Source organism: Benincasa hispida, chromosome 3, assembly GCF_027475165.1.
Source record: "Benincasa hispida cultivar pf3 chromosome 3, pf3_genome.v1.1, whole genome shotgun sequence".
Classification (NCBI taxonomy): domain Eukaryota; kingdom Viridiplantae; phylum Streptophyta; class Magnoliopsida; order Cucurbitales; family Cucurbitaceae; genus Benincasa; species Benincasa hispida.
The window spans coordinates 16830450-16902538 of NC_143480.1; the positions used below are offsets into that span (position 1 = coordinate 16830450).

At 32.3% G+C, this 72089-nt stretch overlaps 4 protein-coding genes across 5 annotated transcripts; all 4 read left to right on the forward strand.

The window, feature by feature from the left end:
* The first annotated feature begins 15230 nt into the window (after positions 1-15230).
* LOC120073210 (early-responsive to dehydration stress protein (ERD4)) lies at positions 15231-18581 on the forward strand. The gene has a single exon (XM_039025918.2). It carries the CDS (start codon positions 15650-15652, stop codon positions 18065-18067), a length of 2418 nt encoding a protein of 805 aa, XP_038881846.1. The 5' UTR covers positions 15231-15649; the 3' UTR covers positions 18068-18581.
* A 643-nt stretch (positions 18582-19224) lies between these two features.
* LOC120073212 (uncharacterized) lies at positions 19225-20492 on the forward strand. Its single transcript, XM_039025920.2, has 4 exons — positions 19225-19476; positions 19631-19828; positions 19916-19967; positions 20058-20492. The coding sequence occupies exons 1-4, from the start codon at positions 19367-19369 to the stop codon at positions 20244-20246; spliced, it is 549 nt and encodes a 182-aa protein (XP_038881848.1). The 5' UTR covers positions 19225-19366; the 3' UTR covers positions 20247-20492.
* Positions 20493-21812: 1320 nt separating this feature from the next.
* LOC120073211 (Eukaryotic aspartyl protease family protein) lies at positions 21813-24905 on the forward strand. Of its 2 annotated transcripts, none has more exons than XR_005480698.2 (10): positions 21813-22215; positions 22315-22450; positions 22839-23074; positions 23195-23419; positions 23503-23638; positions 23734-23807; positions 23895-23994; positions 24067-24224; positions 24323-24394; positions 24488-24553. XR_005480698.2 is itself a non-coding variant. In XM_039025919.2 (10 exons), the coding sequence occupies exons 1-10, from the start codon at positions 21917-21919 to the stop codon at positions 24703-24705; spliced, it is 1554 nt and encodes a 517-aa protein (XP_038881847.1). In that variant the 5' UTR covers positions 21813-21916; the 3' UTR covers positions 24706-24905. The 2 variants fall into 2 exon arrangements, 1 of the variants encoding a protein (XP_038881847.1); XM_039025919.2 differs by having other exon boundaries at positions 24067-24124; positions 24488-24905.
* A 32418-nt stretch (positions 24906-57323) lies between these two features.
* On the forward strand, positions 57324-60479 carry LOC120073962 (aspartyl protease family protein 1-like). Its single transcript, XM_039026888.2, has 10 exons — positions 57324-57837; positions 57955-58093; positions 58179-58411; positions 58634-58858; positions 58976-59111; positions 59195-59268; positions 59358-59457; positions 59606-59672; positions 59876-59947; positions 60037-60479. The coding sequence occupies exons 1-10, from the start codon at positions 57542-57544 to the stop codon at positions 60360-60362; spliced, it is 1668 nt and encodes a 555-aa protein (XP_038882816.1). The 5' UTR covers positions 57324-57541; the 3' UTR covers positions 60363-60479.
* The last annotated feature ends 11610 nt before the right edge of the window (positions 60480-72089 follow it).

Below are 72089 nucleotides of genomic sequence, written 5' to 3' on the forward strand. Positions count from 1 at the left end.
GCTTGTGATGCCCAATCTATCTCTACCTGTGACTTTTGTTTTGTACACGTGTCCCCTCATTCCACACTCTATCTTGCCACGTCTTCCCTTCTTTTCTTTTATCCAACCGCCTTTCTCTCGAGGAAAATACCTTACAGCACTTAATTAAAAATTGATCACTGTCAATTCTTTAAGAAATGATTAAAAATATTTTTTTTATGCAAAGAAAAGAAGTATGAACTTAGTTATAATCTAAATTGCACCCATGTATTACTCTTTTTTTAGTAATATAGAGTGATGCCCTCTAGGGATGTTGGTGGTTGGGTTGGATTAGGTTGAAAAACTTTTTAGACCTAATCTAATTGTTCGGATTGTAAATTTTTTCAACCCAAATAACCTTTATTCAAAATGAACCCAACCCATACAATTTTCATTTATTTAAAATTTTATTATAAAAAGAAGCAAAACATAAATATGTAAAAGTTTAATTTAATTATTTCCATATATTGAATTAAGATTAACCACTCAATTTCAATTTATATAATGAAAATTTTCTTTCTAAAATGTAAAGAAACTATTTTTAAGAGTTGTGGAAGAATAAATTATTTAAAAAATATTAGAATTAAATAAAATTAAAATCAATATATGTATAAATAATTGTGTTATAAGTAAGAAAAAATATATTTTAAAGTTAATAATAAATTCGGGTTGGTTTGGGTTATATTAGGTGAACCCGTGAACCAACCCAACCCATAAAATTTTTATTTATTTGAATCAAACCCAACTCAAACTGCAGGTTGATCGATTTTATCGGGTCATCGGGTTTTGAACACGCCTAATGTACTCTATCATTTTGTAGATAAATAAATAGAAGGAATAAATATTTGGGATTTAATTGTATAGGAGCTAAATAGAAAGAAAAAGGAAGAAGGAAAAAAAATGTAAAAATCTTTCTAAAGTCATTAATTTAAAAAATAAATAAAATAGATAAATATTTGGATGGTAATAATTAACGATGGAATAATTTTGTTAAAATTTATAAATTTGAACGCAAAATTTAGCTATAATAACGCTTTATATATATATATCAATTTCATCTCGTATTAATATTTTATAATACATTTCTATTTCAAATATAAACGTATTTGAGACAACATTTTTTTAAAAATATTTAGAGTGGAAATTTAATAAAAGGTTAAAAATGTAGAAATAAAAAGTTTTGAAGTCGAAATGGTAATTTTTAGTTAAATTTGGAGTCAAAACTGATGAATTTAATGGCTTTTTTTTTTTAAGTACCGGATGAATTTAATAGTTAATGGTCAAAATTGAAGGGATAACATCTACTATCTTTTGAGGTCAAAATGGATTGTTTGTTTATTTATTTAAGGTCGGTTTGATTGATTTGAGAAATAGTATTTTTCAAAAAATTTATTTTTATTTAAACGTTTTTGATAAATATATATATATATTTTAAAATATACTTTAAGAACTATTTTGAGTGATGGTTAAACACTTCAATTTTTTAAAAATCAAACACTTAAAAATGTATTATAAACACATTCTTACTGTTCATGATATTTGGAACGAGAAGGTTCACCTTTAGAGTTTGAGCTTTGGAGAGGGGATGAGTTCCACTTTCTTTTTTGTTAATTCATCGTTGATATCGATTCTCAAGTGCCGCCATGAAAAATGGTGAACTGACAGCAGCGGCGGCCGACAAAGTGATTGATTTGATTCGTTTTTTGTTTGTTAAGAAAATGCATATTTGTTTTCTTGTTAAATCACAAATTAATTCAAAAGCTTAAGTTGATAAATCATGATAACTACATGTTTGGGAGCAATTTTGAAATTATTAAAATTGTTTTTGTCATGCTTAAGATCATTCCAAAACACACTTTTAATCATTCAAAATCAATTCAACATTTAATTTTACTCTTTTAATCACATTTTTTCGTACTATTGAAATTGATTTTGAACGATCAAAAACATTTTTCAAACTATTTTGAAAATGACAAAAGTAATTTTAACTATTTCAAATTATCTCCCTAACATACTATTCATTATATCAATACTCTAACACTCTTTTCACATGTGGGCTATAAAAGGTAGCTCGTATTTGATAGTAATTGTCACACGATCAAATAGAAAGCTTTTTTTTAATATTCAACTTTCAAAAACACAAAAATAAATTACAAACCGTTTACACTTGAATTATTATGCACCTATCTATAAGAAAGTAGAGGAGTAACCTATATATCTAATTAAAAAAAAAAAAAGTGAAAATCTGAATCTTTTTAAGTTTTAGAAAGAAGTTTTATTTATTAGTAAAACCAAGTTATTATTTATTATTTTTCTTTTAATTATAGCATATTTGGATTTGAACTTGCATCTTATTTTACCTTGCTATGTCCTCGTTTTGACATTTATTGAGGTGATCGTAATTTAATTAGATTTAAGTTTCCTTCTTTTATCAATTTCATTTCATACAAGAGGGAGATTGGTGGAGTCAATGACGGATCTGAAAATTTTGTTGACGGAGTATTTTATATAATATAGTAAAAGCAAATATAATAAATGAGACTTAAACCTTGGTCTAGAAAGGATTGGAAAGCAAATTTATCACTGGACTAATTAATTATTTTGATATTATGCCAGTTATATATATATATATATATATATTAGCATAAAGTTGAGAGGAGTTGGAGTCTTCGGACTCATACTAAATCCACTCTTGGGTGGAGCATACTTGTTGTTTGTGTTTGAAAATATCTAATCCAAAAAAACTCGATCAATCATAATTCAATCTTAGTTGTAAATTGTACTAACCTTTGATTAATTAGTTTTAAATGAAACACGTATTTAATCATTCATAATTAATTTACTATTTAGTTTTATATTTGATTATCGATTAATTCAAAAGTTTAAGCTTATAAATAAAAATAGATTTAATCGTATATTATCTAAAAAAAATAATGATAAAAATGATTTTAATTATCTCTACTATACTATAGGACACGGGCTCTTAAAAGTAGGTTGAAAAGTTAAGGAACATTTTGTACATATTTTTAATATTAATTAATTAAGTTTATAAAACATAATTTAATATTTAAAATTTGAATTTGTTTATCATTATTTATTTATTTATAGGTTTTAGTGGCCAACAAATGCAACCTTTTTGTTTGTGTGAATTTTGAACCAAAACCAGAACTAAGGGCACGTTAATCCCGTGCTCGTGCCGCCAACCGAGCCAAAGCCAACCCCCTTTTCCCCATCTCATATGACCAAACCAACACCCAATTAAATATATTTATAATTTAGTAGCACCATTTTTTTAAAAGTATCAATGTATGTTGGAACCTTTCTATTTGTTGAGGGTTATGTGAGGCAATGTTTAAGACTATGAACAGGTTCGAGTTCAAAGGAAAATTGAAGCCTACGTAGAGCTTTGGGCATCCTAAAAAGAAAAGTCAAATCTTCAAGCTTCGAGTCAACCAACTAAGTTCATGGAATTTTCACCAAATATAGCTTTCTACTTGCACCCTACAACTTCAAGGGTCGCATCCAGTTTGACATTGTTGCTATTGCATATATCCTTAACGAATGAGTTTTATAAATAACCACACACCAACGATTTGAAGAAGCAAGCAATTCTCTTTGTGCTTAGCCGAACTAACTGAATGCTTCACGTACTAATTTAAGTATCAAAGTGTATTCGGCTCGACACCATATTGATATGAATATTCTTGCAGGTCCATACTAACGATGAATCCAAACCAGAATAGTGGGTTGGAGGAGCACTTCAAAGCCTGTGTAGATTTTCCTCGCTAATTATACTTAATTTGTATGCATAACCAACTAACACTTCAAACTTTTATAAGATTTGAATACTCTTGGGCTAAGTTTTTTAGGAGTTTTATTTTTATCTATTTCGTGTTTCTAATAATGGTTGCTAACGATAAATGGGAATCAAATGAAAATTAAACTATGTTGATAAAATTTAGGTTTAAGTATTAATTTGTTCTCTAGATTTTAAAGTTAATTCAAATTTTGTCCCTATACTTTTAAATGTTGAACTTTAGTTCTAGTATTTTTAAGAAATCTTAAATTTAGTGATTACTACTTGTTTATTATTATACTTTTCAAAAATTTTAGGTTATTTATTAACATTTTCACTATAATTTTTGAAAATATATTTACCCATTACGTTTTTTTTTATGAAACATTTTATTATTATTTAGTCAATTTTAATAAAAAAATAATTTTGAGGGACTAAATTCACATATTATGAAATATATATAGTTGTATATTTTTTCCGTAAATTTAAAACGATAAGAATGATGTAATATTAGCTCACTTAAGTAGGAAAAAAAATGCAAACATGAAGAGATTTTCGCTAAAAGCATAAGAGTAATATCTATATTCAAAATTCAAATATTCATTTACATAGTTCTAAGTTTAACACTATATTCTAAAAGTAATGATTAAAAATAATAATTTATTTCCTACCTATGCATCAAAATGGCTGTGAATTTGAATACTTATAGATTAAATAATAAATTTGATCGTTCACTATACTCAAATATGATTTTATTAATACCAATATAAGCATAGTTCATTTCACACTAAATTTATATTTTCAAATTCTACATCTAAATTTTTAAGTACTATGTATTTATTAATTTTTAAATAAATTTTTTTTTAGAGAAAATTATATTTTCAGTCTCCGAATTTTGAAGGATAAGTATGTTTGATTTCTTATTTTCAAAAGATACTTTTTTAGTCATCATTTTTTTTAGAATAGATGAATTCGATCCTTGAACTTTCAAAACAAATATTTTTAATTCTTAAATTTTTAAAAATATGTTTAAAAGGTCTCAACTTTTTTTCATTTCATTTTATATAATTATATGACATTTTGAATTAAAAATAAATTTACAGAAGAGGTAATTTGTTAAAATTATTTTTCAAATTTAAAATAAAAATATATATTGTAGGGACCTTTTAATCATATTTTAAAAAATTTAGAGACTAAAAAAAGTAAAGTTAAAAATTTATGGAATAAATATACCTATTATAAAAAATTTTAAAACTAAGAAAACCATTTTCGTTTGGCCACTTACCAGTTATTAAGTTGGTAAGAACAACCCAACATCAATAGTAAATAATATTGAATTTTCACACGAGTAACTTCATATTTTAATTTTTTTTTACATGTGTTTCACATTTCTCAAGAAACTTCATATTTCCCTTTATCTCTATTTTTTATATTTTTCAAGAAACTTCATCTTATTTTTTAAATCTACTTTTCACAAATATCAAAAAACTCAATTTTACAACAGTACACCTCAAACATAAACTTATTAACTATAATATATTAACTCAAACTCATTAATTTCACTTAGTGGCCCCGATCAAACACATATATGACAGGACGAAAGATAATAATTTTTCTATTTTTTATTATCTTTAAAATCATTCCAAAACACATTTTTTAAGTTATTAAAATGTGTTTGGTAACCATTTCATTTTTTATTTTTTATTTTTGAAAATTAAATCTATTTTCATCACATTTCTTACAAGGATTTGCATATTTTTTAAGTATAATGATTGAATTCTTAGTCAAATTTCAAAAATATAAACAACATTTTAAAAGCTATTTTTAAAAATTTTTAAACTTTAATTTGATTTTTTAAAAATTATTGATAAAAAGAAAATAAAAAATAGAGAAGAAAATAGTATTTATAAATTTAATTTTTTTAAAAAAAATAAAAAAAATGTAAATAGTTTACCAAACGGACCTAAATTTGTAAGAAATATGAATGATATTTCAAAAGTAATGCGAACACAATACAGAACACTACAAATGTGTATTATTTAATTTTGGGAAGGCGTTGAATTCCTCGATGTTGAGTCTCTTGTCTTTCCCGCCGTGTCCGCATCGTTGTCCCAGAAATGCTGAGCCATGTTTTGTGGGCTTCCACAATAGAATGTCGGCCCAATATGCGCCTCTAATGTCTCATTCAAATATAAATATAACTATGGGCGACTACAAAAATATTTTTAAAATACCTACAATTTTATTTATTTGTAAAATGCCTAATCTTTTTTTTTAATAAAAATATATTATAGTAAAAACAAAAAGTGAACTAACAAACAAAATCTTATCAAATATAAAATAATACGGTAAATACAATTTTTTTAATTAAACTAAATAAATTCAAATACAGCAATCTCCACTTATTGCAATTTTAAATTCAAAATTACTAATTTTCCTCACTTATCATCAAGCTCATAGATGTATATATACATCTGTCTATAAAAATGATACTAGTATTATTGAGTGTATACAGACATCCTATTAGACATGTGACGTGCATAAAAGCATAAACTTGTATTTACATAAATACATCTATATCCAAATACAACTAACAAAAAAAAAAAACAACTTAAAATTGACCAATGGATAAATAAATAACTGGAAAACTTGTCTTATGGATGAATTACATGAAGTATATATGCATAAATACATGTTACATTATAAATAACATGGAGTATATATGCAAATTTATAATAATATTCAATAAAAATGCAGATGACCTATACAACCTATATGGAGTTACAATGGTGTATACATATGAGAATTTTAGTAATAATTGCATGCAAAAATTAAAATTAACCGACTTCGATGGTTTTGTAGAGCGCGCTCTTCCATTTGATATTTAAAACCAACCTTATCCTCCAATCTCAAACCCTAAAAGAGAAACTCATCAAACCCTTTAATTTGCTTCAATGACTACGATTGCAATTAGAATGTAGAACTTCTACAAGTGTTTGCTAACAATTTGTACATAAGAGATGATGAAATGTGCAAAACACCATGCCTGAAAATTTGCATAAGTTTCGTTTGCTTCGATCTAGTAGAAGGCACAATCGGGATAGGATTGAAGATAAGTAAAGAAGGTAACTTCAGCTACATACACTATACTTTTCTCTCTCATTCCTTCACCATAATCCACTGCCTTTATTTATGTTTTTTGTTGTCATAGATGAAAGAATCTTGTGGTATAGTAAGAGAATGAACATATCATAAACATAAAATTTAAAATGAGAAATCTCGACTCTAAATATAGACCATATAAATAATATTATATTTATAAATATTTGCACTATTCGGTTGGTTTTGGGTTATACGGATTATATATTATTCAAATCTTCCTGAAAATCTCTTATTTCTAACCAGAAAATTGTATTTCTATTGTTATGACATATTTGTAAATAACTTAATATATAAGGGGTATAACTGAAAAAAGAAATCTCCACTCTCACGTCCTACAAATTTGATAGACATTTTTACAATATTATTGATAATTTAGCCATATCTTGACATTGAGTATTTTAAGTAGGCAGTTCCTATAATTTTTCAATAAATATAATATATTTTGTTCAATTAATTACAAAGTTTGTTCTCTCATATCTATCGTATTATGTTTAATAGACCCTTAGTAAATTTAAAATTAAAACAAATATATAGTTAATATATTCAATAATTTTATCCAAATCAGAGTTTTTTTTTTTTTTTTTTTTTTTTTTTTTTTTTTTTTTTAAAAAAAAAACGAAATTAAGAAGTTCATCAAGGCTAGGGATTGCTGACATCATAACAAGAACAAGTGTGACACAAGTCAATGAGTTTTCTTCTTTACTTCTCTTTTCACTCCATATTTTTCTTTATAGATTTTTCTAGAGAGTTCATGTTTTTACCGTGCATTGAGTGGATGAAGCCAACTATTAAGTTTTGATGTATTATTTTGGGCTTTTTTATTTTTGATTAAATTCAGAGAAATTATTCGTGCTTTTATGTGCTTAAAGCACATCATCTGTTGATTACATATCATTTTTAATGGGTCTAAGTTAATGTTATCATAAGAAATATGGGACTTTGATGTCGGTTGAAAAAACTAAAAACGGATGTACAATGTCGGTTTTTAAAAAAAAAAAAAACGGATCTTTAATATCGATTTTAAACTGACATTATAAGTGTACCTATAATGTCAGTTTAAAATCGACATTGTAAGTGACTCTCTCTTTTAAATGCCAAATAAGTTTTTTAATCTTCATTTTTTGTTCTCCCTTCCCCATTTTCATTTTTCCTCTAAAATCTTGTTTCCATCTTTCCTAATAAAGAATAAAAGATAGTAAAAAAAAAAAAGAAAAAAAGAAAACAAAATCAAATCCTCTTCCCTTCTTTTGCACGCCGCATGACTCTCCTCCCAATCATCATCTTCTTCTCTATCCAATCCTCAGTCGTCGCACGTTCCAGTCTGCCCAGCCAGTTGTTCGTCGAGTCGTATCTGCCACCGTTAGCGCCGTTGACCAACGCCGACGCTGCTTTCTCAACTGCACATTCGCTGGTCACGATCCTTACTCCGATTGCCTCACCGTCCACCACCTAACGTCGTCGGCAAGCCTTCTCTCTCCCCCCGTTGAACTCTCTCTCAAACCCACACACTAGTAGTTCCGTGTCGCCTGACTTCCTAATCTCTCTTCTTTTCTCTCTCATTCTCACCGATGTAGCCCACAAGCCAGATCTAGCCATTGGATCACATAGATCATTTACTCTTTTAGAAATGTTGAAAATTTTAATTTTGAAATCTGTAGAATTGACGTGGAAATTTTTATGTTTTACTTTTGAAATGTAAGATAGTTGGATGAGGATCCTTCTATCTTCGAGTGGCTTTTATGTTGTGGTCGGATTTTATCTTTTAGCAAATTCAAAATTTTTATTTGGATGTGTTTCTTTAACTTTTAGAGCTTTTATCAAGTCTGAAAAATTCGACATTGTCCTTGAAATTTTAGGCCATATGGAATACTTAGGAACTAGCTTGGAACTCAACACCACAGTTATGTTCTCGTCGTTGTGCTCAGGAAAAACCAAGTGGAGGATAAGAAAGTACTGTTGTTGTTCGATGCTTTTAATAATGAAGGGTGACTAGGTATTGTTGCAACTAGTTTTGCTTATTTGTCTAATGCACTTGTTTGTAATGAGTTGTTGGTTGCTCTCAGGAAATCAGACACGAGGGTTGGGTTCAAAAAGATTTTTGACAAGTTGAGAGAAATTAGAAGCTTTGAGTTTAATGTATGTGGTTATAATATATATATTCATGCTTTTTGGATGTTGGGGCTATTTTGATACTTGCCTTTTCAAGAAATAAAGCAAAAGTGCTTCGTTGTGGAGTCTTTTGGTCCGAATTTGTGTACGTAAAACAACCTTATTCACGTGCTCTGTTTGGTAGGAAGGTTAAGGATGCACTTATCGTATGGAGGAACTTAAAGAGTTAGTTCATGAGCATGATGCCTTCATTTTGATGAGATTAATAAACACAAATAAGTGTACATAATGCTTTTTCTTTTCTTATAAACTTTTAGTGAACATGACATTCCTTTGTTCTTGTTAGTGTTTAGAAGCTTTAGGTGTTTCTTATGATAATGTTTTTCCCTTTTTCTTTTGCTTTCAGATTGTAATTATGTCCAATGGAATTCTCGTTTGAGAAAACTAGCAGATGTTACAAGACTTGGCAAGACAGTGCATCATTATTCTTTAGGTAATTTTCATAACTAAGCATATAAAAAGAGTGCAATGGTTTGTCCAAGTAGTTGTAATTTGTTTCTTTAAGCTAAGTTAAATGAAAACTTAAATGGTTTGAAGTCTTGAAAGAATGCAATACTGAGTTTTCTTTATTCAAATAATTAGAATATTTGAAAATTAAATTGCTTACTAACTTAAAACCAATAGATTATATACAAACTCTTTCTATGAATTAGCCTAAGAAAGGGAATAACAATTTCATCTTGATGAGTTGTTAGTGTTGTATTTGGATGTTTTTTTTTCATTCTAAAGAAATTTTTTGGACTTTAATTATGGTGTATACCATAATGACCTTCCTTTGAAAAAAAATTTCTCATTCCAAAGTGATTTAAGTTTATAAACATGTTTATACTTTAATTATGATGTATACCATAATGACCTTCCTTTGAAAAATTATTTGAAGATTTTTTCATTATGTTGGTAATAGATTTTTTTTTTTTTAAATAGAAGAAAGTTGTTATTATTTTAAATAAGATTAGCACGGAATTTCATACCTTAGTTAATGAGTGGAAGTATGACCGTTAATGTTAGTAGTGCTTGAGTATATTTCTTGCCTATAATGAATATACCATATAGAAAAATATTTTGTAGATTAGCTTTTATTGTGTTTTATGGGTGTGGGATGAGTTTGTAATATAATTTTTTTTTTTTTTTTTTTGATGTTATAAGAGGTAGAGGTGATGTTGGTTTTTAGATGAATTTATAACGTGATTCAGTCGAAGAAAATCAAAGTTTTGACATTTGTTATTCATGTATATTGAAATTCAAACTTGCAAACTTAATGGTCGTGTTAACATTATTTTACATCCTCTTTGAAATAATTCAGCATCTCAATTGAATCCAAGCAGGATTAATGCACTCGACCTGCTTGATTATAAGGAAAATACTAATTGTCTAGTAAATTTTCAAGGTGCAGATGGCTTTGACCCGAACAATCTTTTAGTTTGAATGTGATGTTCTATCCCATGTGCTTTAGGTGGAGTATTAAACATGTCTACTATCTTTTTTATCCATAAATTCTTCTTTACTATCAAATACTGATAGTACTCTCACATATGTCAAAGGTTCACGTGTCTTTGTGATACACATGCGTGGTTTGCGTTGTAAGTACATTTGAATTATAATTCTAATTTCTTTGGTAGCAGCCTCAAAAGTCTTCCATCAGTGTTTTCCCCCTGTTCAATGAGTTTTGACACTTACCCATAGTATTTTGATGTCGGATTTGAGTTACCCACTGTTTGCTTGTGTATGAGCATGTTGCACGATTTATTTGTATTATGTATAATTATGAGTTATATTATTATGAATTTGTGAAGTGCTCTGAGTTGATTGGATATGTGTGGATGTTCCTTGTGTTGATTTTAATATGTAAAACATACTGAAATGCTATTATGTGACTTGATTATTGTTAAAGAGCATGTTATCATTTATGTGGTTTAACAAAAAAACATATTTAGAGGAACATTGATGACCTTGTTTTTAGAAAGTGTAAGACGTTGCCTTGTGAGTTTATGTTACAGAGTAAGTCAGGTGGGTATCAGGTGTCTTGGGTGAATTTTGGTTAATTTGAATGTTTGAAATTTGGAATTGTTTAAAATTTAAGTTGGTTCTTAATTAGTTACTTGAGTTGAGAATTTGTAATAGGTCTTAGTTTAGTTTGCTTGAGTTGTCATTGAATACAATTGATTGATTTTTTAACAAGTTTTATTGGATTTGTTTTATGAAGTGTCAAATATTCGTTTTTTGGGAGTTATGGTAATTCTGTTGAGAAGAAGTGGTTATAGAATATTATTGGGAGTGTGTTTATTTGAACAGGTTCAAGGTAAATTTTTGGTTTTATTATGGTAGTGTCGTTATGTGTCGTTATGTTGTCGAAAATTTTCCAAAATATAAGAGTTAGTAAACTTAGCTTCAGGTTAAATTTTGATAACAATTCCTAGTTTAACATTGAAATTTGCGATTACATTTCCATTTTTTTGAAAGGGTATTATTATTAATGCCCTAATACTGGCTATTGTGGAGTTGGTACTTGGAGTAATATTTCTTTTGAATGGTACTCTGCTTAAAATCATTAAAATTGACAAAGGAAAAGATGCACATCTCGTTATTGTGTATATCAAATTATACTCGAAAGAAATTTCTGTATTTACTTTCATTTGAATTATTTCTTCATGCAGCTATGCTGATGACCTTGCTGTGTATGTGAAAGCATTGGAGGTTTGCCTTGTTAGAATTTCTTCTAGTAGTTTGTAAGAGGTACAAACAGTTATGTGCATCTCTAGGAATTTTTCTTCATGCAATGTTATACGAGATAATTTTTTAAATCATATTATATCGGTCTTTTAGTTTGTTGGTTATATTTGTAGTTGTTTGAAGTAATATCGTCGAAGCACTGAGGAATTGTTTCTTGATTTTTTTCATGTTTATGTTCTGCTCCTTTTGAAACCATCTGTTTTTTTTTACTTTTTTTTGGGATAACTCTCTGAAATGTCCACATTTTTTTGATAAAATATTGATATTGGTAATAGTCGTTTAAATTGTTTATAAGTAAAATTTGTTACCCAGTTTCAATAGTTTTTCTTTTGTATTTGTTCAGTAAGAAAAGTTGCAAGGTGCAGTTGCCTTAGTTTTTTAAAATAAACAGGTTAGTGCACATTAGATATTACTTGTATTTTCTGAATACAACCTCTTATTTTGTTGTTTCTAATTAATATATTATTGATTATTTCCTTTCTTGCTTTGTTGTTTCTAATTGGTATTTTATTGTCCATTTCCTAGTTGTTTATAAACCTCTTAGTTTGTTCATTTTTCATTTTTTCTCTTTCTTGCTAGAATGTTCTCCTGCTGTGTTAGTTTGTTTCTCGAAAGAAGATTGCTCATAGTGAACTGATTTCAACATTGATGCATTCTCTACAACAATCCTTAAAGTCAATTCATATGCATATCTAGACATGTGACCCACAAAATTTACTAGAAACCAAATCATTGAGTGGAATTTCTTTACATTGTTGAGTTGAGTTACTAGGTTTGATAAGGAGCGGGAGAAATTATTGGAATTCTATGAAAGAGTCTTGGGAACCAGGATGCTAGTGGATCATCAAATCAACACAGGGACCCAATGCATTCTCCAGATGAGTTGGGAGCTCAATGGAGTCAGTTATAGTGATCCTGCTATTGTGGAAAATATGCCGGCGAGGCGATAATAGCTCTTAATGTTCCTGTTGTTCCAAACATCCCACTCGAAATTTCGGGGGCATGTGAAAAATGATAATAGATCTCGTCAATAATTCATTTGTGTAGTTTGTGTTCGTAAGTCTATAAGATATATTGTTTATTAGGTTTAAGTCTCATTTTTTAGACTTTAGAGCTCTATATACATATTGATCAATGTAACTTATTGATACATTACTTAGTTAAGCAATTTATCACTTTCTCTAGTTGTGAATTAGTTAATTTTTGTGTTTGTTGAAAGTTGAGTTGTATATACAAAAGCAATTGAGATTTTATTTTGTACATGTACATGTAAAAGAGAAATATTATTTTTTTTTTTAAAAAAATATTATTGATTTGCACGTGCGTAAGCAAAAAAAAACATGTATGTATTTTTTATTTTTTCAATGACAAAACGATGACAGACATTTAATATCAGACGATTACTGACAAAAATTATGTGAAAAACCAACATTGAAGATGATGTTCAATGTCAATTGGACCCCGACATTGAAGATAGTATTCAGTGTTAGTTGAAAACTAATACTGAAGATAACTGACATTGAAATCCTGGTCATCTATAATGTTGGTAAAGACAATCGATATTAAAGATCTTTTATAACACGATCTTTGATGTCAGTTTTCAACCGATATTGTACCTCTGTAATGTCAATTTTAAATCGATATTAAAGCCCAATTTTGTAGTAGTGCATTTAAAAGATAAATTTATAATAGAACATTAATTACATGACTAAATGGAAGTATGAATTCTTGCAGTGACAAATGGGAAAGGTTTACTGAGCAACTCCTGTTTGTGGATCATTTCAAATCCAAGGAATTCTATTAGTCTATATATGATGAATATCTATCACCTATAAAACTTCAATCAAATGTATCTCATTAATACACACAAGTATCTAAATTTCCTATTGACTTTTATGATTAAAACAGAATTAACAACATTTTCGAGAAATCTTATTAAATAAGTTTTTTTTTGCCTTTTTTTTTAATTTAAAAAAAATAGAAAACCAAACCTGTTTGATGACTGATTACTGATTAGTATGCTTTTGTTATAAAATTTAATTTAGTTACCAAGTAATCAAATATAATTATCATTTCATCTCATCTAATTCACATTAGCACATATTAATCTAGCTATAACGATTAATAACCAATTTATAAACTTGTGGGATTACCATATAAGTATCAATTTCAAATTTCAAAGATGAATTATAATTTATCCAAAATTTTGATCACTACAACATATTTAAACTTTATGTTTACCTTTAGTCCGTCCCACCAACATTTTGGAGGCATGTACGAATCAACCTAAACTCTTAATAGTATTCATGCTAACATGATTGCTATTGCTAATTATTATTATTATTATTTAAGAATATAGCTAAATCTTTTGTAAGTTTGAAACCCTATGACTTAAAGCAAACCATCATTTACAAAATTGTAGTTTGAGCAAATTAAAGGAACCTTTAAAAACAATAATGACTTAAAAAGTGGACTTTTTTTCTAGTAATGTTAAAAAGTGGATATTTATCTATCCAATATATTCCATATACATTTGTAAGCCCTTCTTTTTTCTTTCTTTTTTTTTTTTTTTTTTTTTTTTTTTTTTAAAATTTTTTAGTACAATTTTGAGATAGGAGATCTAAATAATTTATATTATTTCTAACACATGTGTACGCCACTTGAGTTATATTCGATTTGACATTTTAAGTTAAAAAACACTTTAAAGTAGGGAATATTTTCTCCTAAACTTTAATTTGTAATAGTTTAATTTTTATATTATTAATGGTGTGACAATTTAGTCCAGAACCGTAATATTTAACTTTTTTTTTTATTAAAAAACTATAACCTGTAACAATTTAGTTTTTATACTTTAAAATTTGTAACAATATAGTTCTTATGGTAAAAATATATATAATATTACATTTAATGAAATTTCTTACCTATATTGATTACTAAATTGATTAAGTACAACCAAACATGTTTATAACTATAAAAATTAAGTAGTTGTTAGATAAAGTTATACCTAGTTCTAATGAAATTTTAATGATGAAGATTACAGTGTTACAAATTTAAAAGGGAAAGATTAAATTATTGTATGCTAAAATTCATTGACTAATTTGTCATAAATTTAAAAGTACACCTATTAAATTATTATAAATCAAAATCTAAGGGACTAAATAGTGAAAAAAATTGATCTTTTTAACCCACATTTTATTTTCGAATGAAAACTTAAATTTAGAGAGTTTAAAAATAAAAATTCCAGATTTTTTTAGATAAATATAAAATCCAAATTGGGAAGACCCACGAAGATTTTCCCAAAAAGAAAAAAAAGAGTCTAATTAAAATTTTCTCAAATATATTTAAATTTGATTAAGTTAGCGTTTGACTAAGGTTCCAAATGTTCAGGGGAAAAGATAAAAGAAAATAATAATTTAAAATTTCCCCCAAATAATTAATATTTTCAAATTTCCGATTTCAATCTGGAGACTGGAGAGCCATTCCCAAAATCAAAATCAAAATCAAAATCCGGTACGTGAATCCTTTAATTCCTACTCCAAGTCCAAGGAGAAGATTGTTAATTTTTAATGGCGAAATGGAGATGATTTGATTCAAAGCCCTAAGGCCTTTCGATTTCTTCGAATTCGAGCTGTTTATCGTTCGAATTGAGGTATCGATGCGTTTTTTTCCATTCAATTTGTTGATGCAGACTACTGTTTACACGCGAAGAATCTCAATTTTGATTGCGTAAACCTTCGATTTCCACGTTCAAAGATCCGACGAAGCTCTTACTCGATGATTCCTTTTAATTCCTCTGTGATTCACTCTTCTTCTCCTCCTCCCTTCTCCGATGACGGTGATTTTACTTCCTGGTACGGTAATATTCAATATTTGTTGAATATCTCGATTATTGGCGCCTTCTCTTGCCTCTTCATATTTCTATTTGTGAAGCTTCGAAGCGACCATCGTCGAATTCCTGGTCCTTCTGGATTGGTTACCAAGCTTCTTGCGGTGTGGCATGCGACTTGCCGGGATATTGCGCGCCATTGTGGTGCAGATGCCGCGCAGTTCCTTTTGATCGAAGGTGGGAGCTGTGCGGTTTTACTATCGATTGCGGGTTTGTCGGTTGCAGTGTTGCTTCCGCTTAATCTCTATGCGGGAAAGGCTGTCTTGAATGATCAATTCTCGAAGACGACGATTAATCACATCGAGAAAGGTTCGGTTTTACTTTGGGTGCATTTTGCTTTTGTGGTGGTGGTTGTTGTTTTTGTGCATTTTGGTATTTCTGCCATCGAAAAGAGGTTAAAGATAACGAGATTTAGAGATGGGAATGGGAATTTAAGTGATCCCGCTGCTGATTCGACTGCCATTTTCACTATAATGGTGGAAGGAATTCCTAAAACCTTAGAGGTTGATAGGGCTGCGATATTGGAGTATTTTCAGCATAAGTATCCTGGGAAGATTTATAGAATCATAATGCCTATGAATTTATGTGCTTTGGATGATTTGGCTACAGAATTGGTCAAGGTTAGGGAAGAAATATCACGGTTAGTAGAACGGATGCATTCTCGTCTTGTACCTAATGAAGATGAAGATGAATCTAGAAGCAATTGTTTGAAGGTTTTCTTTGGTTGGATGCGGTATATTTGGAGGAGAGTAAAAGATCTGTGGTGTCAGATAATGGATAAATTTGGTTACACAAATGAGGAGAAGCTAAAACGGCTGCAAGAATTGAGAGCCAACTTGGAGACTGAACTGGCTGCTTACAAGGAAGGGCGTGCACCTGGAGCTGGGGTTGCTTTTGTTATGTTCAAGGATATCTATGCTACCAATAAAGCGGTTATGGATTTCCGAAATGAAAAGAAGAGACGAATTGGGAAGTTCTTTTCTGTCATGGAGTTACGGCTTCAAAGAAACCAATGGAAAGTTGATCGTGCACCCTTGGCGACTGATATTTACTGGAATCATTTGGGATCAACAAAACTGTCATTAAGACTTCGGAGAATATTTGTGAACTCGTGCTTACTCTTAATGCTTTTGTTCTTTAGCTCTCCTCTGGCTGTGATCACGGCTGTAAAGAGTGCTGGGAGAATTATCAATGCTGAAGTGATGGATAATGCCCAGTCATGGTTGGATTGGGTGCAAAGTTCTAGCTGGCTAGGCAGTCTTATTTTTCAGTTCCTGCCCAATGTTATTATCTTTGTGAGTATGTACATAATAATTCCATCAGCTCTTTCTTATCTTTCGAAGTTTGAACGACATCTTACTGTATCTGGGGAGCAGAGAGCTGCACTTTTGAAGATGGTTTGCTTTTTCCTGGTGAACCTCATCCTTCTGAGGGCTCTGGTTGAGTCATCTTTAGAGAGTGCAATCCTTGGGATGGGACAGTGCTATTTGGATAGAGAAGATTGCAAGAGAATTGAGCACTACATGAGTACATCTTTCCTTTCAAGATCATGCCTTTCATCTGTTGCTTTTTTAATCACGAGCACTTTCTTGGGCATATCTTTTGACTTATTGGCTCCAATACCATGGATAAAGAAGAAGATTCGAAGGTTTCAAAAAAACGATATGCTCCAGCTGGTTCCTGAACAAAGTGAGGAGTACCCATTAGAGTATCAGGAAATAGATAGTCTTGAGAGATCATTACTTCCAGATGACTCCCCTAGACTTATTGATATGGATTTTCGGGGACAAGATCTTTCTGTATATCCCGTCAATAGAACCTCAACTGCACCAAAACAGAAGTTTGATTTTGCGCAATACTATGCGTTCAATTTAACAATTTTTGCCCTCACCATGATATATTCTTCGTTTGCTCCACTGGTGGTTCCGATCGGTGCAGCATACTTCGGATATAGATATGTCGTCGATAAGTACAATTTTCTATTTGTTTATAGAGTAAGCGGCTTTCCCGCTGGCAATGATGGGAAGTTGATGGATACAGTTCTCGGGATCATGCGATTCTGTGTTGATCTATTCCTGCTCTCCATGCTCTTGTTTTTCTCGGTAAACGGAGACTCGACGAAGCTGCAAGCGATATTCACACTTGGGTTATTAGTTATGTACAAACTGATGCCTTCTTATGATGATGGGTATCAAAGAATTCTGTTGGAGGGCATTCAAACAGTTGATTCAGTTGTAGATGGAGCCATTGATTATGAGGTCTATTCGCAACCTAAATTCGACTGGGACACATATCAGCAGCCATGATTTCCGCTTCGGCATGCACTCAAACGTACGTTAGTTGAATTGTATCTTGCACTGTAAGTACAATAGCTGAGGAACTTCATTCGTTCTCTGACAATTTACATGTACTGTAAAGTATACACTTTCTGATGCAATTGATTTTTGTTCTCTCCCTCATTTCCACGTGATTTTCGAGCAATCGGGACTGTGACTTATCTCTTGCTGGCTAGACATGCATTCATTTTCAACCCATGATATTGCAAACTTTTTGGATCAGGATCAAGATCCATCGCCAAACCCACTGATAGCTGCACCCGAGAACTGACCTCTTTTTTTGGTCATTTTTTAGATTACCATTTGCTGTTTTTTAGTTGAGATTCTGTCATTTCATATGCTAAAACATTAGCATCTCTGAAAAAGAATGATCAATGTTGAGATTCATATGTTTTAAATACACTTAGTTGTATATTGTTAACTGAATTAGTTTGCACTTGTGAATTTTACGGTTGATTGGTTATGCAAATTGCAGATTGATTTATTAGCACTTTGTAAAATTCTGCACTTCTGCCGATTCTATGAATCATTGACGAATGCTACATATTGGAATTCAAAACAAACACGAGTGACTGGTGGTTACGGACATGTTTGAGGATGATTTTAAAATGGCTAGAACAACTTTTGTTCTTTTCAAAATCATTCTGAAATCTACCTTCTATCGTTCAAAACCAATTTCAATGATATGAAAATCGTATTTAAAAATATAAAACTAAATATTAAATTAATTTTGAGTTATTCGGAGTTTGCTAAGAGTGATTTTAACGATTTCATAATCACTTCCAAGACATATACTTTAAGGATATAAGATTAAAGTAATAATATAAATTTTGATTGGAAAAATTGTAGAAAGTACCACTGAACTATGAAGTTGGACCGGAAGAACTTTTAATTTGAGCAATGTAGTTTCCTTATTCACGTGTAGATAAAGAAGGATGAGGTTGTCATGAAAAAAAGAAACATCACATGTGATTCACGTGTGGACGAAGGACAAACTTGTCATATGAAGAGCACATGCTTTCTTTTCTGTTTTAGTAATTTATTAAAAGTGACTGATTGTAACCATTAAGAGACTACACGTAATAGTTTAAATCAAGAGTTTATATGCCCAGATTTAGGTAGTTTGTTCAATTTTTTCTTTCGTTTTAAGAAAAAGTTAGCTTAGGCTGACTTTGATGCTGACTGTAAACAAAGGATCCAAAGATTTGTGTTTATGGAAAAAAGGCACATGATTTTCGCCAATTGAGAGAAATTTTGGTAAAGTTTTGAATGAAGAAAATGTGGATGAACCAAATAATTTGTAGGGAGAAGAGAAAAACTAGGAAGAAATCAAATAAACTCAGGAAGTCTCAGATGCTCCTACAACTTCTCTTTGCCAAGTAAATTCTCTCTTTCCCTATAACTCTCTAACATGTGGCCTATCTACATACACTCCAATTCTACATGGTATAAATCAAAATTCATGTTCGATTTTGAGTACTAACTTGCCATCTTGTCTTTTCACTTGTGACACTTGCAAAAACAATTCGAAAGAAAGAAGCAAGAAACAAGAAACAAGAAGGAGATGTATCATATAGCAACCAAAAGCAATCTTGTTGATTCAGGTCTTCAAACAGATCAACTCGGTTTCAAAGACAACAATAGCCTCCCTCTTTGTCCCAAGCCACGTCGTCTCGAACCTGTCATCCCGAGTTTCCTCGCCCCTCTCGGATGTGCTCATCACGTTCATAGGTCACTTTCTCATTTTGTTCTTGTTCAACTTTACGAATTAAGCTCCCCCCTCACATTCGCTTAATTTGTTTGTCTTTCTTTCACCAGCCAATCAAGTGGCGATACGAGGAGTGGGATTCTCAATATCATCGCAGGAAAGGTCAGAAAATGGATTCTTTTTTGCGAAATATTGTGAAATCCTCAACAAAAGTGAATTCACGTGATGGACATTGTTCTTTTATGTGTGCAGCATGTTGAAGGGAGAGATTGTTTGTGCTCTGGTTGCTACCCGTCGTGTTATTCGGGTTCTCCGCCGGGAAGAACGGAGAATCCATTGGTTCACGACGTGTATTTTCTTCATCAAATGGAGATTCATTCACCATTTTCAAGGACCAATCTCTCAGATAAGTTCAGCCTGACCTCTGCCTCACCTACATGAACAGAACAAAGAAGCCATTGCAGGAGTGGATAAAGATATATTGGCTGTTTTATCATTTATGTAGATTTTGTTAGTGAGTTTACATTTTTTTTTTTCTTTTGAAGCAAATAGTGAGTTTACTTACTTGTACAATCTTCATTTATTGATTTTTGGGTCTTCATAATTGTAAATACAAAGAGGGTACATGTTTTTTCTTTTGTTCATTTTTCAAATGAGAAAAAGAAGATACATTTTTTTTGTTCTTTATTTTAGCCAAAGTACACCAATTTCTAGCTTCTTCAAAATTAATGGTTGGTTACCAAATTTCTGTTTTATCATTTATGCGTAATTTTCAAAAATAAAAACAAAAACAAAAAAAATACAAATCAGGTCTTAAAATTTATAATTAAAAATTTGATGATTATTTTTAGTAGGATACAAGGATTTAAACATTCAATTTTTAAAAAATAGTACATATTAATCAAGGTGAACATTGTCACTTAAATTTTTGTTATTTATTTATTTTTAACGGAACAAAAACGTTACTTAATTAACAATCAATCCGCTTTATTTGCTTGCTTATTTAAAAAAAAAAAAATAGCAATTGGATTCATTTTTTAAGAAGACTAAAAATGATTGAAAATAATTTAAAAGGATTAAATTATTTTAAGCAAAAAAAAGTATAGTTCGACTGACATCAAATATGCATTAGCAATCTCGAGTTGGAGGTTCAATCTTTTAAGTCTCCAATTCTACATATTATAAAAAAAAATACTATTTTAAAATAAATTCCCACCTATATATTATTATTAAATGTTGTCTCTCTATAACCGTTAAATTTTCTTTTCAATTTGTCGTGAAAATAGCATCTTTTATATTGCATATATTCGTTATGATATCATATCTTTTTCACACCATATTTTATTCATCGAATATTTGTTGAGCAGTGAGCAATGTACCAAAACAAACAAAAACAAAGAAAGTACCATTCATTTTGTTTTCTTCATTCATGGACTTAATAGTGTCAAGCATATTGTTGGATACCTTTTAAATAGTTTCTTATTAAAATATATCCTAAACTATAAAATTTTAAAATCAAACCTAAAACAAAATGTTGTATTAATAAAGTCCAACGAACAATTGTTTATGAGGTACACTAAGTCTTTGACATCAAATACGACCACAATAGAGAAGGAGGGAAAAATCGAGAGAAATGAGATTATTGAGGCTCTCGATAACGACTTGGACTTCCGACAACGTGATAGACCACTTACAAAACAAGAGAGTAACGAACCACCTATCGGAGTTCTCTACAACATTTCACAGAGTTTCAAAAAGCATCAACTTTCATCTTCCAAATAAGTCGGAAAAACAGAGGGTGGACCTGTTTGGACAACAAAAATTCCTTTACCCACAAAAAAAGAAAAAAAAAAAAGAAAAAAAAAGAAAAAAAGAAAAAACGAAAAAACAAAATTCAAAAAGCGCGCTTCCTTAACTTCCTCAACCGTCGAATAAAACAGAGTGGGTCCCATTTTCACCAACCAATTCGTCCCCTCTTTCAATTAAAAATAACAACAATAATAATAATAATAACTCTCAGAACACTGCCAATTCTTACTTCCACGCCAAGAGAAAACAGAGATCTCGTCTTCTTCATAGAACCCTAATTTCTCTGTAATTCTTCTTCAGTAATGCGTTTCTTCAACTGTCTCTTTCACTTCTTCCTTCTGATTTCCACTTTTCAGAGCTCTCATGGCCGCATCTTTACATTCAAGATGCACCACCGGTTCTCCGAACAAGTCAAGAACTGGTCCGGTGTTTCCGGAAAATTGTCTCTCCCTGATTCTTGGCCGGCTAAAGGAAGCATTGAGTATTATGCTCAACTGGCCTTCCGCGATCGCTTCTTCCGTGCCCAGAGGCTCTCCGAGTTTGATGGACCATTGGCTTTCTCTGATGGGAACTCCAGTTTTCGGATTAGCTCGTTGGGATTGTACGGTAGCCTTTTTGTTTTTATAAATGCTTTATTTGATTGACATTTCTCTTTGTTACATTGTTTGATGTTTTCGTTGTCTTGGATTTTTTTTTTCAGTCTGCATTACACTACCGTACAATTAGGAACCCCCGGAATGAAGTTTATGGTGGCACTTGATACTGGAAGTGATCTGTTTTGGGTGCCTTGTGATTGCAGTAGATGCGCGCCCACGGAGGGCTCTCCTTATGCTTCTGTATGTTTCTTGTGACTTTCTTCTGTATGTTGGAGTAAAATTCGTTGACTCTTCAGAATGCTTTTGAATTCTTAGCTCATTTTGCTATTCCATTCATATGAATTGTCAATCTTCACACTATTCATCTCATCTCGGAATCTTCTTAGTTTCATTGTCTTCTTCGTATTTTCTGATCATCGTTGATGTTGGAGATCTGGATCATACCATTTGTACAATTGTACCTTTTCCATTGAATCGGTGGTTTAAGTTATCTATGAGCAAATGGCATACTAATAAATAAAATAGGAAAAATATATAATTCAATGATGGTCAGTGTATGTTCAGAGTGAGATACCTGTCTTTGAAGGTCGGATCGTCTCTTCATCTTTTCTATTGTGCGATCATGCAGGATTTTGAGTTGAGTGTGTACAGCCCCAAAAAGTCGTCTTCTAGCAAAACTGTTCCTTGCAGTAACAGCTTATGTGCACAGCGTGATCAATGCACAAAGGACTTTGGCAATTGTCCGTATGTTGTCTCCTATGTATCAGCTGAAACATCAACTACTGGAATATTGATTGAGGATCTTCTACACTTAAAAACAGAATATAAGCATTCAGAACCTATCCAGGCATACATCACATTTGGGTCGGTATATGCTAATGCTAAGCTCAACTTGATTAGGCACCTCATTACAGGGCAACTCTATTATGTAAACTGTTCCTATTTGCTCATGTCATCACCCTGCCTTTCACCCGGTCTGTGCAGCTGCGGGCAGGTACAGAGTGGCTCATTTCTTGATGTTGCAGCTCCCAATGGCTTGTTTGGGCTCGGCATGGAGCAGATATCAGTTCCTAGCATATTATCGAGAGAAGGTTTGATGGCAAATTCTTTCTCTATGTGCTTTAGTGACGATGGAGTTGGAAGGATCAATTTTGGAGACGAGGGTAGTCCAGAGCAGGAAGAGACCCCATTTAATCTGAACCAATTGCAGTAAGTGTAGTTTTGGAGTTGCTTTATATCAAGTTATATTGCTATATTCATCAAGTTTCTTGTATTTCATATCTCAATTTCAGCCCAACCTATAATATCACAGTTACTAGCATTCGAGTAGGCACTACTCTGATAGATGCAGATATAACTGCTCTTTTTGACTCTGGGACATCTTTTACATATTTCACTGACCCAGTCTACTCCAAGCTTTCAGCAAGTGTGAGCACTTCAAGTGATGAATATTTGACATCAATTATCCAGCATTAATTGTATAAAGTTTCAATGTAATGGAACTTGTTTACATTCTCTTTTAGTTCCATGCACAAACGAGAGATGGACGCCATCCCCCTAATCCGAGGATACCTTTTGAATATTGTTATAACATGAGGTCATGCGCTGAACCTATATGTATTCTCTTTTTTAATCTCAATCCTACATTTATAAACCTTTATTGTTGAACTCTTTATGAAGGCAGTCCAGATGCAAATGCTTCTCTGACGCCTGCTATTAGTTTAACCATGAAAGGTGGAAGTCCCTTCCCTGTCTATGATCCGATTATTGTCATCTCCACTCAGGTAGTTTGCTGTTTCTGTTGGGTTGTCTGTGCTGTTTACTTAAGCCTAAATGTATTTCCTGCAAATTTTCAGAATGAACTCATTTATTGCCTGGCCGTGGTCAAGAGCGCTGAACTGAATATAATTGGACGTAAGTAGATTATGCTGCAATTGAAGCTATTAAAGCGACTATCATCTTGGTTCAATAGCATTGTTGTTGAAAGCTGGACAAAAAATTACTGGAAATTTTGGTGATTTGCTGTCAGATCATTTAATCCATTTTCTCAGTCCAGCTCTTACCTTTCTGGATACATAGTTACTCATGCTTCTATTATTGACTTTTACGTAGAAAACTTCATGACTGGCTACCGTATTGTATTTGACCGGGAAAAGCTTGTCTTGGGCTGGAAGAAGTTTGATTGTAAGTCATGCTAATGCGCTTTCATCCACTAATGATTTGTCTTTCTTTTCTGTCACATTATCATGGTCAACGAAGTTTGGGCTTTTATCACAGGTTACGACATTGAGGAACAAAATCTATTTCCAATGAAACCAGATGTTACTACCGTTCCTCCTGCTGTTGCTGCTGGAGTAAGTAATTACTCTAGTCCAGGATTGACAAAAGAGACGAGAATTAGTGCTCAAATTTCAACTGAATCAGAATTCAATAGTTGCCATTCTTCTCTTCTGTCTTGCTTCAGATTTTTTATTATATTGCTTTTTTTACTATAGACATTCAATTTCCACCGTTTGCTGACCCATGTATGGACATCTGTGATGTCTTTATATCTAGCCTTATATTAATATAGATAGAGCTCCACTTTAAAATTTTGGATAATAGTACAAGCCACTCTACCAGTGATCAGCATTCCAAATTATGTAGATTTTGTTGATTGATTGATACACCATAAATAAAATGAGAGGTTGTCCAATGTCTTGCCACTTCTATATTCAAGTATCCATATGTTCCTGACTGCTTTTGAAACAAAATAATAGTGTAAAGTGTTGAAGAGCTTTTTTGTTCAACCACCATACGTCAAATTTCATTTCCACCCCTTATCTAAAGGGCAAGATTTTATAACAAGAAATGCAATTTCATTTGGGAAACTTACAAAACCTTGTAAAAGGTCTTTAGTTGAGACATAGATTTAAGGGAGTGATTAGAATGAAGAAACGTAGACTATAATTTCCCTAAAATGATAAAAATTTTCATAGGTCCAAAATTCTTTTGTTCCTTTATATCCACAACTTCCAAAACACTGCACAAAAGCTATTTCTAGGATTTCTTAACTACTCCTTGATAAACCTGAATAATCTAGCTTGATACCTACAACTGTGACCTTAAAGCTTAAGATAAGCCATTCCCATTTACTCACTACGATTAGTTGTTTTAGGCAGACAGACATGTATATATATTGTTCTGTTTCTGTTAACTCATAATCTGAAGTCTTCTAAACAGCGATATAGAAACTGACAGAGACATTTGATACAGCGGACCGAAAAAGCTTTCGTGGTTGTCATGACTGGATGAGGTATTATTGAAATGATATGTTGCATTAATATTCTTTTCTCTCTGCCTCCATTTTTCCTTCCTGCTGCATATTCTATTGCTTATACAAGCTCTATTACATTATTATAATTGAAATGATAAAGCAAGCTTAACTTTGACTAATTCTTCCCCAACTCATTTTAGTACTCTTGACTTTTTATACCTTGATGATTAACACAAATAAATAATCTGGATAATTGTGTTGGACCTCTTCTGATGAATGTTACAGATAATATGAATGCTCCTATTTCCTTGCCAACTCGCACGTCTTTGAAAAATATTGCTAAATCTGCTTTTAAACCAGTTATTGAAATTAGATTTAGCTAAGTTGTGAGTTGAGGAACAATCTAACTGAGATTTTGAAACTTAATTGGTTGGTTCACTGCCGTGGATTAGTATTTTTCCTTTTGTTCTCTTTCCAGTCCTAGTTTTCTCACTCTCTCCCCAATTTTCTAGCTTTTTTATAGAACATTTTACTTTTTTCCGGGCTTTTTGGTCTTTTACTTTCTAGTTGGTCCTTAGTCTCAAACGTTGTTTCAATTTTAAGTTTGATTTCAATCTAGTTTTTAAATTTTAAAATAGTATGCTTTTTGTAATTAAGTTTTGATTTTTTTCACTTTAGTTCTTATATTTCAAGATTTATATTTTTAACCTCAAATTTTTACTAAATAATAATTTTCAATTAATTTGGTGTTAATCCTATTATTAATTTAAAATAATTATGAAGTGAAGTTTTAAAACTAACCTTAATATTGATGGAAAAAATAGTGAAAATTAAGGACTGTTTTCAAATATAGAAAAATGAACTAAAATATTTACAAATATAGCAAAATTTCATTGTTCATCTACGATAGATCACGATAGACTACTATGTCCATTTGTGTTATGATAGACACAAATAGTAGTCTATTGTAGATAGACTGTGATATTTTATTATTATTTGTAAATATTTTTAGTAGTTTTGTCATTTAAAATATTTTTTCTTCTTTTAATCCTTTTAAATTAATTAATAAATGTTAAAACTAAACACCAAAAGTGAGTTTTAGTTTTAAAATAAAAATAATAAGAAGTGTAAATCTTGAAACCTAGGTATCAAATTGAAACAAAATTTAAACATCGAGAATAAAATTATAACATTTTGAAACCTAGGGAATGAATGGAAACTAATCCCAAAATTTAGGGACTAATTTTTTTTTTTTTTTAATATGTAGAGTAGAGAATCAAACTTTTGACTTCGAAGTCGGATAGTATAAATTTTTAATTTTATTTATTATATATGCAACTTCCATTGCACTAGCCATCTTTTTAGTTGACTTTGGTGTTTAAAAATGAAGTTTCTGTTTAAGAAAAATCCGACTTCGTATTGTGTATATATTTGTAATTGCATTGCATGGAAGACTTTGATGATAAGGAAATCCAATCCGTTGAAATTTGATAAATATTTCAATAGCGTAACATTGTGTTACATTGCATAGCGTATTATCCTTGTGTTTTATTGCTTCCTTTTCACATTACCAACTAGGCTACTAGACAAAACACCAACCCCACCCCCATCATCATCATTATTATTAATTATAGTTATTTTTAAATATCCATGACTATTAAGTCTTCGTTTTAGCTTATGCATATCTTCTTTCTCCTCTAATCTATATGACAACCACTAGAAATTATTTTTATTATTTTTCGCTTGCCTCAAAATACCCTAGACCAATTTATATTTCTTTCACATATATATATATATATATATATATATATATATATATATTAGACTTAGGCCACATTTATCAATTTGTAATGAAAATTAATGTCATCGTAATTGAATTCCATTGATAGATGTATCTAATAGGCCTCAATCGCAAATGTAATTTGATCGCTTTTGATCACATTTATCTAATTTTGAGAATTTTGTCAAATTTATTGTTACCGTTATGGTTACCTTTACTTTTAAGAACCAAATCGTAATGGTAACGGTAACAGTAAATATGTCGTAATTTATAACTTTTTCTCTGAAACAATAAAAATAATGGTAACCATAATAGTAACGGTAACAATACGACGTAATTTTCGAACACAATTCAATTGATCTCCTTATGATCGTCATTTAGATTATATTACTTGATTACGGATTTTCATCTGGGGTCTACCTATCAGGATGAATGAGGAACACTCGTAAACACTAACAAAGGTAAAAAAAAAGGTCCCACTTTCTAAATTACCTTTCATTTATTGCGATACACCTTCCATAAACGTGACCTTAATGTGTATTAATTTTGAGATAGGTTGTGATTAATGATTTTAGCACAAATTTTAGTTTGACAATTTGGGAACTCTAGAGTATGTTTTAAAGTTTTTTATTTATTTATTTATTTATTTATTTATTTTTAAAATAAGAATTAAATGAAAATTGAAGCAAAGGCTAATATGTAAAAATTGGAAGGCTTTCCTGATATCGTTTACAACATTAATATTGTAAATTCAGGAGTCATGAAATTAACTATATAAACGATTGTAAATGGTAACGAAGCTGTTAATCTGCTATATAATTACAAATAATACATATTTTAGGAGTTATATATATATTTAGTCTTTTTTCTAGTTCAATATAATATTTGGGTGTTGGAGAAATGGTAACATTTAGAATTTTGATTGAAAGTATATGCTCCAACCAATTGAATTATATACTCTAGTAGCACAATTTTTAATATTTATGAGTCTATCTTATTAGAATTTTATAGAATATTTTTAGAGAAAAAGAAAAAAAAAAACTTTTCATAAAGTTAGTTATTGAGGCATTAAAGCCTTAAACTATCCATGTACAATTATATCAAAATTTATAGTTTATGGGCTTTTCACCCCCCAAATTTCATTTTTTTTTATTCCTTTTAAAAATAATGTTTTTAAAACAAATTATGAAACAATCCACTAATGACAATTAGTACCATTACCAAAAGCAATTCTCGAAATAAACTCTTATTCAATGTAATGGATTAATATAAAAGTTTGCTTCAAATGATGAGATAGGATTCGTTCAAAGAAATATTTAATCAATTTATTTTATTTTATAGTATTGCAATGAAGCGTTGAAATTGACTAAAGGCCAAAATCATTGAAGAATTAAGGAAGCTTCGATGTAAATTGCTGAATGACCAAGTACATGCCAACTTGTAATAATTAACAATTTAATTGTGCTCTAATTTAATTCGATGTAATTTAATTATTCCAGCCATAATGAAGCTTTTTAAATATAATATATATATATTGTATTTGCTTATGTCAACGGCCTTCACCAACCGCTTCTAACTTCCCTTTTCCGTGCCACGCTTCGCTCGTAAACTCACAACTGTACTTTTTCTAATTTGCAGTTTTGTCCCTTTGTTCTCCGTATTTATCTTTTGGGAATTCGTACAATTACACAAAAATTGGTAAAAAATGTCAAATGATCTGATTTTCAAAAAAATGTCAAATGACTATTTGATGACGTCAAGTTTGAACGAAATTACCAAAATGAACTCGCACATGCGGAAAAACCCATCTCCTTCTCTGATGATTCATTTGCAAGCATCCATGGAATAATGGGTCGTCTTCTTCCCCTCTCTCGCTCGTCTTGCTCTAGCTCTGGTTGTGCAGTATTGGTTGGAGCTACAGGATCGTAGAGAAGCTCTCACTTTTGTTCTCTCGCACATTGTTGGTTGGAGTTGGTCACGCATTGTTCGTTGAAGATGCAAGGTCGAGCATCGTTGGTTGGAGCTGCATGGTCGCGGAAACCGTGGCAAATTTTTTTTTCCAAAAGTTGGATCAGTGAAGGAAAAAGAAGAAAATTGTATGTTGGGAAGGAGGAAAAAAAGAAATGGCAAATGTGTAACTTCATGTGTTTGTGATATCAACAAAAAGCCATTTGACATTTTTTTTAGAAAACGGATCATTTGTTATTTTGGACCTTTAAAATAGGTTTTTTTTTGTACAATTTTCCTTTACATTTTAGACCTCCACGTGGAATCATAATATAATGTCTCTAAATCTATTTGATTCACTAACATTTTTGTTTACTTAATTGGTTGAATAATTGAATTATATTCCTCTCGAGTTGAATAATGTGAATGTATGAATTGAAATTCATATGTTATCATCTAATTGATTTCGCTTTGACATCATCCATCATCCTCACTTTCATCCTCACTTTCATCCTCACTTATATACCCATGATCCTTCTCTTATCTAACCCATGTGGGACTTTGGTCGCATTCCTAACAATCCCCCTTGCGTTCCTTTTTAATCTCGTGGTTTCTCGTTCTCGAGGCATCCAACACTATATCTATGGACAATGAATTCCGTCCATATTTAATAGCTGCCTTAACTTCTCCATACGATTCAGACAAAGAATTCAAAAGAATAACTGCTTGATTTTCATCCGACATCTTCTCACCGATGTTATTGAGATCAACTATATCTTCTGAAATTCATCTAGGTTCTCTTCTAAGCCTTTACTAGAGTCCATCTTATATCCAAAAAATTTCTCTTTTAGATATAATTTATTTGGCAAGGACTTAGTCAAATAAAAACTTTCTAATTTCTTCCATAACTCCACTGTAGTAATGACCTCGTCTATTAGCCTAAGCACTCCATTTGACAGAATTATCGTCGAATAGACTATCTCATCCATATCTTTTTTCCGCTTTATAATTATTAGTGAAAAGTCATTTTCGTACCAGAATAGCTCTAATCTTTATCAACATAGAAATAGAAAATAAATTATTAAAGAAATAGATGGAGATATAAAAACAATAATTAAAAAAAAATCTCTTTTTATTTTTGATGTAATTGGGTTTTTTTTTCTCACATTCCTTTATTTGTTTATTATTATTATTATTATTTAAGAAAATGGACATTCTAAATAAGGAATTGTGTCGTTTTCCATATACATTTATTTACCAAAACATATTTATTAATACAATAATAATTAACATAATAAACTTGAATTGTTTTAAATTGTATGTCATTACCAAACTTGTCCCTAAAATCCACATCAATCAATTCTGTATAGAAAAATTAACACTCTCGATATTTTACAATCATTTTTTTTTCTTTCAAAAAAGAATTATTGAATAGTATCAGGTTTAGGATTATCTTTTGGTCCTTTGTACGATATCCAACGATCTTGAAGCAACCATCTTTCAAATGTTCAGGAGCTTTGAAAAAAGTACAAAACTTACTTAAATCTCTCTTTGTATGCTTTCCACCATCTTTGTTGTTTCTCTTGTTAGTAGTCATGCAAACATTCAAGGCAACATCCTTATAACTTTGACTTCGAGTCCCCAAATAGAAGACCATGGTATAGGCCTTGTTGATTGTTGGCAGCTAATCCATAGAAAGAATCTGTTTCGTGATTCTGTCGAAAGAATCGTTCAATCCCATTCAGAATCAAATCACTTTGTTCAAGTTTTTCATAGCAATAAGTTCCTTTGTTATACCACAAGTACACTTTTTGTAAGAACAATAAGGTATAAGTGCTATGGCTGCCAATTCATCCCAAAGTCTCTTGATTCTTGTGCAATAGGTGACCACAGTTTGATCACCTAGTCTCATAGAGTTGATTTTTCGTTGGATCTAGAACTTGACAGACCCTTTACTCACCATATCTCTCCTCAAGCTCTTTTCATAATTCCTTCGAGTTGCTAGTGTAGAGAAAACTGTCTGATATGTCTTTTGAAATGAATCCTAAGATCTAGGCAACGACCATACAATCTTGCTTTTTCCATGAATCAAAATATACAGCATCTTCATTAGATTTTTTCTTTTTTACCATTGACAAAACTGAGTGTCCTTGGCTCCCAAAGCAATTTTCATTGCTCTCTTCCATGTTAAGAAGTTATTTCCATTGAACACATATTGGATTGTGTTTGGTATATTTCTTCAATTTTTGCGATTTCTGTCATGATGGGTTAAAGAGTATTTAGAGAGAACAAAAAAGTAATAATTTTAGAGCAGGATCGCTCCGATACCATGAAGAACATTGGGTTAGGGTTTCAATCGTTAAAAATAGATTATTATAAATTACAAAGGTTGGTTCCTTATAAAATAACAATGAGAAATCTAAAGAAGAAAAAGAATAAATTGCTATCATAAAGATAAGGAAAGAATAAAGGAGAACTAAACCCGGGCTATCATAATGGAAAAACTAACTATAAACAAAACAATCAATAAGGAAAATAAATGGAATGATAAATCTTCATAAATCCTATCCTATATGTTGGATCAACACCAGCACGCAATAGAAGGGAACAAGATATATAAGCATTCTAATTCATTAATTTTGGTTGAAAAGAAACATGCTAAAAACAAAGTATAATGGGTTTCATGAACATACCTTGGCCAGACCAACAAAATCTCCATTTTTAATGGCAAAATCCTCCGAATCCTTGTGTAAACCACCACAAGATCTTCCCTACTCTCCTCTTGGTACTCTAGATTGAGTTGTGGGACTCAAAATAAGCTAGAATCAAAGGAAATATAGAGAAAACTCACTGAACCAACCCATTGAAGAACACATTTTTCATCTGAATTTTTCAGCAAAAAATTCAATCGGTTCATCACTCCTTCTTCACTCCAATCTCTTCAATATATAGCAGACTATCATGCAAAGAGATGTGCAGCATGGGATGCATCTCATGCTTGGAATAAACCAAAGAAGAGGTGGTGGGTTCTTTCTAAGCAACTTTGAAGATGACTTGAAAAACCAATTTTTCAAGTTTTGTGTAATTTTTCAATTTCCAAAAATCCATTTTGATTTTAAAATTATATTTTATTTCTAAAATCAAAATTTATTAATCTTACAAATTAATTTCATAAATTAATTTTCTAATAAAATTAATAAATAATTATTTAAACATTTTAAATAATTCTAATTAATTTAATATCCAATATTAAATTAATTTTTACACAAATTTATCTTCATATATTTAAATTATATTTAAATATATTTTATCCAATTTCGTTTGATTCTAATTTGAACGTTTCAAATTAATTTATCACGCTACTCTAGAGTTAATCCATTTTCGAGCTAGTAGGGGGACCTTATGAACCTACAGATCATGGGCTCCAACGATCTGAGATTAATTGGCTAAACTCATTAGACTGATCTAACCCCCATTCGTTAACTAATGGGTCACTCCACTAAAGCCCATAGTTGAACTCCTCTGACTGTAGATATATTATGTCCACTTGATATAACCATGATTAGTAAGTTAACCCTTTACAGGTTGTTCGTAATAACAACTGGGTCAAATCTCTGTTTTACCCCCGAAATTACCTCTTGTTCCTTAAGTCCTCACTGACCCCCTAATGAACAATTGTTTTGTGATCCAATCACAAAATTGAGTCCCTCTCATGCCAAATGAAAGGGCGGGATCCCTTGTTTAAGCCCCAAAATCAGTACTTAAGGGAACAACCTCTTTACTATCCCTAAAGCAGGTAAGAGTGAATTCCCTCTTGCACCCTATGTCCCCAGCTATCTATTCAGTTTTACCCCTGAAATGGCAGTTATATTGAGCCGGCGCTGTTGAGGCAACCCTCACCTATGCAAATCTAAGGGCAATCCCAGATAAACAGAAGTTCATAGTTAGCTCAGGATTAAGGTCAAGTTACCTAGGTCATCGCTTTGAAATAGTCAGTCTTAAACAGTAAACAACATTATAAAGTAAGAATGGCTTATTTCGTGGTCCGATCTTGTACAAACTCTTTTGCACAAGGACACCCCCACTCCTCATGTCCAACATGAACGAATTAGGATCACTTTGTTTGTAGCACTTTACAACTCCTTGTAACAACTACAGAGCAGGCCGCATCCAATAGTGTTACCAGAATAAGGTACCCAACCTTATCCATGTACTATAGATCATTTTGACTATTTACTCGAGCCTGATCCACCTTTATGTCTCCACATAAAGTTCAAATACTCATCCAATAGTCAAAGGACTTTTAAGTTTATTGGATTTCTATTCAAGCAATAGATCTATTTAATAACACCTTTATTGAATTATCATAATAAACTCCATTGTTTACATACCATGAGTTTTATGACATAAAATCTAATACTATATCCCCTCAAGCTGGAAATGGTATAACCATGGAACCAAAACCAAGCTTAAAGATGAAGCTTTGAAGCTTGGACGAGCTCAATTGATTTGTAAATAGGTATGCAATTTGCTGTGAGAAAATGACAAAAGGGTGGAGATGAACCATTCTTTGAGCTTGTTTCTTACTATATGGCAATCAATATCAAGATGCTTTGTCCTTTCATAAAAGACAGGATTGGAGGCAATATGAATTGCAACCTTGTTGTCACAAAAGAGTTGTATTGGAAGAGAGTAGTTCACATACAAGCCTTGAAGGCTGGAAGTTAACCATTGGAGTTTCGATACAGTAGTGATCATGCTTCGGTATTCTGCTTTTGAAAATGACTTAGAAATAGTTGCTTGTTTCTTTGTTTTCTAGGAAATTAATGAGTTACCAAGTAGAATATAATACCCTACTAAGTTGAAGTAGATCCAAGAAACATGAGCCTATGGTCTAAGCGCGTGAGATCATGGAGACCCTACGGGGAATGTTTGGACAACCGTCTGAACAACTTATATGAGGCTCTTAAATACATATTCAACTCCAAACTGCAAGAAGGTACCTCTGTTCGTGAACATGTGCTAAACATGATGGTTCACTTTAATGTGGCGGAGTTGAATGAGTCTACTGTCGATGAGAGCAGCCAAGTTAGCATAATCCTGCATTCTTTGCTGGAGAGCTTCTTGCACTTTGTTAGTAATGTGATTCTTAACAAAGTGAAGTATAACCTTACAACTCTCCTCAACGAGTTGCAGACATACCAATCTTTACTGAAAAGTAAAGAGAGGCAGAAGGGTGAGACAAATGTTGCTTCATCCTCTAGGACGTTCCTTAGAGGTTCGACCTCAGGAATGAAATCTACACCTTATGCTTCTAACTCTGCAAAGGGAAAGAAGAAGAAGGGTGGTAAGGGTAAAGGGAAGGCACCTGCTAACTCACCGCCTGTCGCCCCAAGGAGGTGTCCATAGGTTGCTAGGGAAAGTGTTTCCATTACAACCAAGATGGACAGTTACAAGATCCCATACTGAGTTGAAGTACATCGACCATCTCTAGATCCATGGCCTTGACCCATTCATCCCGGTCAATATTCTCCATTTCCTTCTTATAAGACAACGGATCCTCAATGTTGCCATCTGCTACCATAGCAAGGATTTTAGTGAAACCCAGATAGTGAGCGGGTGGGTTCGCAACCCTCCCACTATGTCGAGGTTCCCTCAACTCTTGAAGTGGAACCGACCTACTGGATGAACTCCCATCAATAACTCTTATTGATGTAGCAGGCTCTTCAACAACTCTTGTTGAAGTTTCAGTAGTTTCTTATAAGTGTCCATTGTCTTATAAGTGTCCGTTGAGGATCCGTTGTCTTATAAGTGTCCATCTTGGTTGCAATGGAAACACTTTCCCTTAGCAACCTGTGGACGCCTCCTTGAAACAACAGGCGGTGGGTTAGCAGGTGTTTTCCCTTTACCCTTACCACCCTTCTTTTTCTTCCCCTTTGTAGAGTTAGAAGTAGAAGGTGCAGACTTCGTTCCTGAGGTCGAACCTCTATGGAACGTCCTAGAGGATGAAGCAACATTTGCCTCACCCTTCTGCCTCTCCTTACTTTTCAGTAAAGATTGGTATGCTTGCAACTCGTTGAGGAGAGTTGTAAGATTATACTTCACTTTGTTAATAATCACATTACTAACAAAGTGCAGAAAGCTCTCCTGCAAAGAATGCAGGATTATGCTAACTTGGCTGCCCTCATCGATGGTAGACCCATTCAACTCCACAACATTGAAGTAGACCATCATGTTTAGCACATGTTTACGAACAGAGGTGCCTTCTTGCATTTTGGAGTTGAATATGTATTTAAGAGCCTCATGCATAACCTGTCCATCGCTCGTATGACTCATGAACATTTCGAGCAGCATTTGGAGCTGGAATAAGAAGACAAACCTTTGTGAGAGTGAACATAAGATCCTCGATGATTAGGATCATTGTGATCATGTGTTTCCATGTTGCGAAATTATCGCCAGTAAGTTTTTCGGCGCTTAACAAAGCTAACGTGGCTGTTGCCATTTGAAAATGTTGCTGAAAAATACGAACAAAACTTTATCAGATTTTGCTAAACCACTTTTTAAGCCAATCATTTTTGCAACACAGTTTCATACCCTAAGTTACAGACCTCTATTTTGCAATGATGCCCCAGTGAGGCAGGATAAACGCCACTGGTGGGATGATCAGTTGCCCCTTCGCTGGGATGAGACATTCTCAACCATTAGGCATAACCAACTCTTGGAACTGAACCTAACAACCACCATTTTTCGGTCCAGAATCGTTAACTTTTAACTATTCCGTGTAAGTGTAACCCCTCACTTTCGGTGCCAGAGTCTAGCCCTAATACACTTACCGTAGGGAAAAGACAGATTAGGACAAGAAACTAAGTTACCTTATCCTCTTACAGGAGATCAAATAAAGAAACGCGCAAAACTGCCATCCTTTAGGGGGACACTCCTAGGGTGTCTCGAGGCGATGCGCAGTAACGTTATTCAACCTAACGAGGGAGACTGAGGGATATGTTGTCGTACTTCCTTCTCCCACTTACTATGAACACTCTCTCCATCCACCTTGATATTGACCTACCCAAACATCATCCGTTGAGGGGACATGCCAAAGGTGCCGCGAGGCCGAAGATAGATCTCACAATGTGGACTATTTAGGAAAAACGTGAAAGGTTTAAGTGAAGCATCTCATACCCCAAGTACCTCCCACTGAATGTTCTACCTAGGGATTCATTAACCTAGACAATCCGGCTACTGATTTTAGTCTAAGTCATCTTATTAAACTCTGCTCATAAACAACGTTTTTCTATGAAATATGAACAAGTTCAAGTAGTCACATTTAAACACTTTAATGAACTGTCCTTAACTTGCATGCATGCATCAAATCTATCTAATTTACCTTTCCAGGTAAGTTCCCAGGTAGAAGTGTTACGTTTCCATCAACTTAAATACCCCGGCCTAGACAGAATCTGCCTTAGACAAAAGGTCCCTTATAGATAGATTTGCTACACTTTAATCTTTTATTAGCCAATTTAATCCTATTAAACTGATTAAAAGATTAAAGCTTTAGGGTTGATAATCATATTAGAACCGTGATCTTAGGTCTATATGATCCAAGTTTTAAACACTTTAAAACCATGAATTAAACCTAAGTGAGCATGCATGTCTTGCTTATTTCTTTTAGTTCTAATTTCTCTTTAACTTTTAAAAAGAAACAACTAAAACCATTGCGCATAACGAGGCATTATAACAATTATAAAGTAACCTATGTGTCATGCTTCATGCAATGTCCGGTCATTACTATATATGACTTTTATATAATGTGTAACAACTAATCAAACATGCTATCATTCACCCTTATACTATAACAATTATAATATAAAGATGATGCATGTCAATACTTTTTATGCATGCATAAATATAACTCTTATATTATATGATGCATGAGCATGCTCTTACATAATTAAATCATGCTTCTCTAAATTATAACATTTACAATAAAGAGATGATGCATGACCATTGCATAACCTAAGGTGGGATTTACTATATGTGCATACCATATGACATATAAAAACATACATCACATGTAATAAATAAAGGATTAATGGACTGGGATGAGCCTTTACAAAAACTGGAATGAAAAAAAAATCCTATCTATTACATTTTTCATCGAGCAAACCGGTTCACAAGCGAACCGGGTCTTGAACCGCCAGGAGGTCTTCATCGTGTAGCATACTCCAGTAGGTAGACGATCGTTCAGCGCGCACTAGACGATAGGAACATAAGTAAACGATCGCGTAGACGACGACGAGGCTGCGAAGCCTGATCGTCTATGCGATCGTGTAGCGCGATGACAGGTAAACGATTTACCTTGAGTTACTAAGTGATTGTTTAGTCAGTTACTAAGAGATGAAACTTGCTGACCTAAACGATGTCTAGCACATGCTTTAAACGATACACGAACATCTCATCGTCTACACGACATGATACTCAGCGATCGTGTACCCGATCGTCAACCCGATGCGACCAACTCTTGATCGCATTCCCCATCGTTTAACTGATGTGTTCATCAGCGATCGCGTACTCCTTCAACTTTACGATGTGATCAACAGCGATCATGTAGAACATCTTCTGCACGATGTGATCAACCTTATATCGCCTCATTCCTTGAAGAGCCGCAATGCTTGCCCAGAACTTCGACGAATGACTCAAAACTTCAAACAAACTTTGAATACAGACTTGATAACGATTATTAATGCCCAAAAATGCAGAGGCCTTTACAAATAACCACAAATGTAAAAGGATCTAAATCAAACCGAGGCTAATCATCCTGAAAACATCCATTAATCTGGTACATCCATAGCAGATTTAACAATTAAACAGCGTAGAAATGCACCCACCATGAATGTAAATCTCATTTCATTGCAATAGATGAAATCGGAGTATCAGAACCTGGCTCTGATATCAATTGAAGGATCTCATATCTAAGAGTTCCATGAGTGTATTCGGATCGCTCCGATCTCACAGTGACCGAAATACAAAAATATACATTCAACACATATGGTTATGCAAATAAACTCTAATTAACGGCATGCTATGAACAATAAATTAACAAAGGGACAGAGTTCCATACCAGTTGAAGACAATCTTCAATCTTCGAAACTCCAATGCAGTGGAACCCTCCAAATGTTCTACCAACGCCCGACGAAAAACATCGACTGCAGCAGCTCGAACAACGCGAACTCACAACTGCAACGAGGACAACACCACCACTAAAGATCCCCGAGTATTCTCGGAGTGAAAACCAAAAGGGTGGGCTTTGGTAAATTTGGTAGAGGAAGAAGGAACACGAATCATGTAGTCAATAAGCAAGTGAGAGGGAAGAAAATGCTATTGCATAGCAAAAATGCTTATCATTTTGGGGGAGCTACACGATTGTGTAGGATTTGCTGAACGATCGTTTAGGAAAAGGTACATGATCGTTTAGCTCCTCCAAAACCAAAACGATCATTTAGGAAAAGGTACATGATCGTTTAGAGAAGCTATCCGATCGTATAGGAAATAGCATACGATCGTTTAGGCGCGAGGTAGACAATCGTCCAGACAGAGAAGAGCTATCGTATAGTCTCTCGAATCTTTAAACGATCGCTTAGAATTCTACCAACGCGCGCCTTCTTTCTTTTCTTTGGGATGACGATTCAAAATGAAACGATTTCATTTTTATTTCATCAGTTACAATAACTGACAGTTTCCCACTAACCCACGTCCAAACGTAATTTTTGGCATAATTATCTAATTAACCAATTAATTAATAAATAAATATAATCATATTATATTTATATCCTATAGTTTGATATCACATATCTACTATAGTATTTTCTCCTCTTCTTGATAAAAATCATATTTATATCTAATTTCCTCCAATATAATGTATCTCATACATTTAGCCAATTATATTAACCAATCCAATTATATCATATATAATCGAACTTCCTCTTGTCAATTTGAACATTTCAAATTAACCCAAATACTGGTTCTCGACTTTATCTAAGCTACCCAGGGGACCTAATGGACCCGTGGCTCGAAGCTCCAACGGTACGTGTTGTTAATTAAACTCTTTAGCCACGAGATCCACCATTCGTTAACTGTCTGACATTCCATTAAAGACCAACAACTGAACTCTTCTTACCATAGATATATTTATGTGTCCATCGGATATAACCAATCATGAGTACGATGACCCTTCACAGATGCTCGTAAGTATAGTTGAGCCAAATTACCGTTATGCCTCTATAGTTACATCTCACTCATTAAGTACCACCGATTTCTCTAATGAACAATACAACATAGTCCAACTATGTGTGAACACCTCTCGAGCCAAGAGAAGATGTGTGGCGCCACATTGTTCAAGCTCCGAAATCAGCCCTTAAGGGAGCCATCTATCTACTTACCCCTACCTCGGGGATGGAGTAAATTTCATCTTGTGTAGCTGAGTTCCCAGCTCCCAAATCAGACGAGTCCCCAAAATGGTAGGTTTGAATCGGTGACCTGGCCACTCGCACCCATACAAATCAAAGAACCGCCCTCAATGGCAGAAGTTCCCAACTCACTCAGGATTGAGGTCATGTTACCTATGATCATCCTAGTGAAGTGAAGTCTCTGTCATGAACGGTGTTATATAACGAGACGTTAACACTTCGTGGTCAGGTCTTATACAAACTCTTTGTATAGGATGCCCCCGCTCGCATGTCCCCAACAGGAATGATTAGGATTAGACCATCTGTGATAAGTCATAACACTTGTAACCATTCCATAAAGCGGGGCGCGTCCGTAACGTTACCAGGATAAGGTTTCCCTTCTTTGTCCATATACTATAGTCCATTTTGGTTATCACTCAAGACATGATCCACTTGTATGTTTATTGGTTTATGGATTTTATGTTTATTGGTTTATGGTAAAACAAATAAAAAAAATAACTAAGCAAAAATACAAGATGTGAAGTAAATATCATATATTAACAATACAAGCGTTCGTACATACTGTTTACAAATTACAGGACACAAGACTTTAGGGCATCAACCCCAATAGGTAGAAAGCATACAAAGGAAGATCCAAGTAAGTTTCGTACTTTTTGCAAAGCTCCTGGACATTTTTAAGATGGTTGCTTTAAGATCATTGGATATCCTGACTGGTATAAAGGACTAAAGGATAATTCTAAACCTGAGATCAAGCCATGGAACAAAGTAACAACGAGCAAAGAAGGCAACAGAATTGTAGGCCAAACGTCAGCTACTGATGACGGTAATCTAAACATTTAATTTGATGAGGATTCAGAAAGAAATATTAGCCTTGAAAGTATTGGAAGGATGATGAACACTATACAGTAAGAAATGCAGAAGCCGATGAAAGGAAAATGGAGCATAGATACCAACTTTGTTCACACTACATTTGTAAATTTTTCAGGTATTAATTCTTTCCCTGATAATGAATGGGTTATTGATATTGGAGGAATCAATAATATGACTCCTTGCTTTGAAACCCTGATGAAATCTGAAACACTTAAAAATCCAAGTCCTGTTTACCTATCCAATAATGCCTTTGTCTATGTTACACACAGAGTCAATACAATTGCATGATAATATTGTTTTAAAGAAAGTATTGTTCATACCTAAGTTTAGGTAGGACTTGCTATCTGTTAGTAAGATGACTAAGAATAGTAGTAGAGTAGTCTTTTACCCTCTGGACGTCTATTTCAGGACCAAGAGAATATGTTTATAGCCATTGGGAGACTTGATCAGGACTTATATAAGATTGATGGAAACAATTTTGGGGTTACTAAGGAAAAAAATACAACTTTTTTGAAATAACATGACTATGGATAAACAATTTCAAACTTTGTTTTTTTGGAAATGTTAGAAATTTTGAATGTAATGAGAGTGTTTGTTATGGCTTGCTAGAATGACACACTGTTCTTTTAATCATCTTGCTCATATTAAGGAATTAAACATTCAAACTCCTAAGAATTATGTTTGTAATGGTTGTCCTATGTTTAAGCAGTATAGATTAACTTTCCCGAAAGAATTACAAAAGTTGAAAAATCTTTTGACCAAATACACATTGATTTATGGGGTCCATACAAAGTCAAATCCTAGTTGATGGCTCATTATTTCCTCACAATTGTTGATGACTTCTCTAGGTAGGGTTGACAACAGGGCCAGGGCAGGGAGGAGAGGGTTTTCCGTCCCCGATGGGGGATTTTACCCCCATTCTGGCCATTTGAAGGGGGATTCCCTATCGGGGAAACGGATCCTCGCGAGGACCCATTCCCCATTTTTCCTTTTGTTTTCCCGTGTGGACTTTTTTTTTTAAAAAAAAAATTCTTTCCTAAAATTCTCTTTGGTTTGGGCTTGGACACTTTAGTTGGATTTAGATTCAACTAAATTTAAAACTAGGCTAAATGTAAAAATTTAAACACCTTATATATATATAGAAAAAATATTTAAAGAGGATACCCTCCCCATTCTCACCCTGTCCCCGGTTGGGGGACCCTAAAGAGGTCCCTGATTTGGCCCCATAGAGACCCGACTCCACGAAAAATTTTGCCAACCCTATCCCTACATGTACATGGACTTATTTGCTCCATGAAAAAACTCAGGTCCAGAAAACTCTCAAAGAATTCTTTACTCTCATCAATACTCAGTTTCACAGATAGATAAAAGTGCTAAAAAGTTATAATGGGATTGAGTTCGTGAACCATGACATGAATTCTCTCTTGAGAAACAATGAAACATTTCATCAAAAGGGTAATCCACATACTCCACGGCAAAATAGAATTGCTAAGAGAAAACATAGACATCTACTGAACTTAGCAAGAGCTTTAAAGACACATGCCTCACTTCGTATTCTATTTTGGGTGAATGCATCCGGACAACTACTTATTTGATCAACTTCAAAGCCTCTACAGTCTTAAAATGGGAAGTTCCCTCAAAGTTTTGGGTGCTTGAGCCATGCAACCAACCTACAATCGAGGATAACAAAACTTGACCCGAGGAAAAATTTGACCCAAGGGTTCATGTGTGTTTTTCTAGGATATCTAGTTAGACAAAACGTATATAAACTTCATGATCTTGACAAGAGAGTTATTTTGACCAGTTATTTGATCTAAAGGATGAGGAGAGAGAGAATTTCCAAATTATTTACTTGTTAATACGACAGATACATTAGCATATGAGAATTATAACATTGATCATGAGCCAGTCTTTGACCATTTAGATTAGAAGCAATTTTACGTTTTGACTTTGACTCAGATGTTAATTTTAACAGTCATGGAATTGATCATGTATGTGACATTGCATCCTTAAGCAGATTCCCTAGAAGACAAACTTGACTCCCATCTCACCTTAATGACTTTGTTATTTCCTCTAAAACACTAACCATACCAAATAAAGTCCTAAATTTAATCACTCATACCATGTCTTTATGGCCAAACTTGACACTGATTCAGGTTCTTCCACAAGACTCGGAATGATCCCAAGGGGATATGAGCCACGAGACTCGAAATGATCCCAAGTGGATAGTAGCTATGAATTAAGAGATTGAAGCTCTTGAAAAACCAAACATGGGTGTTAACCTCATTGCCAAAAGTTAAAAAAGGCTATAAGCTTCAAATGGGTCTTTAAAATTAAAAGAAATTTTGAGGTGAAATTGAGAGGTACAAAACTAGGTTATTAGATAAAGGCTACAACCAGAAAGAAAAGAAGACTACACAGACCTTTTTTCTCCAGTTGTGAAGCTTGTCACTATGAGAATATGAGAATCTTAATTGTTATTGCAACTGTTCAGTAATGACCTACCTTTCATCTAGATATGAACCATAAATTCCTACATGGGCACATTCAGTAAAAACTTTACATGAAGCCACCCCGCACCAACTTGCTCCCAATCAAGTTTATAAATTCAAGAGACCCCTCTATGGATTGAAACAAGCCTCTCAACAATGGAACAATGAACTGATTCATGTGTTGACATCCTATGGATTATCTCATAATCTCAATGACAATTGCCTTTTTGCAAAACATGTTGATGACATCTAGCTTTACCTTCTAGTATATGTAGATGATCAGAAGGCCTTTTTTTGTCAAAGATTTGGGATTGAAAAATAGCCTAGAAATAGCAAGATCTCCCTCGGGAACATTCATATAAAGAAATATGTCAAAGATACGCTTCATGACATGAACTTACATGATGCTAAAGTGAAGAACATTGGGTTAAGGTTTCAATCAAAGCATATTTTCACGATAGATGATTATGAATTACAAAGGATGTTTTCTTATAAAACAACCATAAAAAACCTAAAAAGGAAAAGATAAGGAAAGAATAAAGAAGCCCTAACCACGCCTAACCATAATGAGAAAACTAACTATAAACAAAACAATCAAATGGGGAAAAAAATGGAACGAATAATTCTTCATAAATCTTCTCGTTGTATTTCCTATACAAATAACTTGCCTAAGAAATTGGGCTAAAATGTTGATTGACATTGTTTGTTACAATAAGGTTTTGTAACCCTTTTCAAACTTTTTTTTTTTAATTTCCTTTTCTTCCAATTTTTCTTTCTAAATCTCTCTCTTCTTTCTTTTGTATTCGTTCTTTAGATCATTTTTATGTATTTCATCTCTGGCAATGACAACATTCCCTTCCTTGTTTTTGCTTTTAAACGATAACAAACTAAATTGTTTCTTCTTCCTACGATAATGTGTAACGGCTAGTGGCAACAAATAATTTTTTTTCCAGATGGCAAATGAACCAAGTGTAGAGTATAAGAGTGAGAAAGTGACCGGTAACCAAAGTAAAAAACTTGAAAGTTAGTTAAAACTTGAACAATAGTGCAATGTAAAACAAGAGAGAAAAGAAAAAAAATAATCCATGGTCTGGGTAAAAAAAGGATTATTTAAGCCCGTCAAATTTCATCTATACTATCTAAAAGTGACTGTGGGGGGAAATATTTTGTTTTCCCCTTTCCTCATTTTAGAGATTGGTTATAGAATTATATGTTGTAATTTTACATTTAAATCATTAAATAAAATTTAAAAAAACTATTTGTACATTCACATTGAAGGATTTTTTAAAAAGAAATCTTTCCCTATTTATTTTGGCTTTCACTTAAATGAGTACAGATTTGAAAAAAAAAAAAAAAAAAAAAAAACTCTACCTATATATTCAAGAATTTAGAGAAAAAAAAACTCTCATATGATCTAAAAATTCAAATTAAAATAAAATCTTTCCCTATTTATTTTGGCTTTCATATTAAATGAGTATAGATTTGGTAAAAAAAAAAAAAAAAGGTCTACCTGTATCTTCAAGTTAAAAGAAGTTTAAACTTTAAAGAAAATAAATAAATTCTCATTTGATAAATAATTCACGTCACACAAAAAATAATCTCACACTCTCATTTTATCTAAAATTTAAAAGAATCTCAACTTTTCTAAAATTAAGACAAAATCACACATCTAAAGTAATTTGGTAAAAATAAAATTAAATTAAAAGTTTTTCCTATTTATTTTGGCTTTCACATTAAAAGATTATAGATTTGGAAAAAAAAAAAATCTACCTTTCACGTTAAAGGAAGTTAAAAAAAAAAAATACTCATTTGATCTATAATTAACGTTACAATATACATATCACTCTCTAATTTTATCTAAAATTTAAAAAGAATCTCAAATTTTCTAAAATTCAGGCAAAATCAGATATCTAAATTAATTTTATAAAATCAAATTAAAATAAAGTATTTCCCTATTTATTTTGGCTTTCAAGTTATAGGGAAAGGTAAAAAAAATATAAAATTAATATAAAAAAGAAATGTTTTTAGTTTTAGATAAAATTAATAGGGGTTAATAATAGTTTTAGATAAAAAATATAAATTTAAAATGACTGTCTATGTTTTTATATTTTTTTCACTTTTTAAAATTTATAAATGCACACCAATGAGTTTAAGGGGTTAATAATTTATTAATTTTCATGTTTTTTTTAATTATTATCTCTTTTCAATTTTATTGTAATTACACATTAATTCATATTTTTATACTTTTGAAAAAAAAAAAAGTTCTAAATAAATCGGCGATCGTTGCAAATCTACAAAAGAGAATAGGTTTGAGTTTATGTCTAATGACAATATTTTGGTTTAAATTAAAATTTGAAAAAGAACTTGGAGCACAATCAAATAATATTCTTATAATTTTTTTTTCAACGAATAAATCTTTTTATACAAAGATAAACAAAACAATATTTTTTGTTTATATTAAAATTTAAAATTAAGAAAATAATCAAATCATTTAATTCAAAATAAATAATATATAGAAAAATATTAGTGCAATCAAATCATTCCATAGTTTTTTTTAAATAAGGAAGGATTATAATTAAGTCTAAATAATTAGCAAGAGATAATTATCCTGAAATTTGTATAAGTTAGGAAAAAAAAATCTTTGTTTAGGTTAAGGTTTAAAACTAATTAGTAGGGTAAACAAGTCCTTTAATAATTTTTTTAAATAAGAAAAGATTATCACAATTTTTAAAAAATGGTTTAAATCACAATTTGAAAATAAGAAGATAATCAAATAAATTAACTCAGGACAACTATCTCTAAAAAGAGATTTTTTTTTTTTTAAGTGAGAAGGATCATTGTGATTTTTTTTGGGGTAAAGTATCACAATTTTTTTTTTTAAATATATGTTTTTAGTTTAAGAAAATGTTTGAAATTAAGGAATATTAAATCATTCAAATAAAAATAATAAATAAATATTTTTAACTTGGAGACAATATTTAAATTAGAGGTTATTATCTCTTTAGTACAAATAGGTTATGAGTTATATTCATAGGTTTAAATTTTAAAAATGAATCATCCCAATTTATCTTATGAAAATTTGTATTAAATAATACAAACATGGAAAAAAACTTTCCTATATTCCACGTTCTGAATATTTGCTAATATAATTGACCGATCAAGGTATTAGTTTTTTAAATATTCCAAATTTACCATCTCTTTCCCTTTATTAACTTTCCTTTTTACATTTTTGATTTCATTGTTTTCAAGGGCATGTCTTTGTTTCAGGTGTAGAAACGTTTGACGAATTCAAAATTTCGAAGCTCTCTCTTTCGAAAGCATAAAGCTCTTCGATTCAATTCGTGCATTCACTTTCATTTTCCTTATTGAATCTTCGACTGTGAGTTGTTTACTTTAAGTGTTCTTTTTTCTCATTTTGTTTTTCAATTTCTTCAGCTCATTTACTCTTTTGTTTCTTTTTTTTTTTCTCAGAACCTAATGATTTCTTAAGCTCATTGATAACATAGTGGATTGTGAGAAGAGTTTGTTGTGCTTTCATTCAGTTTTGCTTTCTTCATTCCACTGTTCAGTTTTTTTATTTTTTTTATTTTTTTTTATTTTTTATATTTTAAGTTTTGATCGATTAATTAAGTTAGGACTTACATTCTTCATTCTTTTCTTTAATTATTTGAGGTTTGCGTTCTTGACTCTTTTCTTTGATATTTTCTTTTAAATTGTATAATATTTCTAGAAACATATCTATTTTGACGTTTGATATTAGGACTACCTTGTCTTTTTGTTTATCATTTATGATTTTTTGCAATTTTCATTGTATTAACTTAGAGTTTAGAATCTACTGTCATCAATTGGAAGATAGCAGTCAGCTATCTTTGATAGTGACTATCACTTATAGAATATATGTGGCTGCTATCATTTTTTATGTGTTTATTGTTTCTTATTGATATCTATTGAAAGACCTGCCTAGACGGGTATCAGTGATAGTGATAGGTTTATATTTGCTTTTGATAGATATTAGAACCTATTGATATTATTATTCAAGAACCTATTGATATTGTTATTCAAGAGTTTTTATTTTACTTTTGCAAGAATTTTAAAACATGGTTATTCTAATAGTTGTTTTTCATAGTGGAATATGGAATGAAAAATACTGTTATGTTAATTACAAATCTATTGGAGTTTTAGTAGATGATACAATGGTTTTTGAAGATTTTATGGGTTTACTAGTGAAGGTGATTTGTTTGAATGCATCTACTTCTTCTATAGAACTTTCAATTTTATTAGATTTTTTTATAAATGAGGTTCAAAATGTAGTTCAAATTCGTGAAGCTAAGGATGTAACTTGGTTTTTGGGTTTAGTTAAAGGAACACAATACAAGACATCCTTTGGTTGCTCATGTTACTAGTTCATGTTTGGAATTGTCTTCTAATGTTGTTTCTAGTGGAAATCGCCATCATTTGGAGCTTCTAGTAGAGCTGAGAATTATTTATCTGTTATTCCTTCTTCTATGCCTATGATTGAGGATGGCAATTTTTAAGTGATTATGGATATACATATTGCTCGTGATTTGAAAGAAAATGATGTGTTTCCTAGTAAAGAGATTTTATCAAATTATATTTACTTGATAGCAGTCAAAAAGAATTTTGAATTTAAGACTGTAACGTCAAATTCAAGAGCAATTATATTTCGATGTGTTCAAGATGGTTGTCAATGTTATGTGAGGGCATCCCGTTACAAGCGCAGTGTTTTGTGGATGCTTAGGAAGTTTATTAATATTCATGATTATTCTATAAAAAGTATTCAAACTTCTCATAGGCAAGCTACCTCGGCCTTAATAGTTAATTTTTTATAAAATGATTTTAAATTTAGTTCTTCTCATACCTCAACTCCTAGTGATATTGTAAATAAAGTCCGTAAGAATTTGGAGTAAATATTAGCTACTATAAAGCATGGAGGGTAAAAAGGCAAATAAGTAAGTCTTTGAAAAGCGATGCACGTGAATCATATGCTTTGATTCCAAAGTTTTTGATGAAGTTAGAAAAAAGGAATCTATGTTTATTTTCTTGTTTCCGACTTATTAACGACTTGTATGATGTATCAGTGATAGCTTCTATCATTGGTAGAAGTCTATTGCTGATAGCTTCCATCATTGATAACATGAAATGATGGAAGCTATTGATGATAGACCCCAACCAGTGATATAAGCTATTATTGATAGGTATCAATCAATTATATATCTTTGTAATTTGGCTTACTTGTTTATTATTATGTTACCTTATTTTAGGTACATTCACTCATCATGAAGCTGACATAAATGGGCATTTTAAGTATTGTTATATGGTTATTGGAGTGTCAATTGAGGGTTGGAAGCATTGTAAACCTAATATACTGGTTGATGGCACGTTCTTGAAATGTAAATATGTTGGGACTTTTGACGGTTTCAACAGTTGACGGTAACAATCAAATTTTTCCTCTTACTTTTAGTATTGTTTACTCTGAAAATGATGCATCATAGAGATGGTTTTTTGAGAATCTAAAGAAAAGTTTTGGTGAACGAGAAGGATTAGTCATTATTTTCAATCACCATTTTAGCATTCCAAAAGGTGTTATGAATGTTTTTCTAAATGTTGAGTATTGTGTTTGTCTACGGCACCTTTTGCAAAATACAAAGTTGACTTATAAGAATTCTTTAATTGATGACATATATTATAGCTGTGCAAAATCTTATACAATTGTTAAGTTCGAGTTTTATATGAAATGGATGGAATTGATATATCCTACTATTCAGGAATATCTCGGTAAAGTTGGTTTTGAGAAGTGGGCATGTGCACGTTCTAAGAGAAGAAGATATAATATGATGACTAGAAATATTTCAAAGTGCTTGAATAATATTTTGAAAGAGCCTTCGGAGTTTCCTGTTGCATCATTACTTGATTCCATCAGAGAAATACTTCAAAATTAGTTTTATGAAAAAAGTCAATCACATTATCCATGAAGACCGTTTTGACTACTTGGGCGGGGTCTGAGTTGCAAGAGCAACATAGTTAGTCAAGAAGCTTTAGAGTACAAATACCTTAGACAATAGAAGATATCACTAATTTCAATTTATCAGTGATAGCTTTTGTCATTGATAACATATTATCAGTGATAGAAGAAATCACTGATAGCTTGAAATCACTGATATTTTTGTTTTCACTGATAACTTGAAAACATTTCATCAAGTAGGGATAGTATCACTTACATTTTCATTTATATTTTAGTTTTCAGTGACATGCCATTAGCTCACCTAGTTGATTACATTTTGTTGATTATTTTATTTTTCAGGTTGATCCTATTAACAATAAAGAATATAAAGTAGTTGATGGAGACAATCATTTTGTGGTAATTTTGGCCTCTAAATCGTGCAGTTGTCGTGTTTAGGATTTTGTGTAAATTCCATGTGCTCATGCTTATGCTGTTATTCGTGGGCTAAATTAGATATATATGCTTTTGTGTGGGACTATTATTTTTCCACTATACTATTATCAACCTACAAAGGATCAATTTATCCTATTGGAAATCATTTTGACTAGAGACCTGTTGATGTTGGTGTGAATGTGTTGCCTACAATTGTTAAACAACCAGTTGGGCGACCATAAAAAAAAAAAAAAAATTGTCAATTGGTGAAAAGAAAAGCAGCTCAAAGTGCAATTGATGCCATCATTGTGACCATAATTGTAGGACATGCAAATTGCCACCAATTATTTAATAAAGAAGCTTGTTTTGTTACTGATGTTTGTCATCAATTTATCAATGATAGTGAGACAGTTCATGTTTTTCATCAATTTATCCATTAGATAGTAGTTGATGCTTGTCATCAATTTATTCATTAGATAGCGAGACAACTTGTTACTAATGTTTGTCATCAATTTATCCATTAGATAGTGAGACAACTTGTTACTGATGTTCGTCATCTATTTATTTTCTTACTAATGAAATAGACTTCGTTGTTGATATATCTATATTCTTTAGCCAATATGATGTTTTTGTTTATGATGCTTTCGTTTTGCTTTAGCCATAGGAAAGAAAGAAACTTGTGATATATCTCTATACTGACATCAAGCTATCAGTGATAGCTTCTATCAATGATATCATATTGTAAGTGATACCTTCTATAACTGATCTCAAGTGTTTAATTTTTGAAGTGAAGAATTTATTTTATCCATTTTAACTATCAAAATATCCAAAATGAAACAAACGTATTCTCTCGCCAAGAAATTATTTCAACAAAAGTAACTATACTAAAAGATAAGCATTTTGGCATTAATGATATAGAAAAGCTATCAATGACAGCTTCTATCATTGATAGCATGTTTATTATTGATACCATACTATAAGTGATAGAAGCTTTGTAGTTATGTTTAAAGTTTGAACAACCGAACAACCTGTTGAAGAACACTGAACAATCTGTTGAAGAACACTGAAATAAATTGAAAGTTGCAACTATATTAATCTCATTTCTGAAAGATTCATAAGAATTTTGAAATAAAAATATCTTGTAAAATAAAAATCTTATTTCCAGAAAATCATAGGCATAACAATCATCGTCAAACAAAAGCCTATCTATTGAAAAAAAAAAAAAGTCTATCTATTGTCAAAGAAACAGGAATTAGTGATGAGATCAAAGCTTGAAGTGTCATCCTTTCGCCTTAGAGAATGCCTTGTAGCTTTACTTGGAGACACCTTGGGAGACACCTTAGAGATACGCTCGGAGAGACGTTCTTTTTGTCTTTTTGTCTTTTTTTTAGATTTTTTGCATTCTTCAAAATTTTCTTGGTTGGTTTTGCTCGTCTCTTCGGTCTCTTCTCAATAACAAGCTCATCCATATTTTCAATTGCAACCTTTGGTCTATATTTTTTTTGGACTCTTTTTAAAAGTCTTTTCAACAACCTGAAATCATGGAATAAAAAATAACATGACATCTATCAATATGCTATCAGTAAAGTAAATAAAGCTCCTATCATTTATACTATCATTGATAGTATGCTACTAGTGATGTCAGATATCACTAATAGCAGACTAATCCTATACTTAAAAATATCAATCGATCAATACTTACCTTCTTTTTGGTTATATGTTCTTTATCTACGTTCTCTTCCTCTCCTTTATCTTTATTATTTTTTCTTCTTGGTTTTTCTCTTCATCTTCAAGATCTTTCTCCTCATCTTGTAATTGTTTTCTACTGGTCATTCTCTTCAGCCTGCTTGTCCTTAATTTCTTGAGCACCCTTTCTTGAGCCTCATTCTTCTTAGTAGTTTCAGCTTCAGTTTGCATGCATATATCATTTATAGATTTCAGAGGCAAAGAGGTAAAATTTGTTTTTTTTACCTCAAGAGATTCAAAACTATAAGTTCAAAACTTGCATCTAAAAACTTCAAACTAGATGATGACTCTTTGATCTTCTCAAGAGATTCTTGAGATTACTTTTCACCACCTTTTTCTTTTTGTGAAAGTTGATCACTGATAGCTTCTTTTATGTGGTCCAATATATCAAGGATCTCCTTCCTTCTTAATGTCTTCTTATCCTTTTTTTAGTTCTTCAATTCCTTCTTGTAGTGATGCTATTTTTCTTCCAATTGATGTTTGTTTCCCTTCTTTTTCCTTTTCCTTTTCAATCTCCATCTCCTTTGGTCAGCTTCGCAAAATGCCCATAGTAGTTTGATTGTAATTCTTGTTCAGTTGGAACCAATGAAGCAATAGTAAACTAAAAGTTTAATAAATATGTTAGTGATACTATCACTAATTTCAAACTGTCACTGATTGTTTCTATCTATGATAAAATTCTATCAATGATAGAAGCTATCACGATAGCTTAAAATTAGTGAGTATCACTAATTTCAAACTGTTACTGATTGTTTCTATCTATGATAACATTCTATCAATGATAGAAGCTATCACGATCGCTCAAAATTAGTGATAAAAGCTATCACTGATAACTTGAAATCAGTTGTATTTTTTATGTCATTAGTTAGTTATCAGTGATAAAAGTTGTCATTAATATTTCAGTGATAGTTTCTATCATTTGATAGCATGTTAAAAATATATAAATAAAGGAAATAATAATGATAAAAGACTTACACCAATGGCTTTGAAAATATTGCTATTGATATGTTGCCAATCATCAGGTTATTGAGATTCCCATAATTCTAGGTCCATCACTTCTTATTCTTCATGAAAATCCAATAGTAAGGTTGGATAATCTTGGTATAATCTCGAAAGCCCAATATACCAAAGCGAGTGAAAATCCTTGGAGGAAAATTGAAGATGGCTTATTGATGACACTCTTCCTAAAAAACTCTACAATCAGTTAAGAGGACACCCTGCTCCATGGATAAGATATAAACTTTTCTTCATCATCCATTTTTAAATGCTTCCAACTTACTTTGTTATGTCTTTGTGTAGGAATTAGAAAGCTTTCTAAAAAAAAAATACAAGTGTTTAAGTTTACATCAATGGATATATTGGCATAAGAACCTAACAAATCAAAAGTAGGTTGAAGTTCTCTCCTTATAATTTTTGTATTTGTCCTGAAAAAAAAAGTTCCTAATTGTGTTATCCATTGATTCTTTTTTACTATAGATACCATCTATAGGGTAATCATCATGATTTAAACCTATTATTAAACAAAACTCCTCTAGACCAAATTTGAAATATGTCCTTCTAGAATAAAGGCCAAGACATTTTGTTTCGTATTGTGCATTGTCTTCTAATCAGGTGTGATATGAGTTGGATGAGCACCCTTTTCATTTTCATATCTAAGAAGTGCCCAAAAGGACCTTCCCTAAATTGTTGGAGTGATAGCTCATCTAATTTTCCTATGTTGGATAGGACTTCTAAAGTTATGAAGGGGCTGACTTTTAATGGGTTTGTCCATTCACTTTCTGGAACAATTAATACCTTTTCCTGTTTATATAACAATATAAATATAAGAAAAAAGCAACCATAAATATATATAAATTTATATAATATCATTAGATTGTGGACCTTGAGCTTTTTTCTGGATGATGTTGATCCTTCTAATAATTTTCTCTTTCCTTTCTCCATTTATACTAAAAACAAACAACAACAATATTACTTTAGGAAAACATTATATTCATATCATTGATAGTAGCCTATTAGGGATATCACTCAAAGATGCTGTCATTGATATCCTTCTAATATTATATACTCTTAATGATACTATCAGTGATAGATATTATTAGTGCTATAGATCTATTAGTGATAGCAATAAAAGAGTATCACTAATAGTAGCTATAAAAATGTTAGCATAAATAAACAACCAGAAAATAATCACAATATGGGAAACAAAGATAAATCCATCAACTAACTATCAATATATTTTTATTACAATCAGCAGCAATAGAATCGAAATCACTACTGTCACTACTGCCAACAAAGTATCAACAAACTATCAACAAACAAATATCATTTAATATTAAAATAAAACCTAGTCACACTTATTTTAGCAAGAAGAATCGACAGTAATAAAATCGAACAACATATAATAAACAGTGCATGAAATATCTGAAGGATTTGATATTGAGAGTTTCATGAACGGGTTTAGATCGCTCCGATTTCACAGTGACCGAAATATAAACGACATACATTCAACACAAACAGTTATGCATATAAAACTCATTATCAGCATGCTCAGAATACAATAATTAACAAGGAAAAAGGTTCATACTAGATGAAGATTCTCTTCGTATGTCTGAACCTTAAGCAGCGGAAAACCTCCCACCGATCTACCAGCACCCGGTGAGTATGTCGACTGCAATAGCAAGATCAGACCGTACAAGAATAATGCAGCGGGGATGACAGCATCACAAGAGAAACTCGAGTATCTTCGGCGTAAAAAACCCAAAGAGTGGGCTTTGGTGAGTTTGGTAGAGGATGGAGGAGAACACGTTGTGTAGACGATAAGCAAGTGGGAGATGAAACTCTGCTACGTATAGCGGAATTGCTTATCGTTTAGTAGAGCTACACGATTGTGTAGGAAAAACTGAACAATCGTTTAGGAAAAACGTATACGATCGTTTAGAGAACAAGTGAGGTAGACGATCATTTAGACGGGCAAGCTTCTATCGTATAGGCTCTTGCGATCGCTTTCACGGATTCTTTTGGGCGCGCGATAATACGAATGCACGATTAAATAAAATGAAAACGATTTTCATTGTTTTAATTCGCCGGTTACCATAACCATCGCAGCCTACTTCCCACGTCCGAACGTGGATAAATCCGTTAATTATCAAATAATTAATCAATTAATTTAATTAATAAATATAATCATATTATATTTATATCCTATAGTTTGATATCATATATCTACTATAGTATTTTCTCATCTACTTGATATAAATCATATTTATATCTAATTTCCTCTAAAATAATGTATCTCATACATTTAGCCAATTATATCATATATAATTAACCAGTCCAATTATATCATATATAATTGAACTTCCTCTTGTCAATTTGAACACTTTAAATTAATCCAAACACTGGTTCTTGATTTTATCCATGCTATCCAGGTGACCTAATGAACATATGGTTCGAAGCTCCAATGGTATGTGAATAACTGACTAAACTCTTTAGCCACGAGATCCACCATCCGTTAACTCTCAGTGATTCCACTAAAGACCAACAACTGAACTCTTCTTACCACAGATATATTTCTGTGTCCATCGGATATAACCAATCATGAGTACGATGATCTTTCACAGATGCTCGTAAGTACAACTGGGCCAATTTACCGTTTTGTCCCTATAGTTACATCTCACTCCTTAAGTACTACTGATTCCTCTAATGAACAATACAACATAATCTAACTATGTGTGAACACCTCTCGGACCAAGAGAATGTGTGTGGCGCCACATCGTTCAAGTCCCGGAATTAGCCCTTAAGGGAGCCATCTATCTACTTACCATTGCCTTGGGGAAGGAGTGAATTTCATCTTGTGTAGCTGAGTTCCCAGCTCCTATATCAGACGAATCCCCGAAAATAGTAGGTTTGAATAAGTGATCTGGCCACTCGCACCCATACAAATTAAAGGACCGCCCTCAATGGCAGAAGTTCCCAACTCACTCAGGATTGAGGTCATGTTACCTATGATCATCCTAGTGAAGTGAAGACTCTGTCATGAACGGTGTTATATAACGAGACGTTAACACTTCGTGGTCAGGTCTTATACAAACTCTTTGTATAGGACGCCACCGTTCACATGTCCCCAACACGAATGATCAGGATTAGACCATCTGCGACAAGTCACAACACTTGTCACAATTCCATAAAGCGGGCCGCGTCCGTAACGTTACCAGGATAAGGTTTCCCTCCTTTATCCATATACTATAGACCATTTTGGTTATCACTCAAGACATGATCTACTTGTATGTCACCACATACATGCTTGAGTCATACAGATAACAGAGATTTTATGTTTATTGGTTTGTGGTAAAGCAAATAAAACAAATAACCGAGCAAAACAACAAGATGTGAAGTAAATATCATATATTAACAATCACAAGTGTTCGTATATACTGTTTACAAACTACAAGACACGAGACTTTAGGTCATCAACCCCAACAATATCAACAACATATCAACAAATATTAGTAAATATTGTCACAGTGACCCATAATAAAACAGTGAATGAAATACCTAAAAAAATATGGAGAATGCATGTAGCACGAATTTGAAGGAAACCAATGAACTATTAACAAAATATCAACAACATATCAACAATATATCAACAAATATCAGCAAATATCATTTTGGGAAGAATCAAAATTATTACTATCAATGGAAGAAGAATGATGCCCTATGATTTCAAAGTTGCTATTAGTGATGAAGAGACGAAGAGACGAGGAAGAAGAGGCAAAGATACAAGGAAGAATAGACGAAGAAATGAAGAAAAAGAGACGTACCTTTTGAATTTTGGAGCAAAATCGAATGAAGGAGGAAGAATCGCACGGTCGGAGAGAAATCAAGGGAAGAAGAAGAACTGCTTACTGTCATTTGTCTTCCTCGATTTCAATGGATGGTAGGGCTTGAAAATGGGCTAGACCCGTGGAAGAAGGATGATTGTCGAAATAGGGTTTCTCTTTAAAATGGGCCAGACCGTGATGTCCATTTTCGTCTTTTTAGACTTCTTGGCCTAAATCTGCATTATAAAAACTCTATATTTGCAATTAGTTTTCACTTGTTATATAAACTCTAATATTTATTATATAATGTCTATCCATGCAAGCAACCCTTGTCTTATAATTGAATTTCTTTCACAATTTGAATAATTTTATCTAATTGGATGACATCTATATATTCACAAATTGTTATAATAATAATAATAAAAAAACTACCAATAAATCTATTAAGTAAACAATTATGTATTATTCTTAAAAATATTCAAATATTTATTTTATTTAATACATAATAATGTATAAATATTTTTCTTTAAATTTTATGGATATATAAATATATGAGATAATTTTATTTTCATCATAGAAATTAAATCATTATTAATCAACTTTAATTTATTCTTGGTTTTAAAATCTTCATTATTATTATTTTATAATATTTTTAGATTTATTTTTTAATTTTCATGTCAATTTTTAATTTTTTTTTTATCAATCTATCACATTAGTAGATTCAAAAGATTTGGTCCTTAATTTTATTTTAAGTATAAGCGATTAAAACATTTGCACAGGCTGGATTTATATTTGATTTTAAAATCTTGATTGTTATGCTACTATTAAACTTTCTAATCCATAAAAAAAACTGTATCATTAAGGTCCCGTTTGGTACCATTTTGTTTTTACAAATTAAGTTTAAAGATACTATTTCTACCTTCAAATTTCTTTTTTGTTATCTACTTTTCAAATGGTTTAAAAATCCAAGCCAAATTGTCAACAAGAATGTAACCCAAAATGACATAGTATTCATTCTATCAACTTTGAAGTCTAGGTTTGATGAGAGGGTCTCTTTCATGATTCACTTCTCTAACAAACTAGTTTTTATAAAAAAGTTTAAAGGCACCCGTACGAAAATCTCAAATAACTCCTTAAGAATTGAAATTTTCAATATGAATGACGTTTGGGCAGTTTTTAAGAATTATAAAACTTCCGGGCCACTTGTTTGATTTATAGGCTCTTGATGGACCATCTATCGTAAATTACAAAAAGAAAGAAAAAAAGTTTGTTTTTTTTTTTTTTTAAAAAAAAAAGAGGAAAAAAAATATTCACATTAAAAAAAATATCCTTCCCGTCGTGAAGAGAAATGTTTGACTTCGGACAGCAAAGTCCACAATTTCATCTTCTTCTGAACTTCAACGCCCCTCTCTCTCTCTCTCTCTCATCTCATGTTCTTCCTCCTTGAATCCGTCAAACTTTCTTCTCCCTTCCGATTCTATTTATACTCTTAGTTCCGTTCATGTCTTCCTCACTTTCCCGGATTTCTCACCGGAACTTTTCTCAATACTCCAATCGGCGTCCATGGCCTGGACGTTCACTTCCGGCGCTCAAATGTTACTGGTTCTTTCTATTTTCCTTCTCGCCGGCGGCCTGAGAAGCGGTGACGCATCTTCGTTTAAGTTCAGCATCCACCATCGTTTTTCGGATTCGGTTAAGGGGATTCTTCACTCTGAAGGTTTACCGGAGAAACACACCCCTGGATATTATGCGACTATGGTCCACCGTGATCGATTTGTTCGTGGTCGGCGATTGGCTGATGATACGCAGCTGACGTTCGCTTATGGCAACGATACCTTCTTCATCCCCGAGTTGGGATTGTAATGCTTCTTATTCTCTCTTTTTCTGTTTATGAGTTTAGTTCTGATTTTTCTCTTTGTTGATTATCTTTGCTTAAATTGTTCTGTCTTGTTTCCTTTCCGTTTGGGGGTTTTCAGTTTGTACTACGCTAATGTTTCGGTCGGAACGCCGTCGTTAGATTTCTTTGTTGCGTTGGACACGGGAAGCGATTTGTTCTGGTTACCATGTGAATGCCGCAGTTGTTTTACTTATTTGAACACATCGGATGGGGGACAGGTATTTAAATCAACGTTGCAAATCTTGAAGTTGATGCTCTGGTTATAACAATTGGTTGATTCTTTATTTGTTTATCTTTCAACAGTTTATGCTGAATCATTATAGTCCAAGTGATTCAACAACGAGCTCAACTGTTCCCTGCAGCAGCTCTTTGTGCGAGCTTTCAAACCAATGCACTTCAAACCAAAATACATGTCCTTATGAAATTAATTACCTATCCGCTAATACCTCGTCGGTTGGGTACTTGGTAGAGGACGTATTGCACTTAGCCACTGATGATTCACTACTCAAACCCGTTGAGGCTAAGATTACTTTTGGGTGAGTTCTGCTGCATCAAATATTTGACTTTGTATGGAATAAGCAAATATTTTCGACTTTGTAACTTCTGTAATGACCTTCCAATTAAGATAGGATGAAACAACCAATTATATTTGACTTTGTATCTTAACCACTGCTGCAAAAGATGGGTATTTAATGATCTTATAGAGAGCATCTGCAATTTGTTGTGTTGTTGTCTCTAAATGTAATTCTTCATGGCAGGTGCGGCAAGGTCCAGACAGGTATATTTGCAAGAAGTGCAGCACCCAATGGTCTTATTGGGCTTGGCATGGAAAAGATATCAGTTCCAAGCTTCTTAGCAGACCAAGGGCTTACCTCAGATTCATTCTCCATGTGTTTCGGACTTGATAATTATGGGAGAATCGATTTTGGGGACACAGGCCCAGCAGGCCAAAAAGAAACACCCTTCAATTCCATGCTCCACTTGTAAGAACTTTTCACTACTTAGCCATATTCAATTTGTGTAAAAAGTAAAATCTCTGACCTTCATTTCTCTTGGAGAAATTTGTTTTTCTAACTAGATTGTCTCCTTCACTTTGGCAGTCAATCCTACAATGTTTCCTTCAATCAGATAATTGTGGGAGACAAAACCAACAATGTTCCATTTACTGCAATTTTCGACTCTGGTACCTCGTTTACGTACCTAACTGAACCAGCTTACTCTACTATTTCTGAGCAAGTAAGCTATCTGCAGTTTCTTCTGTTGGGAAATGTCATATGATTTCATGGGATTTCTGGTTTTTACGTAGAATTATTGTGCAGATGGATGCAGGGATGGACTTAAAGCGCTTTACATTTGATTCTAGTTTCCCATTTGAGTACTGCTACGAACTTCCGTAAGTACCTTGTGATATACATAATGAAACCAGTTATTCTCTTTCGATACACATTCCTGGATTTTGATTCATACCCGGATTATTTTCAGTTCAAATTCAAAAGACGTTCAACGTCCGTTGCTGAATTTTACAATGAAGGGTGGAGATGATTTTGTCCCCTTAGATCTGTTTATTGTTGTTCCTATTGATGTGAGTACTCTGAACATTTGAAGTAATTTTCAGATTTTAGATAAGAGAAGACTAGAGAGAGCTTTGGCTTTTATGGCTTATTATCTCACACGTTTCTGCAATCTTTTGAGCCTTTGTTGATCTGGGTTTGTCTTTCTTTGGGTTCCAGGATTCAGGTAGTAGTCGTGCTGCTTGTCTGGCCATTCTCAAAAGCACTGATATTGATCTAATTGGACGTGAGGCCTCCAAAACCTATTTTACATTTTTTTTTTTGGTTAAATTACAAATTTGGATCCCTATGATTTCAATAATTAGACTTTAGTTCTTATAGTTTGACAAAGCCTCGTAAATAGTTCTGATTTGATAAAATTCTCATCTTGACGTTGGAAGAAAGCGCTTATGATCTTGGGGACTTTCTTGTTTTTTCTTTTTCTTGCAGAAAACTTCATGACTGGTTATCGTATTATCTTCAATCGTGAGAAGATGGTGTTGGGCTGGAGTCTTTCAGATTGTGAGTATCATCACTTCATCGGAAAACTTTTCATCGTTTTTCTAGTTTCTTTTCGATGTCAGTGAATTAGATTGTTTTCTTAAATCCAGGTTACGACAATGGTGACGGCACTCCCTCCGGTGATACCCCTCCATCGGACTCTCCTCCCTCTGACTCTCCTCCGGCTGATTCCCCTCCAACCGACGACTCTCCTCCGGCTGATTCCCCTCCAACCGACGATTCTCCCCCATCCGAACACTCTCCCCCCTCCGAAGACTCTCCTCCGTCAGAAGACTCTCCCCCGTCCGAAGACTCTCCTCCGGCACCGTCTACCCCAGGAGGAAGGACTGGTTTGCCGAATTTTGGCGATGCAACGCGGTTGAACCCATTGGCCTCTGTATTTGTTGCTGTTCTTGCAATTTTGGCCGTTGTTTGAATTTGATTATTTTTCTCTGGGTTTCATTGGTTTTACTTCTGATTTATTTGGTGTATTTTATTTTGCTTTTCGTAAAATAATAATTTAAATTCGAAATAGTTTTATTGTTTCCTCTTATTTGGGATTTGTAAATCGATTTTTTTTAAATAATATTTTTTTTAATAAATAATGACAAAAATAGGGTTGGAGGAGAGTATTTTAAAAAATAGGTGTTTTGGGAAAGTATTGACAGATTTAGGGTAGTGAAATCGTGTACCCGGTACACGATTTCATGTGGCATACTCGTGTACCATTTAATCCAGTCAGCTGATGTGTCATCAGCTGACTGGTTGACCGGCAGTTCGCTTATAAATTTTTTTGGTTTAAAGTCTAAAAATTACTTTGGAATTGGGAAGCCCTTAGATTCTTATGATTTATGTTTGTATTACTTTGGAATTGGGAAGCCCGTAGATTCATATGATTTATGTTTGTATTATTTAGAATAATGAGTTTTAGAAGGTTTGCATAATTTACAAGCTTGAAATTTGTAAATATTTGAATGTACAAATCTTTGAGATGAGTTTTGAATCATTTTATACTTCTATTATTCCAAATTACTAGTTTAAGTAAAACACAAAATTATATTTGGCTTACAAAACTAAAATTCATAAATGAAAAATTTGTAATCCAAATGTTCTAATTTATTTGTTGGACAAACAATCCTAAAATTAGTATAACTCAACGGACATAAAATTTGTACTTTTGATTCTGTTGATGCCAAATTTGTATAATTTTTTTTAATTATTAAACTTAATTCTTTCATTATTAAACTTAATTATATATTTAATTTACAATGAAAACATCTTGCACTCATATTAAAAAAAATATCATGATATTAAATAATATTTACAATTAGTTCTTTTGAGATTTGCAATTTGAAAATGATACAATGTGGGATTTAAAAACGATTCCCCTGGCCCTCACTCCTCAAGAGGTTGTCTTCATGTCTCTCTAAATTAGATTCACCCCGTTGTCGTTGTCGTCTACGACGAATACGTCTTTGATCGGTGTCAGCAACATTGAGTCATCTTTGTTGAATAATACTTTCTACGTTCATCAATGTTTGCGGACACATTGAACCCAATTCTGGTAGGTTGTTCTGTATTAAATATTGTTGAACATCACCGATAAAATTATTCTGTAGAATAAAAAAAAAATTAAACAATATTCATATTATATATATGAAAAATGTCTAATTTGAAATCTCTTACCATGTAGTAATAGTAAGCACCGTCTGGTGAGAAAAATCGCCTTGTGATCGAATTGTACCAGGGAAAGTAGTCGTCTGATACAACTGACCCATCTGTTAATTCTCCCTGAGCACAACGATCATGTCGTTCATGCCAGTAGAATAAATACTCCACATGGATTTGACGTCAGTCTTGGTTGTGCTTACCTCTTAAATCGATTTGGTGTAGTTTTGGGAGTGTATAGGACAACGAAGATATCGTTTGTTGCATCCTGAACTGTCTCAGCACACGATCTGGATGATGCCACTCTACTATATGGAAGCATATAAAAGGGCTAACAGTCAAACAGATGTCTTCATCATCATGACAATATTTAGGTAAGGATGACCAAATCTGTGCGTATGACGTCCAAATAACCTGACAAAATAATAATAATAATAATAATAATAATAATAATAATAATAATAATAATAATAAGTATATATATAAATTTTTTAAATATTCATTTATATACATATTTATTACTTGGATGGGCGTCAGCATGTCGAATGTTTTTCTATACACAAGCAACATATTTGCTGACTGTTCAGAGGCAGCTATTACACCACTCCATCTAAAATTATAAAAAATACAATTAATTTATATTCTTACATAAAATGGTAACGAAATAAATATAAAAATAAAATAATACCCGACACTAAGTGACCGATGATCTGGGACCTGTAGTTGGACTTGTGGTGCTACAATTGGAAATCGATTATAAGCCCACACTTGTAATAGTATCAGTGGCCCCGCTATTTCCAACGCTTGTGCATTGGAAGCCCGACAAAGTTCTCTGTACAACCATGCAAGACATGCACCACCCCACAAGTACGTACTAGCGTGCTCGAAATTAGACAATAATGGGAGGAACATGAGATGCACCAGAGTATTTGACTTGTCGGCAAATAAAAATCCTCCAATAAGCTGCAGGATGTATGCTCGTACGTATCTACGTACACTGATGTCGTCAGCATCGGGAGGTAATTCGGGAAACTGGGACGCCAACCAAGGGAATCTTGATCCCTTCAGATCGTCTGGCAGAACGCCTAAGAGCTCTTCATAGACGTTCTTCCAGTCATACTGTAGTGAGACTGTCAATGGTTGCCCGTCCACTCTTAACCCAAATTGTACGGTAACATCCTGCAGCGTAATAGTGCATTCCCCACAGGGCAGGTGAAATGTGTGGGTCTCTGGTCTCCAGCGCTCAACTAGAGCAGTAATCAAGTGCCAATCAAGCTGGATGAAACCAATCTGTGCAACCCCAAGAAAACCCGCCTCCTGAACGTATGGAATAATGCAAGGATAAAATGGGATAGTACTTTGTGCAATCGCCTCCCTCCTCCGACAACTAAACACTATAGTGGATGATACTTATGCCAGTTTGTACTTCGAAAGTTTGACTTTCCCTGTCAATGGATGTCACCGTATGTACCGATGCTTGTTTTTCCCACCTCTTCAGTTTCTTTAGGGCATATTCTGTATATATATCCTCACGATCGAGTGCTTCACTGATTTCTTGTCTCCGGCATTCAAAATACAATATTGTGCGATAGAATGTTAGCCTAACCAAAGAAGTAATGGGTAACATTCTAGTACCTTTAAAAATGCCGTTCATGCATTTAGCTGTGTTGCTGGTCATCTACCCATAGCGGTACCCACCGTCATATGACTGTGTCCATTTTTCTAAGTCAATGTCTGAAAAAAAATTCAAGACATTTAGGGTGTAATTGTTTCAATTCTTTCATGCACCGAATGAACTTACGCCTTTCGTGTTGATTTCCGGCCTTAAACACCAAATTTTTTAATTGCTTCGATTTGTATTTTGTATTAAAATTACTAGCAACATGACGAAGACAATATCGGTGGTACGCTCTAGGTTCACTCCAACCAATTTCTTCATTATTAGTTGCAGCAAGAATGCCTTTATGTCTGTCAGAAATCAAGCAAATACCCTCTCTTTGGGTAATATATTCACGCAATGTCCACAAAAACCATGACCAACTGGATGAATTCTCAACAGATAAGGCTGTCAATAATTTTTCCTTATACTTTTGGTATAGATGAGTTCCATCAATCTGGATTAATGGCCTACAATGGTTGAACCCTTCTCTTGCAGGACCAAAAGACCATAGAACTCGTTCAAAAATAGTCGTACCTGACACATCAGAGGGAAGAGAAAACCAGTCTGTTCGTGTTCCTACACTAAGCCAATACGAAAGCTCCGAATATGATTTCTCCCAGTCGCCAAACACAACACTTTTCTCCTGGCTTACCACACCCATCTATAATTGACATTATAGCCATATTGTCTTTTAATGGCTTCTTGAAGTAGGGCCACGGGTACTCAAGGATCAGCTCTAACCAAATTCTGAATTTCGATACTCATGAAATTTGAATCCAACTATGAATGATCCTGTGTCAACTCTGAAAACAAACATGAGTGTTCTCTTTGAAGTTTTGTGATTTCGAACATCCCATGAGTTTTGCGTCGACATGCCCGTAGCCTCCAAGCGCACCTGTTACTCCAGGATTTACATTTAACATACCAAAAGTCCCGATTTGATTCCACTATGATAATTTCGTAGTGTTCCGTCACACAATATTTTTTTACAACAAGCTGTAAATCTTCTTTGGTATTAAATAACATTCCCTTCTGTATTAAACTATAGTTATCTACTCCTACATTCCTTTCTTCCAAAGTAGACCCTAGTTCAAACGTTGAATTTTTCATTTCCCAATCTATTTGGTTGAACATTTCCGACAGTACCAACTCAAGATCTTGTTCACCACTACCGTCGTTTCCAAATAATTCATCCACTTCAACGTTGATGTCACTATCTCCATCATTTCTAGGTTCAAGAATTACTAAATCTTCAGGATGCATCGACATATTTATTATATTTTTTTCAACTGTTATAGTTGACAAAAAAATATATTAATATGCCAACCCAACAAACTCTAATTTCTAAGTTTTCTAAGTTTAAATCAATCATATATAAACTAAATCATACATAAGCTATACATATACGATTTCTAAGTTTAAATCAATCCAAACAAATAAAAAAATGTATGATCAGCCCAAAAACATACATAAACTAAATCATACATAAACTAATCATACATAAGCTAAATCATATATAAACTAAATAATACATAAACTAAATTATACACAAACTATATATAAACTAAATCATACACAAACTATATATAAACTAAATCATACACAAAACTATACAACATAAACTATATAATACACTATACATAAACTATACATAAATTATACATACATAAACTATAACTATTTATACATACATAAACTATACATACATAAACTATAACTATTTATACATACATAAACTATACATACATAAACTATAACTATTTATACATACATAAACTATACAAAAATGTTGGAATATACCAAGCAAAATTCAGCCCAAAAATATGCAAAAACATACATATAAATATAGATCAGTCCAACTAGAGAAAGAAATATACCAAGCAAAATTCGGCAGCAAAAAATGTAGGAAAATCGAGCAACACGACCGCTAGATTTGGTAAAGATCAAATGGAGGACTGAAAGTCGAGCAAAATCAAAATTTTGGAAGATTTCGGTGAAATAGAGGCTTCGGTGAGGAAAATCAACGATGGTTTCGATGGTTTCGGTGAGGAAAAACGGCGGTAGGGAATAAGAATGGTCGTTTCGGTGAGGAAGAAGAAGGGTTGGGTGTGGGTTTTAATGCGAGGGAATCGTGTACCCGATACACGACTTAGGGTAATCGTGTACCCAGTACACGATTTCCTCAGTCAAACCTGCATGACTGCCATGCCAGACTAGGCGTACCAGGTGGCCAGGTAATCGTGTACTCGGTACACGATTTAGGTGTAATCGTATACCCGGTACACGATTTAAACATCTATTTTTGGGAATACTTTTCCCCAACCCTATTTTTATCATTATTTATTAAAAAAACATTATTTTAAAAAAAATCTTGTAAATCAATGTTATTAAAATTACTGTTAAAAAACACTCCCTGTCGTTATTAAATCTTTGTATTTTGGATGTCATGTCATAAATTTAAACTATATAATCTTAATAAATTTTAAAATTATTTTTTTAAGTTAATTTGTATTGAAATGGGTTCATCAATGATTAAGCTATATTATAGTAAGTCACAAACATGTCTGGATTTTGAATCATGAAATAGCCTCTTTTTTTCTCTTTTTTTCCCCACTAGTAGAGAAACACCTGCATATGCACGTGATATCTTATAATCTTTATTGAGAAACTTTTAAAATATGGGAGATTTTCAAAAATAGAAAAAAAAAATTTTTGCACAAAATAATCAGATTTATTCTTCTTTGATAGAGGCTGATAGAAGTCTATCAATGTTTATTAGTGATGAAAATTGATAGAAGTCTATCATTGATACTATGTGATAGACGCTGATAGAAGTTTATCAGTGTTTATCAATGCTTTTTTGCTATTTCTGTAAATAGTTTGACATTTTTTTTGTGAAAATTTCTATTAAAATATAGTGGCTTTTTAGTCGGTATTAAATAAATTATTATATTTTTGTTCTAATTACCATAAACTTTTAAGAGTTAGTAAATGTAACCATTTTTATTTTCTTATTTCATAAACAAATAATTTTATGTTGTGCAGTACCAAACAATTTTTTATTTATTTTTTGGTTAGTAACTACTTGAAGAGAATGACAAGAAGATTTTATGAAAAAAATTAAGAATTAAATAGTAAGAAAAATATTATCCTCTATGGCCCCTTCAAATCTCGTAGTTGTAATTTTTTTAAAAAAGAATCTTGTAGTTTTAATTTAAAATAGCAAAACATGTTTAGTTTTTGTCTAAACATCATTTTGTCATAACTGTTTTAATCTCCATAAAATTTATGAAAAAGTTTGATATACTATCATTTAAAAAATTAATACTATGTTTTAATTTTAAAAAACCAATAAAATACATGTAATTGAAAACTAATCCTTTCTCTTGGAATTCTGTACTCTCAATTTTCTTAATTGAAATCTTTATTCTAATTTTTAAGCAATTCAAGATTCTAAACTAATTTATGCATATGTGTATAATTTAAGCTTCTGAACTTTTCTATATATAAATTTACTTTATTTACTTTCATACTTGTCTCTTTAACAGATTTTGTATATTTTCCCTAAATTTTAGTTATGTGAGATATTTTTTTTTACTTAAGAACACAATCAAACACTTTAATTTTTGGAAAATTTTTTTCTAATAGTAAAAGTGTTGAAAATATTTACATGATATAGCAAAATTTTAGAACTATCACTGATAGTCGCTAATAGACACTGATAAAATCAATGTCACTGATAGATACTGATAGAAGTTTATCAGTGTTTATCAGCGTCTACTATTGATAGTTCTAAAATTTTGCTATATTTTGTAAATATTTTGGTTCATTTTTCTATATTTAAAAACAAACCTTAATTTTTTCCCTTTTATATATGCATTTCACACCTACATGAAAAGAAACACTTGTTCGATGTGTAATCACCCACCTCTGAGTAATCACATCCCATTGGCATCATTTGTATCAATGAGCGCTCATTAAACACATACACTCGAAGAGTTCCATCGTGCCAATACCAAATTCACCTATTCTACATGAAACTTTACTTTTGAAATATATAAATATATTCTGTGAGTTGAAAATTCAAAAAGTCACATTTATTGTCTTTTAAATTGAAAACTAGAAATGCTCATTTTATGGACAAAGGGTAATATAGGATTTTATTAAAAATAAAAGAACAAAATAAGTATATAAAACCATCTCTTTATAGCTACTTTTATATATGGAATATATTAAAAAAATAAATAAATATGAATCTTAACAAATCAATGTAGATACCTTGTTGCTGTAATACCTGGGAATGCTAGAAAATTCTATCTAAATACATTGATTCTTTGCCTTTCTACGTAGAATCAAATATCAATTAAAATTATTCCTAAAAAAATAATGAAAATTGCTAAACAAAAACACAAAAATATGCATTTAAAAAACAAACAAAACATCAACAATCAATTCGTTACTCCAACATTTTCTAAAACATTCACAATCCAGCACTTTCTAAAACGTCCACAATCTAACACTTTCTAAAACATTTACAATATTGTGAATTGCCTCTCAATACCTATACAACGTAAGTTACGAAAATTCATCTTATTAACCAAAGTAAAAGTTCCACTACCATTACTATTTTCTCCAAAAAGAAACTCAAACAAAAAATAAAAGAGAGAAAAAAGAACCTGAAATTATCGTTTTGAAATTCAACCTTAACTTTTCATTTTGGAACTATCACTCAGTCGTATCAATGGTGGCATAGATTTCAGAGTCATGTACGTTGTAGTTCCATTTTGATCTTTGGTAATTTAAAAATGGTTTCTTATGAATAATGGAAAGAACTAAAATCCTACAATTACTTACATTAAAAAAAAAAAGAAAAAAAAGACTAGAGTGGTTATTGTAGAAAGGGATGGAGCCTCTTTGTAAAAGGGTGTTTCGATGAAAGGGTTTGATTGATGAGGTGTCTACCAGGAAAGTTGTAATCGAAAAGATAAAATAGAGACAAAATGAAAATTGTAAAAAATTGTAATTGCAAAAAGGAAAGAGAAAGATTCTCCCCTTATTGCCTCTTTTAATATAGTATAGATATTGTTAGTTTAAATTCTCAATTTTGAAGGTCTCGATTGGTAATTATCTGAAGTTTTGTTTTTTATTTTTGAAAATTAAGTCTATAGACACTACTTCTACCTCCAAATTATCAAAGTTTTTGTAAATTATGGCATGTGATACCCTTTTGTTGGGAAAAATTTCACAAAATGATTGAAATCTCAAAAACTTTTTTATGAATGACCTCTTTCTAAAAACTTATCTAGGTTATTTTGAGATTTGAGATTTGGGTGATTTTGTGAAATTTTTTTATTTTGGTTGTTTTGTGAAATTTTCCTTTGGTTGGTCATGAATTGGAGCCACAACCAAGTTTCCCTCCATTTTCAAACTTAGAGACTTAGTAAAACTTAATTCTTTCTAGCCCTCGAGTTAATGGATGCATTTGGTTTGAGTTTTTAAAATGTATCTATCAAAAGTTTTTAAAAATAGGTTTAAAAAGTTGATAACTTTTATTTTAAATAATTATTTGACATTTTTTATTTGTAAAATAATGATGACCCGACCTTCTAAAATATCCGACAAGGTCATTACTTCATGCATGTATAAACTTGTACAAAGACATTTGTGTTAAAAATATGAAAAGATTGTTTTATTAAATAGAGAATTAAAAAAAAGTTTTTTGTTCAAAATTTCATAACATCTTGAATCGGGGTACCCCTAAAACATAAACTTTGAAATAATAAAAATTAACTGAAAATTAAAAAAAAAGAAAAAGAAAAAAGAAACAAACACCTAAGTGCTACAATAATCTAAGTCATGAAAGAAAAACAAGAAAACATGAATATGACACAAGAACTCAACTGTGGAAGCGTCTTATCTAGTCTCTTTGGTATTGTCATGGATTCCTCTTGCCAATTGCCCAAGTATCCTTGCCCAAACCCGATAAATATGTAAACATAAAGGTTGAGTATAAGAATACTCAGTAAATGACCCCTTTACCAAGATCAGGTTAAGCAATCGCATGCAATGAATACTTGGGATTGGTGAGACTCACATACTGTAATTATTCCTTGATGGCTAACTAAGGGGATAACCTATCTTGTCTTAACATGTATGTCTAGTGGCTTGCTAACACACTGTCAAATAAAACATTAAAGTGAACCTGTCGATTCACGGAGTTGTAACATGAAAATGAACCCGTGGGTTCATGCATGGCTTGTGGCCTGATGGCGCATCATCAAAATATGGAATTGGACCCATCAGACCCCTGTATCAAAACAATCAAGACAAGATGATAGATTGCCTCTACTAGTTTAACATGTGTCACATATAAAAATCTCATAAGTGGTACCATAACACAATTCATAACAAGACATAGATTTAACATGCTCATGATTCTCCAAATTTTCATGCATCAAATGGATAACACATTCTTTAACATGCTACCAAAATCCAATAAATATCATGATAATTTTGAACTAGGGTGCCTGGTACGAGGACACCTGGATAATAGTATCACTTACCTCAGTAACAAGTCCAAATAAAACCAAGCAAGATGATCCTTAATGAAAATCCCATATTAGGACCTACAATGTAAACCAAATTATAATTCAAGCTCATGGCCCACTTCAACTATCAATTAAAAAATAAACAACTCCAAAAAAATCACCTAAAGTGGAGGTTGTTGGGTTGTATATCCTAAAACTCATGATTTGTAAACTTTAAACATATTCTATTTTACAATAAAGTTGTTATTGAGATTTATTTAGTAAAGATGTTATTGAATATGTGAATTGCACATTTTAACCCTAAATCCAATAAACTAAGAACCTCTGACTATAGCATGAATGGTGAACTTTATGTGGAGACATAAAAGTAGATCAAGTTCGAGTAATAGCCAAAACGGTTGATAGTATAGGGATAAGGCCGGTACCTTAACTTGGGGATACTATGGATGCGGCCCACTTTGTATTTGATACAGACGATGTGATCTTGAATTGTTCATGTGAAGCTATGCGAGTGGGGGCATCCTATACAATAAGTTTGCATAAGATCGGACCACGAAATAGTCACTCTTACTTTATAACGCCGTTTACTGATAAGATTGTCTATTTCAATTTGATGACCTAGGTAACTCGATCTTAATTCTGAGCTAACTATGAACTCCTATTTATTCGGGATTATCCTTTAATTTGCATGGGTGAGAGTGGCTCAACATCGCCGACTCAATGTGACTTCCATTTTAGGGTTAAGACTGGGTAGATAGCTAAAGACATAGTTCTATAAGATGGAATTCACTCTTAACTGATTCTAGGATAGTAAACAAGTTGCTCTCTTAAGTGTTGACTCCGGGCATTGAACAAGGGCTCCCATTCTCTCATTGGCCTGAGAGGAACTTGGTTTGGTAGTTTGACCATAAACTAATGTTTCATTAGAGGATCAATGAGACTTAAGGAACAAGATTTAATTATAGAGGTAAAACGATAATTTTGACCCAGTTTGTAATTACGAACAACCTGTGAAGGATCGACGTACTAATCATCGTCAAAACAAGTGAACAAAAATATATCTATAGTGAGGAGAGTGCAATTATTGGACTTTAGTGGAGTGTCATGGTAGTTAACTAATGTTGGTTAATTAGGTTAAAGAGTTTAGCTGGTTAATCTCAGATCATCGGAGCTCATGATCTGTAAGTTCATTAGGTCCCCTTACTAGCTCAAATCAGACTAAACCTTAGGATGTGTGATAAGAGAATTTGAAATGTTCAAATTCATTTTAGAGAATTATTGTTAATTATATGCGATATATTTGACATTATTATATAGTCTAATTGTTGAATTAAACAAATTGGAGAGTTGAAAATATTTAAATATGATTTAATTACTATACACGTAAATAGGGATTCACTTGTTTGGGATTGGTGTTGGTTATTAATTTAATATTTGATATTAAATTAATATTCTTAATTAAAGTGTTTAATTAATTTTTTAAAATTATTTTAAAAGAAATTAATTTTATTTAAAATTAATTATTTGAATTAATTTTATTTAAGATTAAAATTTATTTTAAAATTAAATTTGTGGAATTCAATTTTCTAAATGAATTAGGGTTAGTGGGAAAATCCCACCTTTCCCATAAACTTAACACCCTTAATCCCACTCAATGCATGATGATTTGGTGTCACTCTTAAATGCATTTCTTTTTGTCTGAAATCTTCTTTAAATATAAGATTTTTTATTTGAGAAAAACTTCATGCAATTTGGTTATTTGAAGAGAAATTGTTCTTTCAAAATCTAAACACTAAAACTCTCCTACTCTTTAAACTCTATTCTTTTTCACACAAATTAGATCCCACAATCCATTCTAAGACTGAAGAATAGTGGGAAAGACTTTAGTGGTGGTCCACAAAATGTTCGTGATCAGAATTCATCAAGAGATTGCACCAATTTGGAGATTCTTCAAAGGTTCTATTCTGAATCCTATTTTCTTCCTTCGAACTTGTATGCTTGTTTCTTAAAATTAATGAAATTAGAGTGCCTAGATCCAAATTACTTCCACATGTGCATTGTATACTCTTCCACATGTGTGTGTGTGTTCGTGATCTATCTCAATATTCAGATTGTTACATTCTTCCCTCCTTAAGAAAGTCTCGTCCTTGAAAGTTTTAATCTTGGAAGATCTCTGAGTATTCTGTCCTCATCTTATCCTTTCGTTTTCATGTTGTTTCCTCGAACCGGTGATTTCGCCATAGAACTTTCACTAATGCTATCTTTCTATTGTGCAAAGTCATCACCT

Bases quoted from the DNA above. Each gene is read 5' to 3' on its own strand.
- LOC120073210 (XM_039025918.2), top strand. From the start codon at position 15,650: ATGATTCCTTTTAATTCCTCTGTGATTCACTCTTCTTCTCCTCCTCCC.
- LOC120073962 (XM_039026888.2), top strand. From the start codon at position 57,542: ATGGCCTGGACGTTCACTTCCGGCGCTCAAATGTTACTGGTTCTTTCT. The intron at 57,838-57,954 runs GTAATGCTTCTT...GGGGGTTTTCAG, and splicing joins TTCATCCCCGAGTTGGGATT to TTTGTACTACGCTAATGTTT. The intron at 59,458-59,605 runs GTGAGTACTCTG...TTTGGGTTCCAG, and splicing joins TTATTGTTGTTCCTATTGAT to GATTCAGGTAGTAGTCGTGC.
- LOC120073211 (XM_039025919.2), top strand. From the start codon at position 21,917: ATGCGTTTCTTCAACTGTCTCTTTCACTTCTTCCTTCTGATTTCCACT. The intron at 23,639-23,733 runs GTGAGCACTTCA...ATTCTCTTTTAG, and splicing joins ACTCCAAGCTTTCAGCAAGT to TTCCATGCACAAACGAGAGA. The intron at 24,395-24,487 runs GTAAGTCATGCT...CTTTTATCACAG, and splicing joins GGGCTGGAAGAAGTTTGATT to GTTACGACATTGAGGAACAA.
- LOC120073212 (XM_039025920.2), top strand. From the start codon at position 19,367: ATGAAGAAAATGTGGATGAACCAAATAATTTGTAGGGAGAAGAGAAAA. The intron at 19,477-19,630 runs GTAAATTCTCTC...ACAATTCGAAAG, and splicing joins CTACAACTTCTCTTTGCCAA to AAAGAAGCAAGAAACAAGAA. The intron at 19,829-19,915 runs GTCACTTTCTCA...TTCTTTCACCAG, and splicing joins TGTGCTCATCACGTTCATAG to CCAATCAAGTGGCGATACGA.